The 72,089-nt window shown below is 36.8% G+C and overlaps 2 protein-coding genes and 2 pseudogenes across 2 annotated transcripts; all 4 read right to left on the bottom strand.

Moving 5' to 3' along the window:
* Window positions 1-8,844: 8,844 nt before the first annotated feature.
* Window positions 8,845-17,008, bottom strand: LOC119537344 (annotated as a pseudogene).
* Window positions 17,009-27,723: 10,715 nt separating this feature from the next.
* LOC119536142 (olfactory receptor 8B3-like) lies at window positions 27,724-28,671 on the bottom strand. The gene has a single exon (XM_037838818.1). It carries the CDS (start codon window positions 28,660-28,662, stop codon window positions 27,724-27,726), a length of 939 nt encoding a protein of 312 aa, XP_037694746.1. The 5' UTR covers window positions 28,663-28,671.
* Window positions 28,672-50,491: 21,820 nt separating this feature from the next.
* On the bottom strand, window positions 50,492-51,572 carry LOC119538565 (annotated as a pseudogene).
* A 9,971-nt stretch (window positions 51,573-61,543) lies between these two features.
* On the bottom strand, window positions 61,544-62,470 carry LOC119536341 (olfactory receptor 8B3-like). The gene has a single exon (XM_037839102.1). The coding sequence runs from the start codon at window positions 62,462-62,464 to the stop codon at window positions 61,544-61,546; it is 921 nt and encodes a 306-aa protein (XP_037695030.1). The 5' UTR covers window positions 62,465-62,470.
* Window positions 62,471-72,089: the final 9,619 nt, after the last annotated feature.

The raw sequence follows: 72,089 nt of genomic DNA, 5'->3' as shown, positions 1-72,089 counted from the left end.
TGAGAAAAATTACCGTCAACTCTTTCCACATGAATCAATCTTTCATTTCCAGAATTCAGTAATTAGTTTGCCTTCAGCATCTATACTATGTCCTGTGGCTGCAGTTTTTGTCATTCAATGGCTCAATCAGCCTTAGTCAATTTTTTCACCATTAAACCTGGAAAAGGGAACAAGGTACTTCCCATTCTAGGACAACTGAGGAATATGTTCTCCTGGCTGAGAACCATTGTCAGAGGATATGGTAGCACTTTAGGGCCCTCTCAACTTTCTTGTGCTGGACTGCCAGAAATGCCAAGGCTTCTCCAGGGAAACCCCTTCTTTAGTGAAGTTAATTCATATAACATTCAAGAAAGTGTACTGAAGTTTACACATCAACAGTGCATAGTACAGTTGATGTTAGCAGGATATACTCAATATTGTGTTTTAACTCCTTATTTATCCCAATAATACAAATAGCATTAACTATGAAAACTACTTTGTACTCTTATAGTCAGTAATAGACATTGGACTAGGCATTTAAAATGATCATTTGTTCAAAATAACTATGACTTTGAGGAAGTCCTTGAGACTCTGTAAGACTATATTCCTTGTTTACAAAATAAAATAATTCAAATAAATTATTTTCCCCAAATTGCTTACAGCTGTAACTTTCATGATAAGGAAGACCTCACCAGAATCAGAACATTCACTATGGTTCAGCCATTCTTTAATTCAGAAGTCAGGTTAAAAATTCTTCAGATTTCATGCCAGGAATTGTTCATAACAAATAAGTGGAAAGAGCCTTGGATGGGAATTTAGGAGACCCAGACTCAAGTCCTGGTTTGATATTTATTATCTGTGGTTAAATCACTTTAAGCTTATTGAAATTCAATTATCTCATCTGTAGAACAGAGCTCATAATTTTCACCACAATAGCCTCACAGGGAAGTCATAAAATGAGGCAATATATTAAACAAAGCATTTTGTAAATTATGAGGCACAAAGATAAAAAGGTATTAATAAACTCCACAATCTACCCCAAAGACAGCAAAGGAAATATGAATAATTCATGTTCTGTTATTCAAGTCTTCTGTCATCATTCACAGAAGCTATCTTCCCAGGTAAACTTATTCCGTATTTTAGTAGTGGTATAGGTAGCTTTTTAGACTAAGTACAGCAGGTAGGACCTATTCCTGCCCTTCTCAAGCCTAGAAACTATCTGAGCAAAATAGAAAGGGTCAGAAAATTCATAAGAGCCTCTTTTTCCATTCAAACTAAGGAAGCAAACTTACATGAATGTAAAGAAGTGATATCATTATGGCTGGCTTTGGTTCTGGAACTTGTTATAAAAGCAGATATCCAGAGGCTAGAAATGACTAAAACAAGCCTCCAATGCATAGAATATGAATCAAAATAAAGACATCTTTATATAATGACAGATACCAATATTATATAATTTTATATAACGACAGATACCAATATTAACTTAAATTCAATGTTTAGCCTTCCTCTAGGCATTTACATATATATCCTGAAAGAGTTGTGGTTTTATGACTAATAGAGTTACAGAGTTAATTTTCTTCATACTGTTGTCTGAGTCAATCTAAGTATCCCAAAGTGCTCAATGAATTTTTAAATTTTAAATTCATTTCATAGATCCTTGTGTTGCTCAAAGATCTCCAGCCTTAATATCAAAGAATCTTAAACAATGCTGGGGAATTGTTCTCTTAGCTTTATTTAAACACCTCTGTTGAATCTCTTATCTGACCCACTGGGTGAGCTCAGCAGAGAAGTCAGGGGCTAAAGAAAAGAACCAGTGTTCTCCCTTGGACCAAAAAGCACATAAAATACACAAAAGTACTTCCCAGATTAAAACAATAAAACAATGGTGGAGATGTGAGTGGAGGACTTATGTAAAAATGTAATAAGTTTGCCAAAGTACAAAAAATAAAACTATTAAAGGAAGATAAAAGAAAACAGAATTAGCTTATTGACGGCTAGATAAATTGAATAAGGTTACTAATAAATGATAAACCAGACTGTAAATGTCTAAATAAGGCAAGAAGAGGCTGGGAACAATTAAAAGGTACAAGAATAAAAGAAACTTATAGTACAAAAATTCAAAACCACCAAAACACTAATCTTTTAAATTAAAGGGTACAAATTTTCTAAAGGAGAAACACAGAAAGGAAATGAAATAAGCTTCAGTGACAGAGACATTCCAAAAGGAGCCAAGAGGTCACTCTGGTGGGCACTCTTACGCACAATTTAGACAACCCTTTTTAGGTTCTAAAGAATTGGGGTAGCTGGTAGTGGATACCTGAAACTATCAAACTACAACCCAGAACTCATGAATCTCAAAGACAATTGTATAAAAATGGAGCTTATGAGGGGTGACAATGGGATTGGGAAAGCCATAAGGACCACACTCCACTTTGTCTAGTTTATGGATGGATGAGTAGAAAAATAGGGGAAGGAAACAAACAAACAAACAGACAAAGGTACCCAGTGTTCTTTTTTACTTCAATTGCTCTTTTTCACTTTAATTATTATTCTTGTTATTTTTGTGTGTGTGCTAATGAAGGTGTCAGAGATTGATTTAGGTGATAAATGTACAACTATGTAATGGTACTGTGAACAATTAAATGTACAATTTGTTTTGTATGACTGCATGGTATGTGAATATATCTCAATAAAATGAAGATAAAAAAAAAAGAACATACACATAATTATGAAACATAAGACCGAGTTGAAACTAAACATACCAGTCATCAATAAATGTGAATGACCTTAACTCATATGTTTAAAAAACAAAGACACCCAATTTGAGACTCTATACAAGGCCTAAGTATATACTATACATAAAAGACACCTAAAACACAGTGATTCAGAAAGGGCTAAATAAAAAGGGATAAAGTTATGACAAGATAGATAGAAAAGAAAACAGTAGGGATAGTGATCCTGATAACAAGATTGAGTAGCGGTAGCAATTAAGCCATAAAAAAAGAAAAAAAGCACACCAAAGAAGGACAGATTTTAATGCTAAAACTGAAATTCATGATAAAGATATGATTCAAAATTTTTTATATCAGATAACAGAATAACCATATTTTTAAAGCATATTAAATATATAAGAAGACAGATTGAAACACAGTGCATAAAGAAAATGGGACTTCATAGAAATTAAAAACTTTTTTGCATAGAGGACTGCATCATGAAAGTAATAAGGCAACCTACACAATGGGAGAAAATATTCAGAAACCACAAATCTGATAAGGGTTTAATATCCCACAACTCAACAACAAAAAGACAAACAACCCAATTTAAAAATGGGCAAAAAACTGAATTGATATTTCTCTAAAGAAGATATACAAATGGCAAATAAGCACATGAAAAGATGCTCAACATCCTGATCCATTAGGGAAATACCAATCAAACATGAAACAAAAACAGAAAATAACAAGTGTTAGAGAGGATTTGGAAAAATAAGAACACTCGTTCATTGCTGGTGAGAATGTAAAATGGTGCAGCCCCTGTGGAAAATATTTTGGTGATTCCCTAGAAAGTTAAATATAGTATTAGCATTATGACTCAGCAGTCCAACTTCTTGGTTATATACCCAAAAGAACTGAAAGCAGGGACTCAGACAGATTATTTGTACACTGATGTTCATAGTGGCATTATTCACAATAGCCAAATGATGGAAACAACCAAATGTCCAATAGATGAATGCACAAACAAAATATGGTTTATTAATGCAATGAAATATTATTCTGCTGTAAAAAGGAATAAAATTCTTATATGAGCAACATGGATGAACCCTGAAGACATCATGTTGAGTAATATTAGCCAGACACAAAGGGACATACTGTATTTTCTCACTGATTATGAAATAGAATACGCAAATGCATTGAGTCAGGAAATAAAATATAGCTTACCAGTGGCCAGGATGGGGGCAGGGAATGGGGAGTTAAGGCTTATTTGGCACAGAATTTTTATTTGAGATGATGATTGAAATTTTTGGTAATGGATGCTGGTGATGGCAGTACAACATTAGAAATGTAATTAACACTACTGAATTATATATTTGGAAATGGCTACAAAGGGAAATTTTACATTGTATATGTTACTAGAATAATTGTTTTTTTAAAATAGGACTGTACAATATAAATAGAGAACCATAATGTAAACTATGGATTAAAGCTTCTAGTACAATTGCAATAATATTTGTTCATCAATTGTAATAAGGTTACCATACTAGTGCAGAGTGTTAATATTAAGAAAAACTGTGAGTGTGAAGGGGGTTATAGGAGAACTCTGTATTTCTTACATGATTTTTCTGTAAACCTACAATTTCTCTAATAAAAAAATTGCAAGGGACAGATTGGATCATAAAATCTCAGAGTTGTAAGGGTAGGAAACATCAGTGTGCTCATTCCCTAGCCAATATTTGAGTCCTCTCAGGAATATCTCAGGGAGTCACTCAGTCTCCAATTAAATTCCTACTTGTGGATAGCTCACAACTTTCTAAGATGACTTTTTTTTTTTTCCAACAGTTGTCATTGTTGGAACAGTCTTCCTTAAATTGAGAAAATCTACCTCTCCATAACTTTCTGTCATTTGACCTATTTGTGTCCCATGGCAAAAATTACTACAGCTTCTACAACTAACCCTCTGTCCTATTATTTGAAAGCTAATCATCCCTGAATATCTGTGTTTATCATGCTTTATTTACAAAACTTTTTATGACCTGAGATTATATTATATATTTGTCTCCCAATTTATTGTCTTTCTTTATGACTAAATCCTAAATGCCATAAAGATAAGAACTTGGTTAATTTTGTTCATCTCTTTATGAACAGTATGAGAAATATTGCCAGGCAGGTACTGTGCATCTTAACAAGTATTTGTTAAATAGGTGACTAAGAGAATGAAAAAGTAAGCGACTGTATGATTTCAACTCTTTTCTCCCTCATAGACAGACACCTCTGAATATACTTCAAAATGCCAATTTCCTCTTGGAAAGCAATATCCACTGAAAACATTATTTTCAAATGGAAGTAGTCTAATCAATATAGTGTAAAGGACAATAAGAATTTTTCTTATTCTAAATACTAAAACATAGCTAATGCAGACAAGGTAACTAACTTTTAAGGTAGCTATGCTTTTTAATTATATTGACTGTTTATTGAAAACATAACAAAAACCTTTGATTCTCTGCAGTGTCTCTTTCACTCTCTACTTTTTTTGTCCAGAAGTACAGAATCTAATGTTATCCATGTGAGTATTAATCTTGTTAACTATGGCCATCACTACAGCCTCTAGAGATCATTGTGTATCATGATTCTCTATCCATCATTTTACTCACTCTCCCATCTTCAGAGTCTCTATAAATGTGATTAAAACTTCTATAATATTCTCATTGAATCATTAACAAAAACAAGAATTACTGAACCACATATCTTGATTCCCAGTTACCTCACGCACATACCTCTAATAGAGTAGACTGCCTACTCTGTTAGATGCTGGAATAATGTCTCAGCATGGAGAACCAGTAGCAGGATTGTGCTTCTGTTCTCTGAAAGAGTTGGATCCTTGCACCAAAGTGAAATGATGGTCACAGGAAAAATCACAGGGTATTCAAAAATCACAGAGTGTGTACAAACTGGAGCTCCCACAGTGGGCACAGGGAAATAAAACTGTCAGCATCATTAAAATGATTATTTTGATACAAAATGGAATTAATTCAACTCTCCAGATTGGAGCCATGCTCTACTAGACTTTGGGCTGGATAGTCACAACCGAGTCAATGTGGGACTTCAGGAAAGTTATTACTGATCTTTACTGGATGTCTTTATGTTGTTTGTAGGACAAGCCTACGTCCTTGCCATCTCTTCCCCTAACCTTCACCCTAATCCTAGTTCTCTCTCTTGCTCACTTCCCCCCTCCTTTGAGCACATTCATTTACACACACACACACATAAACACAGTGCTGTACTGTGTCATACTGCATGTGACTTATGTGTACATCAATATTATCACTCTTGATATTGAAGTCTACTCCCCTTCTTCTCTGATACAGCTCAATTTCACTTGTGATGCATCACATCCTTCCTTTCTTTTCAGCCATTTCCTTAACTCTTTCTTGTCTTTACTTGTTTGATCTCTGAAGTTGTTCAATGCCTTTTGTTCATCATATTTGGAGGCAGCTTCCTCCCTGCTCTCTTCTGCTGTTTTACTATTTCATAAATACCAGTTTTCCCAGAAAGACACACACACACACACACACATATATATATATATACCATAATTTATCTGTAATTTTTTCTTCATTATTAAGTACTATACCATGCCCACCCACCCCCCAGGGCTCCATCTCAATATCCTGAAGGTTTGGGGACTAAAAAAACTGTTCTTCCTCTCAAAAAGTTCAAAGACACTCTTATTCCTAACCTCCAGAAATTCTGACCCAATTAACATTATCCCTTCTCAAACACAATCCTTTAATCACTCTTCACTTTCCAGTGCACTTTCAAAATTAATACATTCAATGTATTCTTTTTTTTTTTTTGCATTTAAAAACACAAAAGATACATTTTAATGACAAAAATATGCAATAATCATGAATGTCTACTGTACGTTTTGCCAAGGTCAAAAGAATGAAAGACAACATGAAAAAAATCACTCTTCAAATATATCCTTAACAAAAATTCTCTCCTAAATAGTAAAATCACCATTTAAGAATGTCTTTAACATATCAGGAAACCAGCTGCAACAAAATGGTTGGAGTGGGGAGCAATAAGATGATAGTTTCTCCAGGTTTTCTAGATAAAAATATGTGTGCAACAGAATTCAGGATTAAACTTTTAAACACATTTAAATCAAAAGAAAATTAACATTTCTAATATTTGACAACTGGATTTAACAAACTAAGTTACATTTTCTTTTCGATGGAAATGAGATGGGGCATTTCTTAACAATAACACCTTAGTAATTACCTTAAAAAAATGTGTAGATCCTCCCCCATCCCCAGTTACTCGCACAAAACAAATGTCTTCCATTAAACTATCTTTCACATTACTAAAATATGCTCATTTACTTGGGCCAAGTATTGCTTGGAATAGTTTTAATACTTGTTTTCAGATGTGTGGAATTACCAGAGCTGAGATTTTGAAACCATCTATGTATTGCCAATATTCCAGTTCTTAAAAAGAGACAATAATCATTTCACTATTGATTGATTGGGTTTCCTTAAGTAGATCTGATCTTCTATTATAATAGTGATGCTGGTATAATAAGTGATATTCTTAAATTTTTCTTTTAAAAAATATGCAATCCACATAACATTAAGTAGTAAATATGTTACAATGTACACTTTCTTGACAAGGAATGACTGCTTTCAGAGCCTATGGGGAAAATAAACCAAATAAACTAACAGTTTTTATGACCTTTTTTATTACCAATAAGCTACAACTAAAATTCAAATGATGGATAGTTTATGCAGGTGATATTAAGCAAAAAATCAAAATCATTTAAAGTTTACCTAAAGAAACTAAGGAAAAGATGAGAAAAAGTTAAATGAGCACAACATGGGTCCCAAAGATTATACTGTGATTCCTAACAGATTTTCAAAACAGAAGGAATCTACATACAATTTCTATGAATATTTCTTATACTAAAAAGATGAATTCCAAAACAAATGTCAGCTAGATCAGCCCTACCTTTTCAAAGACAAATATTCAGATGAATAGAAGTTCCATTTGCTAAAGTGCATCTGCTAAACAAATCTGCTCTGGCCTTGCTATTAAGAGTTGCCCAAGAGGTGGCAGTCACTCATGTTTATTCATTCATGGTCTGGGCTATTCAAAAAGGAGCATAGAACAATGGACTTTTTAAAACTAAATATTTTATACAGTGGACTGTAGGAAAAAACAATCCTAAATATGCCATCTTTTACAATTCTGGAGAGTAAGAGAACCTCATTATTTATAAATACTGAAAATGTAAAGAATCCATAGAAGTTAAGGGCTGTATTAAGCACAGATTTTTACTTTAATAGTCACTCGATGTGCTCTTAAGATCTCTGTAACAGAAGAAGTTATCTTCGTATATTTTGGCAATGGATTCAAAATCAAAAGTAGAAGGGCTGTTGAATTCCATGAAACTTGATTTTTCTTTAAAGCTAAATTATTCAATATCTTTATTATTATTGCACTCACATATTGCTTGGAATACATGTACAGCAACTTGGCAATAGTGTTTGTAACAAAAGTAAGTTAAACAGGTTTAAAAAGCATTTGATTTCCTTATTAGATAAGAAAGTTTTCTAGCAGAAATTCGAACTGCAATTCAAATCAGGTTATATATGCTTAACCATTATTTAACCTTATATAAATTAAATTTAACCCTTACCACCACAAATGTATTAGGAATCAGAAAGGGATTTACAGTATATAAAGTCTTGACCATTGCTGCATCTCACTTTGAAATCATGCAGGTAAAACAGTTTTCCAAGATTTAAAGAAAAATAGATTTTATAAAAGGGATTCTTTTTAACCACTCAATACATTACTTTTGTTACTAAGACAGAAACATGTTATACTTTTCCCACTACAATTGGCTCTAAAAGTAATAATTTTCTCTTTTAACTCCTAACAAATGCTCCATTTTAAAGACCAAAGAAATTATCAGTAGGCATTCTTTCTTCTTGACCTAAGTTATTTTTCTCTAAATTATGTCAAGTAAGCTTTTAACTATTCAGGTAGGGGCAGCTTCATTATTTTTTTCCCCTCAGTAAATTTTGAGGATGCTGCTCTGGCTTCATGGCTTCACTGTGATCTTTCTCTTCCTCTTCTTTATCTTCTTTCATTTCTTCATCCTTCTCACTGTCCAGAGACTGAAGAATAAGCTGATTACCCACAAACACGTGTTAATTCTTGGTTTAACTCTCTTCTGTTTCCTTTCTGGTGGAGCCCTTTGAGGAATTCCCTTGGCCTGCATTTCATCGTTTATGAAATTTCTAAGTGTGTGTTGAATGTAAATACGAGCCACGTCCTATAGATTCCTGACAGCACATGGGGGAAGTCCCACTGAATCAGGTCTGCCATTATGATCCTTACTTGGTTGACAAGTGAAGCAGATGAAACAGCAAGAATATTTTTACTTTCCCATATGTTTTATCCAGTTCATGTAACTGATCCTCTATAGGCATGACTAGCACGCCTCCAAGTTTTAGTACTATTTTCATGTAGTTTTCATGGTCTTTCTGGACTCCGGCTCCACAATAAATTCGGTCATAATAATGGCTGTCAGATGCTATCTGGAGGCAATTACCAACCACAGATGAAGGTTCACAGAACTCAAATGTATCAAAGCTGTCACTACTTTTGATGAAGCTCTCCAGTTTTTTCTTGGCATATTCCACCACATCTGAATGAAATTCAATCCCATGATTTATTCCAAAAGGACCTAAAATTAAGCCCCTCATTGTACTTAAATATCCGGTTCCATTTACCAGGCTAAGAAAAGACAATCCTGGTTGAAGTTTCAATGCTTTCATAACTTGAGAATAAATGCAAGGTGCTGACAAATGTATGTTTCCCTCTTCCAGGCTAAGTCTCTGTAAGCATTGTCTCTGTATCCTTCCAGATAGTAATCTCCATGATTGATAGCTCTGAAGGCTTGTTCCACTCTGTCATTGTGGATACAGTGAGCTTCTTATCAATTAAGTCATCATTATCTTCCCTAGCACTCACAGCTCCTTCTATGATAGTATTCAAACCAAATCATAAATTTAAAAAAGTAATTATAAAATTAGCAGAAATGGCTTCCAACATTGGTTTTGTTTTCCTTTGAATATTGCACTTGACTTCCAAAAATAAATTAATCCTTCATACTGGACAACTAGAGGCTGATATAGTGGCCTCAAGATATTTGGGGAAGCTGCAAAGACATTCTGAGACATTTCCTCCTGCCGCAGTAGGTAGGTCAGTGGGTCAGGTGAGCCCAGCTGTGTGCAGGTCCAGCCAGGGCTCTGTGGGCTACTGGGCACCCGGCTGCCCACCTCCACCACACCACTGTGCTGCCTGGGACAATATATTCTTTTTTATCTTGATTTTTCCTCTCTTTAGTGGTAAATCCTGTTTCTCTAATGCATAAAATATTGCCAAAGAGTATACTGACTCTCAGAAATCATTTGTGGTAAGCAATGGAAATTGTTTTGAGCAACAGACCATAATTTCTCAATATAACTTTGAGTTCTCTAGGCAGCACAGAAAAAAAAAAAGTTCTTTAATATTACCACATTTGCCACTTGATAGGACCAGAAGATTTAATGGAATTCAATGATTTCATATACTTGGTTATAAAGAATTGAACATCTTGCTCAGTCTCTTCCCCAGGGAATAGAATCTGCATGTAATAGGAAAAGATGATTGTATTTACACCCTGGACCACATTGTGTCTTTGGTTCTTTATCGACTCAATATTTTCCTCAAATTTTCACTTCCTTCTAGGGACTGTACATCACCCTTGTGAGCTTAAAAGAAATTTCATATCTGGATCATTTTGTCTCTGTGGGTAAACCGATTATATTGTTTCTTTCCACCTTTTTGATTGTGGGGGTAATTGTATAAATCTGTGAATACATTAAAAATCACTGGGTTATAAACATTAAAAGAGAGCTGTTCGTATGTGTATTATATTATGAATGAAGTTAACATAAAAGAATAATACTGAAATATTTATAATAATAAAGTAGGTTTTTTATTTTAAAGTCAGCAAAACTGTAAAGACAACATGTGAAAAAGTGTAATATCATTAATTTTAGCTTATAGGGAAATGTATGGCTGCTAAGTACCTATACTGGAAGAGAGTCTCAAACCATATAATTAAGCTTTCATTTTATAAAACTGCAAAAAGAAGTGCAGGTTAAACTCAACACAAGAAAAAAAGTGAAAAAGTAAAGATGAAAGCAGAAAGCAGTAAAATAGGAAACAAAAATTAATATATAAAATCAATTAATGTAAAAGCTGTATTTTTAGGTCAATAAAAGTGATAATCTGCTAACCAGACTGAGCAGATTTTTAAAAAAAGACACAAATTAGTAATATCAGCAGTTTTAGAGGACATTTCTACTGACTAATCCTACCACATTAAAGGAAAGCAAGTAAATAATATGAAAAACTTTATGCAAGTAATCCTGACAACAAATGAAATGGATAAATACTTACAAAGACAAAAAGTTCCAAAGCTTACTGAAAGAGAAATAGGCAACCAGAAATGCCATACATCTATTAAAGAAATTGCATTTTCAGTTTAAAAACATCTACAAAGAAAACTTCAGGCCTAGAGAATGATACTGTAGGAATTCTGAACATTGTGTTATTCACCTAATAAAGGGCATGTAGAAACATCTACAGACAATTTGACACTTCAAGTTGAAAGACTGAAACATTTACACCAATTTCAAAATCAAAATAAGGATTTCCACTCCCACTACTCATATTGGCTTTATGTCAGTGGTCATAGATAGTGCAATAAGGCAAGAAAAAGGAATAAACAGCATACTGACTTTAAAAGAAGAAATAAGATTATATCTGTTAACAAATAAAGTGATTGCCTATGAAGAAATTCTGAACAAATATTTTTAAAGTCTTATGAGAAATAATTACAATAAAGGTAAAGAATATAATGTCAATGATATTTCTAAACAGTAGTAATGAAAAGGGGGGATTTATATGTTTAAAAAGCAGTACCATAACAATAGCACCATAAACATGAAAAACTTAGGTAAAAATCTAATAACATATGTGCATGATCTGCACAATGCAAAATGGTAATTAAATAAATCAAAGAACAAATAAAAGACACAATAAACTATGTATATGGATTGGAAGAATCATGATTGTTAATACGGCCATCCTCTTTAAACTGATGCACATATTCCATGCAATTATATTAAATTCCATTCAGAATGTGCTGTAGAAAGAGTATTCTCAAAACTGCATGAAAAGCCAAAGGAAAGAGAATAGCTAAAACATTTCTGTAAAATAATAATATTGGAAGAATCACATTACCTTGTTTCAAGACTTCAAATGACTTTACAATAATCAAGAGAGTGTGGTATTGTCAAAAAATAGGCAGATTTATAGGGCAGATTATAGAGTCCAGAAGTTAACCCACATATACAAGTCATTTAATTGTGACAAAAGAACAAACAAAATTCAATCAAGGAAAGACAGGCTCCTACATTAAGGTGATTGGACCAACTAAATATCAATAAAAACAGGGAAAAGAGGAGGAGGAGGAAGAGGAGAGAGAGATGAAGGAGAAGTGGCAGGATGAGAAGAAGAGAGGAGGAGGGGATGAGGAGGAGGAGGAAGAGCAAAGAACAACAAAAAAAAATACAATCACTTCCATTCTTACCTCACAACATTAACAAAACATAATTATAGACTAATGGAATGAAGGTGGAGCCCAACTTCATACCATATATAGAAATGAACTAAAAATGGAACAAAGCCCTACATATGAGAACCAAACTGTAAAACTCCTAGAAGAAAATATAAGGAAGCATCCTAAACATGATGTGTTAGGCAATGGTTTCTTTTTTTTTTTAATTCAGTTTTATTGAAATACATTCACACACCATACAATCATCCATGGTATACAATCCACTGTCCACAGTATGATAACATAGTTATGCATTCATCACCACAATCTATCTCTGAATATTTTCCTTACATCAGAAAGAACCAGAACAAGAATAAAAAATAAAAGTGAAAAAAGAACACCCAAATCATCCCCCCATCCCACCCCATTTGTCCTTTAGTTTTTATCCCCATTTTTCTACTCATCCATACACTAGATAAAGGGGGTGTGATCCACAAGGCCTTCACAATCACACTGTCACCCCTTGTAATCTACATTATTATATAATTGTCTTCAGGAGTCCAGACTACTGGGTTGGAGTTTGGTAGTTTCAGGTATTTACTTCTAGCTATTCCAATACATTAAAACCTAAGAGGTATTATCTATATAGTGCATAAGAATGTCCACCAGAGTGACCTCTCGACTCCATTTGAAATCTCTCAGCCACTGAAACTATTTTGTCTCATTTTGCATCCCCCTTTTGGTCAAGAAGATACTCTCAGTCCCATGATTCCAGGTCCACATTCATCCCTGGGAGTCATATTCTGCATTGCCAGGGAGATTTACAACCCTGGGAATTGGGTCCCACGTAGTGGGGAGGGCAGCGAGTTCACCTGTCGAGATGGCTCAGTTAGAGAGAGAGAGGGGGCCACATCTGAGCAACAAAGAGGTACTCAGGGGGAGACTCTTAGGCACAATTGCATGCAAGTTTAGACTCTCCTTTGCGGTAACAAGCTTCATAAGGGCAAGTCCCATGATCGAGGGCTCGGCATATCAAACCGCCAGTCCCAATGTTTGTGACAACATCAACATCAGTCCAGGTGAGGATGTCCAACACATCTGCACCTTCCCCCAGATCCTCGGGGCTGGGGAGGGGGAGGCTGTAAATATATTTTTTATTATCTGCCCAAATTACTCTAGGATGTGTCACTATTTCACTCCAGCCTATACTAACCTACCTTATCTCACTTCCTATTCAAAGTTCCATGCAATTGTGGTGTTTGAACAAATCGACTGTAGAGTTGTACCGTTTAGAAGATTTAGATCCTGTACCAAATAGATATCTATTCCCTTGGTCTCATATGGAAGTTGAAGTTTTAAAACACAATCAGTTTCAACCTTTACCCTTTGGCCTGGCTTGCCCTGGTCTTAACCAGACCTGCTTCATTCATATCACTAATTGAAGTCTGGGCTCTTTTTCAGCTTTTTTTTTTTTTTTTGACCGTGGCTGTATGCACTAATACTGACATTCATATCTGCCGAGCTCTAGCTCTTTAGTTTCAGGTGTCTCAGAGATATGCATTGTTCCAGAGACCAATCAGGTTATATGCTAGGGGATCAGCATCTCAAAGTTTAGAGATAGGCATTACAATTCAGGGATAGAGTTAACTGCTGTGAGAGCTTACAATCTAGGGACTATTATAATTATTATGTCCACGTTAGGCTATGTTCTAAGATTCAATTCTGAGTTTACACATTGTAGTTAGTCCATATTGGTGAGGCATCATCCCTCTCACCATGTTTTCTCCAACACTTTACTCCTATATATATATTTTCCTACAATTTTATAGAGTTATATTCACATACCATACATTTATCCACAGTGTACAATCAGTTGTTCATGGTATCATCATAAAGTTGTACATTTATCACCACAATCAGCACTTGAACATACAGATTACTACAAGAAAAACTGTTTTTTTTTAGCAATAAGAAAAAAATGATAAAAAGAAAAATAACATGTCATACAATACAATATACTAGTAAGGACAGCAAATAACCCGCTACCAAGAATCCCATATTCCTCCCCTATATCCCCCCTCATATACATTTAGCATTGGCATATAGGCAATGGTTTCTTAAACTTTACACCAAAAGAACAACACTACCACAAAAAATAGATAAATGGGACCAAATCAAAATGAAAAAAAAAAAAACTTTCCTGCATCAAAGGATGTCAACGTGAAAGTAGAAAGACAACCTATTCAATTGCAGAAAATACTTTGAAACCACATATCCTATAAGAATTTATATCTGGAATATATAAAGACATTCTAAAACTCAATAACAAAAAGACAAACAACTCAGTTTAAAAATGGGCAAAGACTTACACAGACATTTCTCCAAAGATATACAAATGGCCAATAGCCACAAAAAAGATGCTCAACATCATGAGCCATTAGGGAAATGCAAACCAGAACCACAAGGTGATAGCATTTAACACTCACTAGAATGGCTACCATTAAATTTTTTAAAAAAGGAAAATAATGAGACTTGGAGAGAATGTGAACAAATAGGAACATTCGTTCACTCTTTGTGAGAACGTAAAATGATACAGCTGCTGTGATAATGTTTGACAGGTCCTCAGAAAAAGTTAAGTATAGAATTACCATGTGTGCCTGTTTGGATATATTATGTCCCCCAGAAAAAGCCACATTCTTTAATGCAATCTTGTGGGGGGAGATTAATATTTCCGATTAGGGTGTGACCACTTGATTGAGTGTTTCCATGGAAATGAGACTTACCCAACTGTAGGTGACAATTCTGATTGAATTAATTCCATGGAGGTGTGGCCCTGCCCATTCAGTATGGGTCTTAATTAGTTTACTGGGGTCATTTAAAAAGAGCAGACGCAGACCCAGATGCTGATGACACTGATGATGCTTAGAGATGCTTAGAGTTGTGGGCACAAGGATGTTTGGAAATGCTAAGCTAAGGACACACAGGAGCTAAGAGAGGACAAAATGCTCCCAGAGCAGCTGAGAGAGATATTTTGGAGATGTCTATTTAAAGCAGATGCTTGGAGACATTGGAGAGGCTAGCCCAGAGTTTGCTCCAGAGAAGCTAACAGAGACAAACCCAGAGACATTTTCAAGAAAGCCATTTTGAAACAAGAACCTGGAGCAAAGAATCAGCAGAAGTCAGCCATGTGCCTTCCCCGCTAACAGAGGTTTTCTGGATGCCATCAGCCATTCTTCAGTGAAGGTATCTTCTTGTTGATGTCTTAATTTGGACATTTTTATGGCCCTCAGACTGTAAATTTGTAACCAAATAAATCCGCTTTATAAAAGCCAATCCATTTCTGGTATTTTGCATAACATCAGCTCCAGCAAACCGGAACACCATGTGACCCAGCAATACTACCTCAAGGTATGTACCCAAAACAATTGAAAGCAGGGAATTTAACAGATATTTGTACACCAGGGTTCATAACAGTATTACTCACAATAGCCAATAGATGAAAACAACCTGATCATCCAGCAACAGATGAGTGGATAAACAAAACGTGGTACATACATGCAATGGCATGATGTTCAATCATAAAAAGGAATGAAGATATGATGAATGCCACACAGTGGATGAATCTTGAAGACATCATATTGAGTGAAATAAGCCAGACCCCAAATGCAGGATACCAGGGATGGGGTAAGGGTAGAGATGGGGAATTAGTGCTTAATTTGTACAAAGTTTCTGTTTGGGGTGACAGAAAAATTTTGTCAATGAATGGTGGGGATGGCAGCACAACACTGTGACTTTAATTAACACCACTGTATTGTGTATTTGAAAGTGTTTAAAGTGAGAAATTTTAGGTTGCATATATGTTACTAGAATTAAAAAATTAAATCAAAACAGTAAAACACAGCAAATCCTACTATATAGACTATAGTTAATACTATAATAATAATATTGTTTCATAGTTGTAACAAAGGTACCACACTAATGCAAAGTGTTAATTATAGGGAAAATTGTGCAGGTGGTGGGGGGAGTTATTTGGGAACTATAGTCATTGTGTGATACTTCTGTAAGCCTACAACTTCCCTAATAATTTATAAATGAATCATAGAGCAAACGTATAGCTTAAATGTATAAGATATTTGGAAGAGAATAAAAGGGAAACTTTGTAACAAAGGGTTTGCCTAACATTCTAAAGAGAAGATACAAAAAGCACACCTTATAAAATAAAACAAAAAAAAATGCTAAATTGGATGTTGTCAAAATCAAAGCCTATTTTCTGAGAAAGAAAACAATAAAAGAAAAAAAAAATACAAGCCACACCAACTGGGAGAGTTATTTGAAATCATATATACAATGAGCAACTTGCATCCAGAATATATAAAGAACACTTAAAACTTAACAATAAGAAAACAACCCAGTAAATGAAAGAGCAATATTTGTGAAACAACCATTTAACAAAAAAAGATACAGGCTTGCAAATAAACACATGAAAAGAAGCTCAATTGCTTCATTAGGGAAATAAAAATTGAAACCATAAGTTGCCATTACAAACCTATTAGAATGGCTAAAATTTTAAAACTAAAATAAAACTGACTATACCTAGTGCTGGTAAAGATGTGGAACAACTGGAATTCTCATGCATTACCACTGCAAAATGTTACAGCCAGTTCAGAAAGCAACTTGGCAGTTCCTTATATAGGAGTTAACAATCGAAGGCATTTACTAGAATAAATAGAAAAGCCTATGTTCACAAAAAAACTGTAACATAATTTCTGTGGTTGATTTAACATTCTTCAGCCAGCATATGGATAAACAAACTCTAGTATTTCACTCAATGAATCCTATATAGCAATATAGGAGATAAACCACGGATACATGTAACAACATGGATGAATCTCAAATTCATTATGCTAAGAGAAAAAACTCAAACCAAGAAAACTATATACTTTTTGATACAATTTATATGACATTCTTGAAAGGAAAACTATCACAACACAAAACAGATCAGTGGCTTCCAGTGTATGGGGGTGGGAGAAAGGTTTAAATATAAGGCAGCAAGGGGGAATATCTTGATTTTGGAGATGGTTTCTCTAATGTACATGTGTGACAAAACTCTAAACTAAAAACTGTTTTACACTATTTAAATTATACCTTAATAAAAGAAAATATAAACATACACATACAATGAATTTCCACTTCACATCTGCACATCAATGAAAATTAGCCAAAATTTGAAAAACTGAGAACACAAACTATTGGTGAAGATAAGAAACAATCAACTTACCTATAGCAATGGTGGGAAAGTAAAATAGTAAATCACCTGGGAATCAGTTTGGAAATTTCTTTTATACTGAAACAAATACTATATGACAAGCAATTCGAAAGCTGGATATTTCCCAAGCAAAATGAAAACACAATTCAAAAATGATTTTCACATACATACTAATAACAGCATATTATGTCCGAAATGTGAACTCTACAACAATGTTCATCAACTAGAGAATATATAAGCACATTATGGTATATTCACACAAAACCATATTACTCAGCAATAATAAAAATGAACTACTGAGACACACAACAAAATGGAATCTGAAATTAACATTATGATTACTGAAGAAGTCAAACACAACCAAGCACATATTGCATGATTCAAGTTTTATGAAGTTCTAGAACAGGCAAAAATGAATCTGAAAGTAAGTTACAAAGACTGACTCCAAAAGGGGAAGAAGAAACTCTCTGATATGATGGAAGGAGACATTATCATGTTCTTGGTGGAAATTGGATGGTCATATACTTAAGAGCCATCAAGCTGTATACATAAGATTTGTAAATCTTGCTTTGTGTAAATTACTGCTCAACTTTTTTTAAAAAAAAAGGAGAAAATATGTATGAGCTCAGTTGTTGAACTTTTACTAAAAAGATCCATTGAGAAACATTATGGAAAATTAGAGTTGTGTTTTTTTTTTTTTTCTAAACACATTTCTGAACTCTTCACTCGACACAAGAGGGAAAATCGACACCCTTCCAGGCCACTATTAGAAGCATACAACTGGACTAGTTGGCATAGTAGTTCTATTGAGTATGGGATTCTGATACCACCATTAAAGAAATTCTGACTTAAATTCACTTTCTACAACTTGGAGGGAGCCGAGTGAAGCTGACCAAAGCACTCATGGAAACTCAGAAAAGAAACTGCAGCTACTCATGTCTTCCATCTACATGTTTTACCCATAAGAGCCACCACTTATTACCCTTCACTTGGGTTTCATAAATAGTAACACCCAAGCATCAGACCATGTGCTTTATTTAATCACTGTGGTATTTTAAGGACACTTTGTGGCTATGAAATTAATAGTAGCTAAAGGGACATAAAGTGTCTCCCAGGGCTGACACCATGTGACCCCTAAGTGTGCCGTACACTCACCTAGGAGATTTTGTTAGGTTACTTTAACATATATGTAATCTAAAAAAATTTTAAATGGCTTATTTTTATAAGAATGGCTTATAATTTCTTTAATAAAAGAAACAACTGATAATTGATCCAGACTAAAAAAAAAGATATGAGAGTGGGGTGAGACTCCCCAAATTTTCAGTCATCTCTGGCCAAAGACCGTTTCTCTCTTCTGACTTTAAAGTGCCCACAACACTCATATGCTCCCACTGTTATTTTTTTAAGAGCACTGTTTAGATGAAATTGCTACAGTATTAGATAGTCTCTAAAACTTATCTTTAATGTAGATTGTGCCATGGAGGAAATGTGGTTCCCATGATTCTGTTACCCAAAGCCCCGAATATGACAACTGGCGACAAGGACGGCACCCAGGTCTAAGGGACAATCCGGGGACAGTGACGGGATCGACACTCGTCAATCCGCAGGGGGGAAAAGCCCTGTGAGCGCACAGTGGGTCCTGTGGGTTCGTTTTTGCTTTCTGCTATGTTGCCGCCTTCAACCAGGGTTAAAAGTGCCTTTGCTCTGAAAGTTTCTACCGGGCAATGCCTACCAGAATTATTCTTAAAACCACTCTGACCCCACAATAATGATGGACAGGATCCTGGGAGGAGTGGGTACAGAGGATGGGGGACACACCTGGCAGCGCCCCTGCATTGTGGAGCCAACAGCCAGCTGGTGGGTCTCCAGCACCTGCTGGGACAGAGGAGCTCCCCGCCCAAGGGTCCGGAAACCAAGAGGCCATTACCCAAAACCAAAGGTAAAAATGATCATAAGGAAGTTTATCTGCTGCTGTCCACCAACGAGCGAATTAAAAGAACCCCCTCACCCAATAGATACCGAGAGTAACACCTCATCAAAGTCCACGGAATCACCAATAAAACTGGGGGCCTCCTGAAGAGATGCCCTACGTACGCCCCATAGTGCTTACCGGGTGCTTCTAGCTGGGCCCGAACAACACGCCCGAGTCCCACGGGCTCACCTTCAGGTGGCGGCGCTGAGTCCTGGGGGCGGTGGAAGGATGACCTGAGGGCCCCGGGTCGCCACCGGCTACACCACAGGCGCCGCGGGTCACACGCGGTGTGAGGGAGAGAAGCAGCCGCCACCGCCACGGCCAGCTCAGAGGAGGAGGAGCGGACCCGGATACCACGGAAATCCAAGATAAAGTCCGCCCCAATGCAGACAACCATTCCAGGCCTGCACAGAGACCCGCTGCAGGGACCAAATAAAAAGGGCGCCGCCGGCTGTGCCACGTGACCCTTAGGCGGCGCCTCTGCTACCCACGGGCCAAAAGATGCAACAGCTGGTAGCTATCTCCAGAGACGGTAAGATCCTTTCATTACTTAAAGATCCTGTCAGGATTATCCAAAAACACAGCCAGGTGGGGTCCTAGAGGCACGGAGAGCAGATATAAACCGCTCCCGCCCCTTATTACAATGACTGATTACAGCCTGGTGCTGGGCCCATCCCTGTAGGAGCTTACTTACCTCAGAGCCACCTGTGGCTGGTGCATTACTGAAGAGGGGCAAGAGCTGCCTCCGCACCTGGGTTATGCTCCGCTCCTACAGGGCCAACACAACTGAACAAATCCCAATCAAGCTACTCTGGCCCCGATACCTTAGAGTTATTTTTGAGCAGAACCCAGCCACAAGTTAAGCCAATTCTATTGGCCATGTTTGCCACAGCCCCCAAAGTAAATCATTCCTTACAGGCACTCACCACCCTAAAAAATACAAAACACACCCATCCTCTAGCTGTTCATGGCAACAGCCTGCCCTCACACCCAGGAACAACTTGTAAAAAAGTTTCCCCCTGAACTCCCTTACCTGGGGTCCCCAGCTGAGCCGCCATCCTTACATCAGGGTGACCTCTACTGGCAGCTGTGCCAAGGGGGATCCTAACTGGCTCATCTCTGGGAAGTCTCCCAAGCTCCTTAGAGTCTCCTTGAGGCTGGTGACAAGTCAGAGCCCCCACCAGGACAAACAAGCTCCAGGCCTTCAACAATGGCAGGTCCCTGCTTGCCCAGGGGTATTCCTGGGGCCTACAAACCACAATTCCCTATTTACTGGACTCATGTCATTTACGGGACCCCAAAACCCATAAACTTAATGACCTTATTAGACACTAGATTACAGGTCACTCTGATTCTCTCTTCACCAGCACAATGCCCTGATGCCACAGAGCCCACTGATGGACTGGTTGGTGACGACTCTGAGATACCTGTCATGTTCAACATGAAGATAGGACCTAGCCTCGTCTAAGGGCCAGATGTTAACTGTTGCCCACCTCTCAGCTGCCATTTCCTATATTTGACATAGATATTTTGACACTCCAGTTCTCCACATAAACCAAGCCCAAGTCCTTTAAGATGGACAATTAAGTGTGACCTCTGAGGGCCAATAAAGCACCAAGGTTTTGTCACTAGCATGACACTACAAAATAAGCCCAAGTTATGTGGGACATGGTACAGGTGGGTGTTCTAAAACCCACCACCTCACCCTTTAACTCACCAGTCTGGACTGTATATAAGGCTGGGGAGAAAATTAGAGGTGACCCTTAATTACCAGAACCTGAACAAGGCCATGCCTCCTATCAAAGCCCCTCTACCAGACATTGTCACCATTATTTTAAAAAGTTCAAATGCCTCTTCCAATTACTTTCCTGTTACTGACCTGGCCATCATGTTGTATTCGGTGCCAATAAACAGGCAAAAAATCAGGCTCAATTTGTTTTCATTTTCAAAATCCAACAATATACATTTACTAGGCTCCAGTAGGGCTCCCTCAACAATACCCTACTGGCACATGGACGTGCGGACAACAATCTGACTGTCCTCTGTCATCTAAACCTGCCTGTGACATTATATAAATGGCAATCTCTTGCCCAGTAAACAAAAACACAACATAAGACAAGACCTCATGTTGACCATCAACCCCCTGACAAGGCGGAGGTAAGCAATCACTCCTCACATAATAGATCCCTGCTACCTCCATCAAATTTCTGAGCTACATTTAAAATGAAACAACAACAAACAACCAAAAAAAAAAAAAAAATGCAAAAACCCACAGCCAGTCTGCCTCAAACTCCTCACTCTCAGGGCTCCCACTAGGCCAAGGAGGCCCAACACATTGTCATATTTGGGGCTTTGTTGGACAGAGCCCAGCGTAAAGTTTTCCCTTTGGCTCAATCTACATCAAAGATGAGTCTTAGACACTGTTTAATGTTAAACAGCGCGCTTACAAAAACATCTACTAAAATATGTTAGTATTATGAGCATTTTACAGTCTATGTGATAAGAAGCCTCTGGCCTCTAACTACAGATAGACTAAATAGAGGTATAAGAGAAGGGAGGGACTCCCCAAATTCTGAGAGGCACCTCTAGACAGAGTACCTCCAAGTCAATTGGTTGCATGACCCCTGACTGTAAAGTACACACTATGCCAACATGTTCCCGCTGCTAATCTCATAAGAGTGATGCTCAAATAAACCTACTGAAGCCTCAGGTGGTACCTAAGTCTCAACTTTGATTCAAGTTGAGCCAAAGGGGAAACGTTGCTCTGAGGACTCTGCCATCCAAATACCCAAACATGATAAAAGTAAGTTTAAACAGGAGTATTTCAATTTAACTGTATGGATAATTTGAGTGTCAATTAACAACAACAACAACAAAAACTTGACATTAAGTTAAAACCAGGTATGCAAAGAAGCAAGAAATTCAAACCCATATTAAGGAAAATATCAATTTGTAGAAAGATACCCAGAAATAACAAATATGCTAAAGTTAGTAGACCAGGGCAATAAAATGCCTATTATCAATATTTCCCATTTTCAAGGAAGTAGAAGAAATAAATATGTAGCATATTGAGTAGTGACCTGAAAGAGATGAAATATCCAAATTAGAATTTCAAGTAATGAAAAAGAGCCATGTGTGATGTTAAAAATACACTGATTAAGAACAGAGTAGACACAGCAGAAAAAAGTGTTTTTTGCAGCTTGATTTAATAGCAATAGAAACATAAAGAGAAACAATACTAAAACACTGAAAGAGCATTACTGAGTTACGTGGCAACTTTTGGTGGTGTAGTACCTGGATATTTGGAATCACGAAGGATGCAATCACTACAAATATTTGAAGGAATAACAATCACATTTATTCACAATTTGTTAAAATTAAAATATTACAGATTAGAATCTCAAAGAACTCCATCCAGAAAAGAAACATAAGGAGAATTTGTCCCAAATAAAAATCACCAAACTGCATAAAAACAGTGATAAAGAGAAAAGCTTAAAGTCAGCTGGAGGAAAAATAAGACACTTGACAGAGAAGAATTAAGGTAAGAAGGAAGGCAGAATTATTATCAAAACAAGGTAAATCAGAGGACAGTAGAGTAGCGACTTTAAATTACTTTAATGAAACATATCTGTCCCCCTAAATTCCTATACACAAGTGAAATTTTCTTTGAATAATTAGAAGAAATAAACATTTTCAGATGTATAAAATGTTAAAATTGTAACAAATAGACAATAGAGTATATGCAAAATAAAATGGTATGGAATAACAGAATTGTTTCTCTTTTCTTCCAGTGTTAACATGTACAAAAAATCTGAGGTGATGAAATTTGAATTCATGAAGTTTTGTGTTATTTGGTTATGTTAAAACTATATAATTGACTTACGAACCCCTTACTTTATAAATCAAGCCCTCCATCTTGAGCCTTATGAAACTTATGGTTGTAAAGGGGAGGCTAAGCAAAAACAACAACAACAACAAATTGTATCATTGAAAGAACTATAGAGAATAGAATAAATTAGTTCCCTCAAGAAACCTTGCTAATAGAGTACCAAAAGCAGGTATCATGTTTTATTAACAATTTAAAATTGATTTTTTGATATATTAAATGTTGTATATAAGAACTTTTGTTTATCATCTGTTTCCAGGCAAAAGTTATTTTGTGTCCGCCATTGTTTTTGCTGAGTAATGCTATCTAATATAAGCAAATATTTTCCCATAACTGCACATTTCATAGCCACAGTTACAGAACTAGTCAAGTCATTGTGAATAAAATTGCATGTAGGGAAAAATAGCTTCAATATTAAATTGAAGTTATTTCTTCATAAAATAGAAAGTTCACATGTTTTCCAGGATTCGGGTCAGGCCTGACCAGGTATTTCAGCTGATGTCACCAAGGTGTACTTTCTCTCAATCCTTTTCATGATCCTGCTACCTCAGTGCAGGGTTCAGTCAAAACACGTTTTCACTATGGTCACAAGATGGCTGCCGGCAGGTCCAGTGGCTCCAGCTTCTCTCAGGGGAGTGTGCACAAGTGAAACACATTGTAACAAATGCCTCAGGTTTGGTGGGCTAGATTACCAAAGAGGTTAAAGCCACTTCCCTTACTAAGATTTAAGAAAAGGCAGTGTGACCGTCCTTCAAAATCAGTGGTTAACTATCAAAATCAATCAGCCTGAACATTACAAATCAGAAGTCAGAGGGTAGGGACAAATAAGTAAAAGGAAAATTTCTATTTAGTAAAGAGGAATAATTGGAAATTGGTCATCAAATACACAAGCTGAGAAGACAGATTAGTTCAAGGCAAGTAAGATGGAACCAGTTCAACACTGAGAGACAGTAAAAAGAATCTTTCTAAGGTGACAAAGCTATATGAGTCTGTCAAGGGCTGGAGAAAGCCACTGAGTTTAGGAAAATTGATTAAATTGTTTTGTATATTTTTCTTTGCTTCTTCTTATTGATCTCAAGTTTCCTTTTGAAACACCCAGCATGAAAAAGCTGTTGCATAGTGAAAATAATAATAATTGTAGTATCATGGACAGACTAAAAGGGTAACATGGATTCTGAGTGTCTGGGTATAATGGTTCCGGAGTCAGAATCAAAAGGAGGTAAATACAATGGATATGAGAAAATTCAGAGGAGTGAATAGGGACTACACAGCTATCTCATCTCATCTACATATTTTCTCCATAAAATATTTTGTATACATTATTTAAGTGATTCTGTATAAAGTTAAAATGCTACCAAATATTTAATGAAAGTAAACCTGAGAAAAGTTCACAAAACTATAATATTCACCATCTCACAATTTTAATATTAAAAGACTGAATATACAAATATTTCTCCAGCTATGCAGACATTCACCAAAATTGAACTGGTTAAGTACACCCAGCCCACATAACCCAATTTGGGGCAAATTTGACCAAATAAGCTATTTAACAATTTACCTATCAATAATCATTGAGCTAGGTTATTGCAACCTAAACACCTACTGACTTAAACAGCTAAAAATACTGAATAAAATATTCTGGCAATATTTTGTTTTATGACATAAATGGAGATTATATTCATTTTTTGCATTATTTATTAAACTATACATGTATGTTTCATGAACTTTTCAAAAGCATGTTGTGTTAGATGGAAAATAAAAAAATTCAGTATTTTTATTATATACCATATTATTATGAATTATTCAAAACTCAAAGTTATACATCTTATATTTGAAAAATATGTGTATTTTTTTCTTTACGTATTTCCAAATGAGGCATCATCATAAGTCATAAAGCATATCTGTTCTTGCTTCTGGAACATGTTTTTTTTCATGTGTTCTGAATTAAACAATGAACCATCAAGAGTTCTTATAATCATATCATTTTAAATATCATGAACTATAAGAAATATTGAATGCAAAGTAGATAATATAGTTCAAAATCATTTTCAAAACCATCCAAAAATTTAAACAATTGAGGTGATATCTAAATAATGAGTTGCCATTACAAACCTATTAGAAAGGCTTGACAAATTTAATGTTGAACGAATTTGGAACAAAATTTCACTTTTAATTTCAAATATTTCAAAATAACAAAGAAGCCCTAGTATGCAGATACCCTGTGCAATAACAGAGCAGTCACACTGCAGGTAGATTAGATGCCACTCAGCTGGAAATGGGGAGAGGTGCTTGATATGGGGAGACTGAGATTGGGGCTTCTGCCTGGAGCAGGGACCACTATTAACCCCAGCCTGGCTCACATCACTAAGACTGCAGCACCTAAGGCTGCACACTGTGTTACTGGGGCCCTTCAACAGTCCCAAGGGCAACTGCTGCCCCACTCTGCATGTGCCTGCTACAGCTGATCTTCAGGTGGTAGACCAGCTATTTGGTCTGAGTGCATTATTGTCTCATTTTCTTGCTGATTCCAAAGCATGATGTGTGCTGTGATACTAGACCACCTCCATTCTGAACCTCCCAGAAGACCTTTTCTGCCAAGGAATCAGACTAGACCTTCAACTCTACCAGATAAAACCTGACTGGCCAGGCATCATTCCACAAGTACCAATGTAATAGGTTTCTGAGATTTCTAACTTCATGTTTTCCCTCAAGTTTAATCTAGAAACAATGCCTTTTTAAGTTAATGACATTTAATCTACTTAAAACAAAATGACAATTAATGGAATTATGCTTTCATGTAAAAAATAGTTACATGCCCTTCACTTATGTTAAGATGGAGTTGAACGTAAAACAATGGTTTTCTAACTTGAATTGTTTATGATATAACAAGATATAACTATGATATAACAAGAGGATAAGAAAGATATATATGGCAATATTCATGTCTTTTAGGAATTCATTAATTTACAGATCCAAAACTTTCAAGCATTCCATTATATGTTATAAATAAATTTATATATTCTAAATTATATTACATTTAATTTTCATTTATACTAACTCCTAAAAGCCAAGTTTTTAATTTGAACAATTTTAGTAATAAATATTATAAAATATGACTTAATTTTAAAAAGAAAGTGATGTGATTTGCTAAGTCAATACTTAGCAAATATAAGTATTTGTTAATATTAAAAAAAGAATATAAGCTCAAGCTGCAAATAAACCTGTTGACTTGGAACGGAGCCAGGGTGTTTGCTGACTCATACATCATCACAGAGTGCTACTAAATATTATACAGGACTCAGATCACAACATGTCTGCTATTCACATGGTATGTTCAGTTAAATTCCAAGAATTTAGAGATAATAATGATATGTGCCTTATTTTATGTCTTTGATAAAAAGTGCCCCCTTGTACATCCACTCTGTATTCCCTGGAATCTATGCACATCTCTAAAAGAAGAATGTCTACAGACATAGTCACTTGTCATTTCTAGTACTTTCCTTCAAACCTCAGGAACTGCATGAATAAAATATTTTTATTATTTTTACTATGAATTTCAACTCAATAAAGGGATGTAAGAGAGAGAACCCTCAAGTCAGACTGCATTTAATGAAGATTTCTCTACTTCCTAACAGTGAGATTTTAGATTGTTATGGAACTCCTCTGAACATTTTATCCTCATGTATAAAATGAAGTTAAGAAAAGAGCAACTCATAAGGTTGTAGTGAGGATTAAGTGAGTTAATTCACATAAAGTATCTGGACCATGGCTGGCACATGAAAAGAGCCTACTAAGTCCTAGCACCCCTCAACTTTCTCCTCTTCCACATTCATACACAAATACACACACACACACACACACATATACAGAGATTCTGAACTGTGACAAAATGTCACCCTAGTGTGCTTCATTCATTCATTGCAGGATGGGTCATCATATTGCAGGAGAAAAAAAAAGTTCAAACAGACAATGAAAAAAACAGACAAAATAAATTCCTTCCTTCATGTTATTCTCAAACAGGAAACGATGTCAGACGCAGAAATAATTGTGAAAATGGTGAGGAAAAGAAGACCTACAGAACCAAAGTAGAAAATAATTAGTGAGAGCAGGCTCAAATTTCCTTAACCATGATAATAAAGAAATAGGCTAAGAAAGGTGCAACCAAATATATTGTAATTAACACAGTGAACCTCCTTGTCATGAAACTATCTGAAGAGGAGATACTATTTATGATTGAAAACTTCTCCTACTCAGGGTCTTTCTCAGGGCAAATTTAACATCTTTATTCCTCAAGCTGTAGACTAAGGGGTTCATCATGGGAACCACATTGCTGTAAAAGACAGAAGAGATTTTTCCCTCATTCATATACCCTGCAGAAGATGGTTGGAGATACATAAATGCAAATGACCCAAAGAAGAGAGAAACAGCCATTATGTGAGAACTGCAGGTGCTGAAGGCTTTGAACCTGCCCTCAGTGGAACTGATGTGGAAGATGCTGCAGAGAATGAAACCATATGAGATAAGGATGGTGAGACTGGGCACAATGATATTGATGCCACACAAAACAAACACCACCAGTTCATTGACATAGGTGCTAGTGCAGGAGAGCTGGAGCAAAGGGAGGATGTCACAGAAATAATGGTTGATGGTGTTGGCATCACAGAAGGTCAGTCTCAGCATGCATCCAGTGTGGGCCATAGCACCAGAAAATGCCATCAAGTATGAACCAAACATAAGGTAGGAGCACACTTTAGGGGACGTGGCAATATTATACAAGAGTGGGTTACAGATGGCCACATAGCGATCATAGGCCATTGATGTCAGCACATAGCACTCAGAGATGCCAAAAAAACAGAAGAAGTAGAGCTGAGCCATGCACCCCTGGTAGGAGATAATATTTTTCTCTGATATGAAGTTGACCAGCATTTTTGGTGTAAAAACAGAAGAATAACAGAGGTCTGTGAAGGACAAGTTAAAGAGGAGAAAGTACATGGGGGTGTGAAGGTAGGAATTCAGCCCAATTAGAATTATCAAGCCCAAGTTTCCCAGCACGGTGATAATATACATTGCTAGAAACAGGAAGAACAGAGGGAGTTGGAAATCTGGGTCATTTGTTATTCCCACCAATATGAACTCAGTCACAAAAGAGACATTTTCAGCAGCCATTCTTCCATGGGGGATCTGTGGGGACAAGAGAAAAGTCTTACATTGGAGGACAACCCAGTTCTTTCCACAATATCTCCTCTCACAAGAATGAGTCTAAAATGGGAATGTCTGAGACTAGCCCAACATGGACCCATAGAACTTGCCTTTTCCCCAGATACCATGTGACACTGATTTCCCCTTATTAGAGTCCTTAAAGCTAGTTATATTAAAGAACATTTACAACCTACCCCACAGTGTGAAGACAAGTCCTGCCATAGGAAAACATGACAGCTGTAAAAACCAAGGGAAAAATGAGAAGGAAGATGGTCCACGACAGAATCCTTCTCCTTCATCTCACCATCACTTCACCCACCTGGGCCCTCCACTCAGCAGTAAAACTGGAGGAAGAGGCCCTGGAAACATGGAGCTCCCTCACACGCATGAACATTGTTTCTAGTTCAGAACTAAGGGACCTGCATCTGGGAGAAGGGTGGTAGCTGCCCCAAGTCACAAAGTAAAAGACACTTCTAGAGAACTGAGAGCTGCCTCCCTGGAGAGTGAACCTACACACTGAGATATGGGACCCCCAAGGGCCCTGTGTCTTTGAACATTCCTTTCTCTCCCCTCAAACAGATTCTTCACGTGATCCACTTGTGTGTCAGGACTCCACAATATGGGAGACAAAGCAGCATTTCTTAATCCCTGGATTTCCATCTCAAAATGAGGACATGTACAAATAAAATTCAGGAACACAACAGCTTTATGCATGAAAACCTCTGAGCTTCCTGTTTGCTATGTTTTACCTGGCTTTCTATGAGCAATTTCAAAATAAGATTTCTTTTACCATTGATTCTAAGAGGATGCTTACAAGACTTAATTTATGCTCTGGAAATCCTGCAGAGCTATAGATCATATCTTCTGATTTTATTTCTGAGTCTGTCAACCATCAGAAAAAAAATGAACATATTTTAGCAAAGATGTAGAAGATTTAATGTTGGTTTAATAATACAGCACACTTGTTTATAAACAGGTTAGTAACTTGCTCAGTCTCTTCTCCAGGGAACAGATTTTGTGTGCAATAGGGAAATAGGATTGTATTTACTATGACATGTCTTTAATTCCTTAGGGTCTCAATATTTTCCTCAAGTTTTCACTTCCCTCTAGGGATTGTACATCCCTCAATGCAGAGTTAAAATAGAATCCTCCTATTCCTACCATCATCATCTCTGAAAGGAAATCTGCCTGTCGTATTCTTTCTTTTCCTTCCTGCTTCCAACATCATAATGAATATGTCAGCATGGGTTCTGCCTAGAGTCCACGTTATTAGAAAATTCTCAAATACTACAATAATTGATATCATTATTGTCTCTTCTGGGATATTTACAGATAGTTTTTAATGTACTGCCTTCCTTCCAACATCTTTATTTCAAAACACCTAATGGAAATTTCCACCTGAATATCCTACGGGTTCTTAAATATAACTTTTGAGTAACTGAGGTCACCGATTTCTTCTCCTAATAATAGTTAAGAATTTAGGCTCTGGAGTTAGAGGGCATGTGTTTGTTGCCTAATTCCTTAACTAGTATCGCCAAGATCTTGGGCAACTTATTTAAACTCTCTCTGCCTCACAGAGTTTGTAAGATAGGGATGGGAATAATTGCATCTCTTTCATTATGTTCTGATTTTTAGTTGAGTTGATATAAGTTAAGTGCTTAAAACAATGCACAGCGTGTGGTAAATGTTTAATAAAAGTCACCTGTCACTTCAAGTTTTCATACCTTCCATTTGATGATCCATCATAACACTCATCAGACATTATTCTTTTTCTTTTAATTTCTGTGCTCTTGGATAAACTAAAAGCTCTGTAAGGACAAAAACCACTTCTATTTTGTTTACTCCTTTCCTCCTGGTAGAAACTCCAGTGCAGGGTACATATAGACTCAATATTTGTGTAAATTAACTTTTTCTTTGCCAGAGAACCTTCAGAATATTTTTACGTATCTCACATGCTATGGAATAGAATCTAACATGACAGTGTCCTCCAACAACTCCCACAGCCACTACCCAAATCTAGGAACTTTTTAGGTATTTACTGACCTTTATTATTTTAATGGCTTCTAACTGCATACTTTATTTCAGCCATCTGTACTGCTGTTAAAATAATCTCTGAAAATGCAACTATGTCTCTTCCTAGCTCAAGATGTTTCAATTTCCATTAACTATTGAATATCTGAAGCTTATAATGAAAGTGTAAGTCTCCAATACTATCATTCTGCTTTAATTAAACTTAAGCATTTGAGGAGGTATGGAAGTTAGTTACTCCTCTAGGGCATCTGGTAAATAGCCAGGAACTGTCTGAAACAACCACTTGTGGGGACTTTTGTAACTGGACAGGCATCATAGACCAGTCTGGAATGGGTGGAAAGCCTGAGATGGCAGTGAAGAACCATAAGTTTCCCCAGCCAGAGGGCAGACACCCCTCCTCCAAAGGTACAGCAGACTGTCTCGGAGCTGGTTCCCCAAGGGAAAAAGGAACAGTTTCTGCTGGGAGCAAGGAGGGGGGCTCAACAAGGCCCCATCTGCAGAATTAATAAACAAATTTGGACTGCTGAATAAAAGTTTCTAGCATAGATAAATCAAGAGCAAGTGTGAAAGCAAAACACAAGGTTTTGGCTAGCAGAGAGGAGGCAGGGCTAACAACAACAACAGAAAACACAGACCTTTGGAGTTGGGGATGTTCAGAGTGCTGGAAAGGGGCTGGGACATGTAAGAGGGGGGGCACACAGAAATGGGTACCAACTCCCAACTCTGACTCTTGTTTGCAAACCCAGGGAACTGAGGTCCAGCTCTGAAAAAGATCTTATCTCTTACTTCTCTTCTCTTTTCTTTCTGACTCTTTATCTTACTGTATTTTATTTTTATTCATCAGTAGCCCATTAGAGCTTCAGAACTCTGAGACTTCAGCACTTCCCCTGGCAAGGGCAGAATTAAAGTTGTCTAGGCAGGTGATGGAGATAATACTCTAAAAGGCACATTGTTAAATTGGCTATACTGGGAACAAGGAAAATTAGCTAGGCAAAGCTAAAACTGTGGTTTTAATCCCTGCAGAGAGGAGGCAGGGATGACAGAAAAAATAAAATGAAATAAAATTAAAAAGTATAAAGATGAAGGCTTTTGGAGTAGTTGAGCCCAGAGCGCTACAAAGGGGTGGTCTCCCAAGAAGCAGGGGTGCACAGAGCTGGGAAACAGCTCCAGCTCACGACTTGTAAAACTTGAAAGCTGGGAAAAGTCTCTGAAAAGGGATTTTTTTTTCCTTTTCTTTCTGCTTTCTTTTTTCCAGCCTTTTTTTTTTCTTTGCTATGCACCCCCCCCCCCTTTTTAAGCCATTCTAGGTAGCTCAGTAGAGAAAGCATCAGGCATTTTCAACTGGCACCTCCTAAGATAGGTCTCAGAGGAAAAGCAATGAATCTGGTGAGGGAGATGATACTCTTGTGCCAGTTTGGATGTATTATGTCCACCAAAACACCATGTTCTTTGATGCAATCTTGTGGGGGCAGATATATTAGTGTTGATTAGACTGGAATCCTTTGATTGAGTGTTTCCATGGAGATGCAACTCAATCAACTGTGAGTGAAATGTTTGATTGGATAATTTCCATGGAGGTGTTACCCTGCCCATTCAGGGTGGGTGTAAATTGGGTCCCTGGAGTTCACAGACAGAAGGATCTCAGACAACTGAGAGTGACATTTTGAAGAGGAGCTGCAGCTACAGAGACATTTTGAAGATGGCCGTTGAAAACTGACATTTTGGAGAAAGCCATTTTGAAACACAACCTGGGAGCAAAGGAAGAAGATGCCAGCCACATGCCTTCCCAGACAACAGAAGTGTTCCAGACGCCATTGGCCATTCTTAGCTTGGATACTTTTATCGCCTTAAGACTGTAACTTTGTAACCAAATAACCCCCTTTAGAAAAGCCAATCCGTTTCTGGTATTTTGCATGACAGCAGCATTAGCATACTGGAACAACCCTAAAGGGCATAACTCCCCCAAGAAAAGGAAGTCAGAGCCCAGCTCAACTGGCAGTCTTCCTTCAGAGAATTCAGACCCCAGTGGCTGGATAACAGAAATTGTCTTAGGGACAATATGAAGCACACATATATACCTGTTATTGCTCTCCCAGAATGAGAAAAGAAGGGAAAAGGGGCAGCCACACCCATGGTAGGTTCAGGGTCTGCTGAGAATGAGAGGTACTATATCTCTTTACACCAGTTGGGAACTTTGGGCTGACAGGCAATGCTCACTGGACAGGATAGGGAAACCACAGGGTCTATAGGCTTCCAAAGGAGGGTCTGGCAACCTGTGGAGTCTCATTCTCAGGGAAACATTATATAGAGTACACCCTCCTCCTGAGACCTGGGCCTGTCTCACTGGGAAAATATGACTAGGATCGATCATATCTGAGGAGACACCCTCACAAAAAGGTTACAAAGAGGCAGGGCAAGGGCCAGGAAAACAGGAGCTGAAAACTTCTTATCAAAAGAGTGAAATCAAGCTCCTGAATAAACTCATCAAGAAAATCGGATGCCTAGACAGCTAAAAATAATGAGCCATACTAGGAAACACAAATATATGGACCAGCCAAAGGAACAAACTAAACTCCAACTGAGATACAGGAGTCGAAACAACTAATTAAAGACGTTCAAACAAATCTTCTAAATCAAATCAACAAGTTGAAGAAAAATGTAGCAAATGAGATGAAGGATATAAAGACGACACTGGATGACCAAAAAGAATTCATAAGCTTGAAAACACAAATGGCAGAACTTGTGCGAATGACAGGCACAATAGAAGAGATGAGAAACACAATGGAATGGAGACATACAACAGTAGATTTGAAGAGGCAGAAGAAAGATCAGTGAACTTGAAGACAGGCCATCTGAAATCATACATACAAAAGAACAGATGAGGAAAATAATGGAAAAATATGAGCAGGTTCTTAGGGACAATATGAAACACACATATATACCTGTTATTGCTCTCCCAGAATGAGAAAAGAAGGGAAAAGGGGCAGAAAGGATAATAGAAGAAATAATCACTGAAAATTTCTCAACCCTTATAAAAGCAAAGAAATACAGACTCAAGAAGCACAGCATACCCCAAACAGAATTGATCTGAATAGACCTATTCTAAGACACTTATTGATCAGATTGTCCAATATCAAAGACAGAGAATTCTGAAAGCTGCAAGGGAAAAAGTGATACATCACAAACAAGGGAAGTCTGATAAGACCATTTACATATTTCCCCACAGAAACCATGAAGAAGAGAAGGCAGTGGTATGATATATTTAAGATAGTGAAAGAAAAAAATTGCCAACAAAGAATTCTATATCCTGCAAAACTATCCATCAAAAAATGGAGAGATTAAAATATTTTCAGACAGACAGACACTGAGAGAGTTTGTGAATAAGAGACCTGCTCTACAAGAAATACTAAAGGAAGTGCTACAGGCTGATCAGAAAACACAGGAGAAGGAAGTCTGGAGAACAGTGTAGAAATCAAGATTACCAGGTAGGGTAATTTAGGGAGAGAGAAAAAATATGATATGACATATAAAATCCAAAAGACAAAATGGTAGAAGAAAGTACTGCCCTTAGAGTAATAAAACAATGTTTATGGATTAAATTCCTCAATAAAAAGGCATAGACTGGCAGAATGGATTTAAAAACAGGGGATCAATCTATATGCTGCCTGCAAGAGACTAACTTTAGACACAAGGGAAAAATAGGTTGAAAGTCACAGGCTAGAAAAATATATTTCATGAAAACAACCAGAAAAGAGTGGGAGTACCCATACTAATATCAGGCAAATTAGATTTCAAATGTAAAACAAAAGAGACAAAGAAGGACACTGTATATTAATAAAAATGACAATTCATCAAGAAGACATAACAATCATGAATATTTATGCACTGAGCCAGAGTGCCTGAAAATACATGAGGCAAACATTGACAACACTGAAGGGAAAACTAGTGTACATCTACAATTATAGTTGGAAATATCAATATACCACTGTCTTCAATGGATAGAACATATAGACAGAGGATCAATAGGAAACAAAGATGTTGAATTGTATGATAAATGCACTAGATTTGAGAGATATTTATAGAACACTACACCCCATAACAGCAGGGTACACATTTTTCTTAAGTGCTCATGGATGATTCTCTAAGATAGATCACATGCTGGGGCACAAAGCAAGTCTCAACAAATATTACACAAAACAATATCCTGATCATAATGTAAGGAAGCTGGAAACCAGTAACAGGCAGAAGGTCAGAGAATTCACAAATACATGAAAGCTAAATAACATACTCTTAAACAACCTTTGGGTAAAGGAAGAAATTACAAAATAAATTAGTAAATATCTTGAGGCAACTGAAAATGAAAAAAACAACATATCAAAATTTATGGAATGCAACAAAGGCAGTGCTCAGAAGGAAATTGCCCTAAATATTTAAATTAAAAGAGAAGAAAGAGCAAAAACTGAGGCATTAACTGTTCACCTGGAGGAACTAGAGAAAGAACAGCAAATTAACCCCAAAGCAAACAGAGGGAAAGAAATAAAGATTAGAGCAGAAATAATGAAATCAAGAACATGAAGAGAATAGAGAGAATCAACAAAACCAACAAAACCATAAGTTGGTTCTTTGAGAAAATCAGTAAAATTGATGGACCCTTAGCTAGACTAACAAAAAAAAAAAAAAAAAAAAAAAAAAAAAGCAGATGAAAATAAATAAAATCAGAATCAGGAAAGGGGACATAACTACTGACCCCACAGAAATAAAGGAAATAATGAGAGGATACTATGAGCAACTATATTCTAATAAACTAGACAGCTTAAATGAAATGAACAACTTCCTAGAAAAGCACGAACAACCAACATTAAATTGAAAAGAAACAGATGACCTCAAAAAACAAATCACAAGTAAAGAGACTGAGTCAGTCATCAAAAAGTTCCCCAAAATGATAAGCCCAGGACCATATGGCTTCACATGTATATGCTACAAAGCAGTCAAGAAAGAACTAGTGCCAATCTTGCCCAAATACTTCAAAAAAAATGAAGAGGAGGGAAAGCTATGTAACTCATTCTATGAAACCAAAATCACCCTAATACCAAAGTCAGACAAAGATATTACAAAAAAGACAATTATAGACCTTATAATGTAGAATCTAGGGGACCTAGAGATAGACAGAAACTAGTGAAGTGGGAATATGTATAGACATGATAATGAGGGTCAATTTAAAGGTATGGGAATGGATAGGGGTGATTATGGTTTGTTAATGGGATTATAAGTATCAGTTCTTTATTGAAGGCAAATGTGATTGAAAATGGTTGCTTAAAGGCATGTAACACTAAGTATCACTATAAATATAAATAACTTGTCATGATATACTTCTAAGGTACCACACTGCTACAAAAGTTAACAACATAGAGGTATATGGGAAAAACTTCCCATTGCATATCATACATTGTATTTAATAGGAATACCTTACCAATACTACACTAATACTAGGGATGAACAATCAATGGCTGAAAAGAGCTTTGGGATGTTTTGCGTTACAATAGTTTAAAATTGAGAGTGATGACTGTACAACTAAGTGAAGATAGTGTGAGATACTGATTGTTTATCTTGGACAGAATATATGCTATGTGAAATTAGGAACTTCCTACTTAATAGGTCAAATCCTCAATCTTGAGGTTTGCTCTTGTGAAACACAGGGCTGTAAAAGGGAGGCTAAGGCTTCCTATAATTATGCCTAAAAGGCACCTCCAGAGAACCTCTTTTGTTGCTGGGATATGGCCATTCTCTCTGTAAGTCCAAATCAGTAAATAAATTCATTAACCTCCCCCCATGTGAGGTATGACTCCCAGGGGAGTGAATCTCCCTGGCAACATGGGACACAGAGCCTAGCCCTGGTATTGAGGGATTGAAAATGCCTTCTTGGGCAAAAAGGAGATAAGAAAGGCAACCAAATAAGGTTACAGTGGCTAAGAGATTTCAAATAGATTTGAGAGGCTATCCTGGAGGTCTCTCTTATGCAAGCTCCAGCTAGACATCCCAAATGGCCACAGTATGCACACCACAAACAACAGTAGTCCCTAACTAAGATTGTATAAAAGTTTTATGCACTATGTTTATTTCTCAAAAACTTAAATCCACCAGAGTGTTCCTACACCAGACAAGTCCTAAAATCGAGAGGCAGCAGCCTCTTTAAGAAAAACAATCAGTTGCAGCCCCCTTCTCCATATCAATGCCCCTTTTCAATATGAACAAGTTAGGGTGGTCTCTGCCTAGACACCCCTGAAGATTGAAAAGGTGATTAAATGAGAGGAAGGGGTAGCAACAGAGAAGATAGGATTTATAAAAGGATTAAGAATATTGAATATATAAAAATTTTTTTTACATGCTAGGGTATGAGAATAGCTACAAGGAAACAACTGTTAAGGTGAAACTGTAACCAATAACATTCTTTGAAATTAGCTCTATAGCTGTTCATTAAATTGTACTTTGAAAGTTATCACCTTTCTGTATATATGTTATATTTTACAACTAGAAATAACTGAAATTGTGGAACTATTCCTATAACATTCTTTGAAATTTGCTCTTTATCTACCTGTTAATTTGTACTTTGAAAGTTACCACTATCATGGATATGTTAAATTTCACAATAAAATATTAAAAATTATAATGTGAGCTACATACGTGATTTTGAAATTTCTAATAGCCATGTTAAAAGACGAACAAGAAAAAGAAAACTTTAGTGTCCGCTAACAAGTGGGTTGAAAGAACCTCCCTCCCCAAATAGACACCCCTCCACCCCCAACGCCACAGCAAAGTCCACAGAATCACCAAAGGGCTCATTGCTGTGGACCGTGTTCTTCCGCGCACCCCATAAAACTTTGGGTATCCCTCATGGTGATTACTGGGTGCTTCCTGCTAGGCCTGAACAACACACCCGAGTGCCACAGGCTCACCTGCAGGTGGCGGCACTGAGTCCTGGGGGCGGTGGAAGGATGACCTGAGGGCTCCGGGTCGCGGGAGAGAAGCAGCCGCCACCGCCAAGGCCAGCTCGGAGGAGGAGGAGCGGGACCCAAATATCACCGAAATACAAAATAAAGTCCACCCCTGACGCGGAAAATTATCCTAGGCCTGCACAGAGACCTAATGTAGGAATCAAATAAAAAGGGCCCCACCCACTGTCCCCCGTGACCCTGAGGAAGCACCTCTGCTATCCATGCTCCAGAAGATGCAAGGACTGGTAGCTATCTCGAGACGGTAAGAGCCTTTCATTACTTAACCACCTGGACAAGATTATCCAAACACAGTTGGGTGGGCCCTAGAGGGACTGAAAGCAGATATAAAGTGCTTCTGCACCTTGTTACAATAGCTGTTTATGATCTGGTGCTTGGCCTATCTTTCCTTACAGGAGCTTACTTACCTCAGAGCTGCCTGTGTCTAGCGCACCACTGAGGAAGGGCTGGTGGGGCTTTCGCCCTAAGGCATGGTCCAAAGGGTCTACACAGACTCAGCCTCTACAGGGCAGGACGCCACTAGATGACTCCTAAACAGGCGTCTCTAGCCCTGGTGCCTTACATTCATTTTTGAAGAGACACCCAACCCCCCCCACTCACCCCCCAGCCCCCCCCCCCCCCACACACACACACACACAAGCCAAGCCAAATCTGTTGGCCCTGTTGCCAGCAGTCCTGAAAGTAAATCATGCCTTGCAGGGACTCACAAACATTTTTAAAATATTAAAAACACAAACATCCACTAGGTGTTCAAGGCAACAGCCTGCTCTTGCTATCCATAACAAGTTGGCAATATATTCCATGAGGAACGCCATTCCCTGGAGTCCTAGCTGAGCCACCCATGGCTGAATCATAACACCTCTGTTGGCAGCTGTGCCAAAGATGGCTTCTTAATTGGCTCTTCTCTGACAAGTCTCTGCAGTTCTTGAGACTCTACTTGATGCTGACATTGCACATCAGTGCACCCACCAGTACAAACAAGCTCCAGACCTTCAGCCATGGCCTGCCTCCTGCTTGCCATAAGGGTCTGGCATCATTGCTAGGCACACCCAAACCACAATTCTCTGGTTACAGAGCTCATGTATTTTGGGAACCCCCAAACCCACAAACTTTCATGATCTTATTAGACACTAGATTATAAGTCTCTCTGATTCCCACTTCACCAGTCGCTCTGATTCCCACTTCACCCTGTCCCCACAGAGCCCATTGATGGACTGAGAAGGGGCATATATACTATATATTAGTAATGGAATCATATGGCAATTCTATATTTAGCTTCCTGAGGAACCACCAAACTGCCTTCCAGAGCAGTTGCACCATTCTACATTCCCACCAACAGTGGGTAAGTGTACGTCTTCCTCCACATCCTCTCCACAATTTGTATTTTTCTGTTTTTTTTTTTTTAAATAATGGCCATTCAAGTAGTTGAGAGATGATATCTCACTGTGGTTTTGATTTGCATTTCCCTAATCGCTAGTGAAATTGAGCATCTTTTCATGTTTTTGAGTCATTTGCATTTCCTCTTCAGAAAAGTGTCCATGTCTTTTGCCCATTTTTAAATTGGGTTGTTTGCCTTTTTGTTGTTGAGTTGTAGGATCTCTTTATGTATTGTTGGTATTAAGCCCTTATCTGATATGTGTTTTCCAAATATTGTCTCCCATTGCATAAGCTCCCTTTTTACTTTCCTGACAAAGTCTTTTGATGCACAAAAGTTTTAATTTTTGAGGAAATCCATATATCTATTTCTTTTTTTCAGTGCTGTGGGTGTAAGGTCTAGGAAACTACCACCTATCACAAGACCTTTAAGATATTTCCCTTCATTTTCTTTGAAAATTTTTATGGTCTTAGTTCTAATGTTTAGGTCTTTAATCCATTTTGATTTAGTTTTCATGTAAGGTGTGAGATGTGGGTCCCCTTTCATTCTCCTGAATGTGAATATCCAGTTTCCAAGCACTTTTTGGTGAAGTGGCTGCTCTGTCCCAGTTGACCACCTTATCATAGATCAATTGTCCATAGATGAGAGGGTCTACTTCTGAACACTTGATTTGATTCCATTGGTCAGGGTATCTATCTGTATGCCTGCACCATGCTGTTTTGACCACTGTAGCTTTGTAATATGTTTCAAAGTCAGGTTGTGTTAGACATTCCACTTCCTTTTTCTTTTCAAGATATTTTTAGCTATTTGGGGCACCCTGCCCATCCAAATAAATTTGATTATTGGTTTTCCTATTTAGGAAAGTAAGTTGTTGGGATTTTAGTTATTATTTCATTGAATCCATAAATCAATTTGAGTATAATTGACATCACAACTTTGTTTAGTTTTCCAATCAATGAATACACTATGTCCTTCCATTTATTTTGATCTTCCTTGATTTCTTTTAGCATTTTTTTTTTTTTTTTTGTAGTTTTCTGTGTATAGCTCTTTATGTCCTTGGTTAAATGAATTCCTAAATATTTGATTCTTTTGGTTGCTATTGTAAATGGAATATTATTTCTGGATTTCCTACTCAGATTTCTACTTACTAGTGTATGGAAACAACATTGATTTTTTCATTTTGATCTTGTATCCTGCCATTTTGCTGTACTCACTACCTGTAGTAGCTTTGCTGTAGATTTTTTAGGATCTTCTACATATAGGATCATGTCATCTGAAAACAGTGAAAGTTTTACTTCTTCCTTTCCGATTTGGATGCCTTTTACTTTTCTTGCCTAACTGTTCTAGCTAGAACTTCTGACACAATATTGAATAACAGTGGTGACAGTGGGCATCCTTGTCTTGTTCCTGATCTTAGAGGGAAAGCTTTCAGTGTTCCACATTGAGTATGATGTTAGATGTGGGTTTTTCATAAATTGCCTTTATCATATTTAGAAAGGTCCCTTCTAAATATACATCTTTCGCAGAGTTCCAAAAAGGTCCTTTTGAGTGTTTTCATCAAGAAAGGATGCTGAATTTTGTCAAAGGTCTTTTCTGCATCAATCTAGAGGATCATGTGGTTTTTCCATTTTGATTTACTGATGTGGTGTATAACATTAATTGATTTTCTTGAACACCTGGAATAAATACTACTTGGTCATGGTGTATGCTTTAATATGCTGCTGGATTTGATTTGCAAGTATTTTGTTGAGGATTTTTGCATCCATGTCCATTACAGAGATGAGTGTGTAATTTTCTTGTAGTATCTTTGTCTGGCTTTGGTATTTGGGTGATGTTGATTTCATAGAATGAGTTATGTAGCTTTTCCTCTTCAATTTTTTTGAAGATTTTGAGCAGGATTGGTAGTAATTCCTTCTTGAATGCTTGGTAGAACTCACATATGAAGCCACGTGGCCCTTCACTTTTCTTTTTTGGGAGCTTTTTGATGACTGATTCAATCACTTTATTTGTGATTGGCTTGTTGAGGTCTTCTGTTTCTTCTGTCATTGTTGGTTGTTTATGCTTTTCTAGGAAATTCTCCATTTCTTCTAAGTTGTCTAGTTTGTTAGCATATAACTGCTCATAGCATACTTTCATTATCTCATTTCAGTGTCAGTAGTTATATCCCCACCTCCAATTTTGGATTTAATTTATTTGCATCCTCTCTTTTTTTTTCTCTGTCAGCCTACCTAAGGGTCCACTGATTTTATTGATTTTCTTATAGAACCAACTTCTGGTTTTGTTGATTTTCTCTATTGTTTTCATGTTCTGAATTTCATTTATTTCTGCTCTAATCTTTATTGTTTCAATCCTTCTGTTAGCTTTGGGATTAGTTTGCTGTTCTTTCTCTAGTTGCTTCAGGTGAGCAGTTAACTCCTTGATTTTTGCTCTTTCTTATTTTTTGATAAATGAATTTAGGGCAATAAATTTACATCTCAGCACTGCCTTTGCTGCATCCCGTAAGTTTTCATATGTTGTGTTTTCATTTCATTTGCCTCAAGATATTTACTGATTTCTTTTATAACTTATTCCTTTACCCCTGGTTGTTAAAGAGTGTGTTGTTACAATTCTGCAGTTTCAGTTATTTTCTTATTATGAAATAAAGCATATATACAAAAAGGTAATATCTTTCAAAGTATGACTTAACAAGTAGACATATAGGAAATTTCCAAAGTTATTGTGAGTTATAGTACCATAACAAGTTATTTCCTTATTGTGACTAGTTATTTCCATACTGTATATATGTTATTTCCATATTGTTATTTGGAATATGTCAGATGTCAGTTATTTATGTCAGTCAATATTCCATATTGTATATATGTTATATATAAAAAAGGTTTAGCTTTCATATTACAATTTAACAAGTAGCTATAGAACAAATATTTTGATTGTTATACTTCTTGATGAATTGTCCCTTTTATAAATACATAGTATCATTCTTTAACATTTATTTGCTTACATTTGAAGTCAAATTTGTCTGATATTAGTATAGCTACCCCTGCTCTTGTTGTTTGCATGAAATATCTTATCCCAGTCTTTCACTTCTTTTTAAATTTTTAATGTAATTTTAATAAACTTTCTATAATCTTATTTATAATTTTTGTTGTTATTGTTTGTTTTAAACATAATTTTATTGAGATATATTCACATACCATACAGTGCATCCAAAGTGTACAATCAGTGGTTCACAGTATCATCACATATTTGTGTTTTATTTGTGATCATCACCATGATCATTTTTTAGAACATTTGCATTACTCCAGAAAAGTAAATAAAAAGGAAAAAGAAGACCCCACACATCCTATACTCTTCACCCTCCCTTTTATTGATCACTAGTATTGCATTCTACCCAATTTTAATACTTACAATAGAGGTAGGTTAACTAATACAATGTAGTAATGTCAGACATAGATATATAGATGGGTGGAACAGAACAAAACATCCAGAAGTAGATCCATAGAAACATAGACAACTGACTCTTTTTTTTTTTTTTTTTTGCTATATAGTGGTAACATATCCTTTTTTTTCTTTCTTCCAATTCAGTTTTATTGAGATAAATTCACATACCCTACAACCACCCGCAGTGTACAGTTTTTCACAGTACCATCATATAGTTGTGCATTCATCATCAAAATCAACCTTCAAACATATTCGTTACTCCAAAAATATAAAACAAAGAATAAAACTACAAGTAAAGAAGAACACACAAAGCATCCCATACCCCCATCCCCACCTATTATTCATTTAATTTTTGTTCCCATTTTTCTACTTATGTGTCCATACACTGGATACAGGGAGTGTGAGCCACAAGGTTTTCACAATCACACAATCACAGCGTGTAAGCTACATAGCTAGTTTATACAATAGTTTTAAAGAATCAAGGCTACTGGGTTGCAGTTCAGCAGTTTCAGGTATTTCCTTCTAGCTATTCCAATACATTAAAAACTAAAAAAGGATATCTATGTAACGCATAAGAATACCCTCCAGAATGACCTCTCAACTCCATTTGAAATCTCTCAGCCACTGAACCTTTATTTTGTTTCATTTCTCTTTCACTTTTTGGTCAAGAAGACTTTCTCAATTTCACAATGCTGGGTCCAGGTCATCCCAAGGAGTCATGTCCCATGTGGCAAAGGAGATTTACACCCTTGTGTGTCATGTCCCATCTAGGGGAGAGGGCACTAAATTTACCTGCTGAGTGGGCTTACAGAGAGGACACATTTGAGCAAGAAAAGGGGTTCTCGGGGGGGAGATGCTTAGGCACAATCATAGATAGGCTTAGCCTCTCCTTTGCAGTAACAAGCTTCATAAGGACAAGCCCCCAAATCGAGGGCTCAGCCTTCTAAGTTGGTAGCCCCCAATGCATGTGAGAATATCAGTAATTCCCTGGGTGATGAAGTTTAACATTTCCACATTTTCCCCCAGTCCCTCAGGGGGGCTTTGCAAATACATTTTTATTCTCTGCCCAAATTACTTTGGGAAGTATCAGGGTTTCAATAATCTGACCATACAAATTAAACTATTTCATGTACAACAGAAAATATAGATTTTGCACCAGATAAACATCTCTTCCTTTGGACTCACACAGAAATTGAAGTTTTAAAGCACAATCAATATTGTCCTTTTCTCTTTGGCCTGATTTGCCTTAGTCCTAACCAGCACTGCTGCACTCATATCTCTAATTTCAACTGAAGTCTGATCTCTTTTTCAGCAGTTTAAACAGTTAATGTATGGGGTAATACTGACACCCATAGCTGCTGAACTCTAGGTCTGAGTCCCAGGTGTCACACAGATACTTATGTTCCAGAGACTGCCCAGGTTATACACAAAGAGCTCAGCATCTCAGAGTTTAGAGATAACCATTCCAACTCAGGAATAAATGTGACTGCTGTCAGAGCTTACAATCTAGGGACCATTACAGTAAGCATTCCTCTGATAACCTGTGCTCTAAGATTGAATTCTGTGAGTTTACACATTATAGTTTGTCCATATTAGTGAGGAATTATGTTTGTCTTTTTGTTTCTGGCATACTTCACTCAAAACGCTGTCTTCACAACCCTTTTTAGGTTCTAATGAATTGGAATAGCTAGCAGTAAATACCTGAAACTATCAAACTACAACCCAGAACACATGAATCCTGAAGATGATTGCATAAAAATGTAGCTTATGAGGGGTGACAATGTGATTGGGAAAACCATATGGAGCACACTCCCTTTTGTCTAGTTTATGGATGGATGAGTAGAAAAATGGGGGAAGAAAAAAAAAAGGCACCCAATGTTCTTTTTTACTTTGTTTTTTTTTTCACTTTAGTTTTTATTCTTATTATTTGTGTGTGTGGTAATGAAAATGTCAAAAATTAATTTTGGTGATGAATGCACAACTATATAATGGTACTGTAAACAATTGAATGTTTGCTTTGTTTTGTATGACTGCATGGTATGTGAATATATCTCAATAAAATGAATTTTAAAAAATGCTGTCCTCAGGATCCATTCACCTAGTTGCGTGACTCAGGACTTCATTCCTTCTTGCAGCTGCTCAATTTTCTGTTGTATTTATACACCACAGTTCAACATTGCATTCATCAGTTAACGTACCCATAGGCCACCTTGATCCATTGCAGATTTTGGACACTGCCACCATAAACACCAGTGTGCAAAAGTCCATTTGTATTCCTGTTCTCAGTCCTTCCAGGTATATACTCAATAATGAGGTGCAGGACCTATGGCAACCACATTCTTAGCTTCTTGTGGAACCAACAAACTGCCTGCCAGAGGGCTACACCACTCTACTTCCCCACCAACAGTGAATAGACACATCCCTCTCTCCATGTTCTCTACAGCACTTGTATCCCTCTGTTCATTTTTCCCCCTGCAATTTTATAGGGATATACTCACATACCAGATTATCAACCATGGTGTAAATCAATTGATCACAGTATTGTCATATAGTTGTGCATTTATCACCACAATCAGCACTTGAACACATTCATTACTCCAACAAAAAATACAATAAGAATAGTAAAAAAGATAAAAGGAAAAATAAAAATACAATACAATACAATACAATAATAAGGTCAGATAACAACAACAACAACAACAACCTTATGCCCCTGCCTCATATCCCCCTTATAGACATTTAGCTTTGGTATATTGCCTTTGTTAAAATTAATGGAAGCATATTACAATGTTACTGTTAACTATAGACTCTAGTTTGCATTGATTATATTTTTCCCTAATACCATCCCTTTTTCAACACCATGTAAAATTGACACTCATTTATTCACCCACATGTAAAATATTTTTATATTTGTACATTTAATCACCATCACTGACCACTCTAGGTTTCACTAAGTTATACAGGCCCAGTCTTGATCTTCTGTCTTTTCCTTCTGGTGTCCAACATTCACCTAGACTTCCTCTTTTAACTTTACACAGTCATCATTGTTCACTGAACTTACAATATTGTGATACAGTCATAGAGTATTTTGCTATCCATTTCTGGATCTGTATACTCAATCCTGTTAAGCATTCTATATTCTTTCAGCATCAAATACCCGATCTCTACTCTCTTTCTGTTTCCTGATAAACTGCGTTCTCACCTTTAACTCTTAAAGTTTTCTCATTAATGTTAGTTCATATTAGAGAGACCACATAGTACTTGTCCTTTTGTTTCTGGATAATTTTGCTCAACATAACATTCTCAGAGTTCATCCATGTTGTTATATGTTCCATGGCTTCATTCTGTCTTGCAGCTGCATGATAGTCCATCATATGTATATACCACAGATAGTTTATCTACTTGTCTGTTGATGGACATTTGGGCTGTTTCCATCTCTTGGCCATCATGAATAATGCCACTATAAACATCAGTTTACAAATGTCCATTTCTGTCTTATCTTTCAGTTCCTGTGTGTATACCTAGTAAAGAAATCGCAAGATCATATGGCAATTTTATAATTAGCTTCCTAAGGAACTGCCACATTGCCTTCCAGATTGGTCACACCGTTCTACACTCCCACCAACAGTGAATAAGTTTGCTTTTTCCTCCATATCCTCTCCAGCTCTTGTAATTTTTCATTTTTTGAAAATGGCCACTCTAGTAGGTGTGAGATGATATCTGATTGTGGTTTTGATTTTCATTTCCCTAATAGCCAGTGCAGTTGAGCATCTTTTCATAAGTTTTTGAGCCATTTGTATTTCCTCTTCAGAAAAGTGTCTGTCCATGTCTTTTGCCCATTTTTTAAAGAGTTGTCTTTTTTGTAGTTGAGTTGTAGAATCTCTTTATATATTCTGCATATTAAACCCTTATCTGATATTTGGCTTCCAAATATTGTGTCCTATTTCATAAACTGCCTTTTTGCTTTTCTGGCAAAGTCCTTTGATATACAAAACTGTTTAATTTTGAGGAGATCCTATTTATTTATTTCTTCTTTCACTGCTCGCACTTTGGGAATAAGGTCTGGGTAACCACCTCCTATCACAAGATCTTTAAGATATTTCCCTACATTTTCTTCTAAAAGTTTTATGGTCTTAGTGCTAATGTTTATGTCTTTGACTGATTTTGACTTAATTTTTGTATAAGGTATGAAATAAGAGTCCTCTTTCATTCTTCTGGGTATGGATATCCGATTTTTCAAGCACCATTTATTGAAGAGGCTGATCTATCCCAGTTGTTTTGGGTTGATTGTTTTGGGTTGATGGCCTTATCAAAGATCAACTGTCCATATATAAGAGGATCTATTTCTAAACATTCAATTCAATTTCATTGATCAGTAATATACAATTATGCCAATACCATGCTGTTTTGACCACTGTAGCTTTATAGTATTTTTAAAAGTTAGGTAATGTGAGACCTCCCACTTCATTCCTCTTTCTCAAGATATTTTTGGCTATTCGGGGCACCCTCCAATTCCAGATAGTTTTGGTTATTGATTTTTCTATTTCTGCAAAGTAAGTTGCTGGAATTTTAATTGCATTGCATTGAATCTATTGGTCAGTTTAGATAGAATTGACATCTTAATTATATTTAGTTTTCCAATCCAAGAACATGGTTATGTTCTTCCATTTTTTAGGTCCTGTTTAATTTCTTTTAGCAATCTTCTGCATATAGGTCTTTTGTGGCCTTGGATAAGTTCATTGCTAAATACTTGATTCTTTTGGTTGCTATTATAAATGGAGTATTTTTCTTGATTTCCTCCTCCTGTCACTCATTACTGGGGTACAGGAACACTACTGATTTTTTCAGGTTGATCTTGTACCCTGACACTTTTACTGAATTCATTCATTAGGTCTATGAGCTTTTCTGTAGATTTTTCTGGATTTTCTACATATAGGATCATGTCATCTGCAAACAATAAAAGTTTCATTTCTTTCTCTCCAATTTGGATGCCTTTTCTTTTTCTTGCCTAATTGCTCTAGTGAAAACTGCCAGCACAATGTTGAATAAAAATAGTGACAATGGACATTCTTGTCTTGTTCCTGATCTTAGAGGGAAAGCTTTCAGTCTTTCCCATTGAGTATGATGTTAGCTCTTGGTTTTTCATATATTGCCTTTATCATATTTAGAAAAATCCCTTCTATTCCTATCCTTTTGAGTGTTTTCATCAAGAAAGGATGTTCAATTTTGTCAAATGTCTTTTCTGCATTGATCTAGATAATCATGTGGTTTTTCTGCTGTGATTTATTGATGTGGTTTATTACATTAATTGATTTTCTTGTGTTAAACCAGCCTTGCATACCTGGAATAAATGATCATGGTGTATAATTCTTTTAATGTTCTGATGGATTCTCTTTGTGAGTATTTTGTTGAGGATTAGGCATGTATGTTCATTAAAGAGATTGGCCTATGATTTTCTGCTTTTGTAGTATCTTTGTCTGACTTTGGTGTTAGGGTGATTTGGGCTTCATAGAATGAGTTAGGTGGCTTTCCCTCCTCTTCAATCTTTTTGAAGAGTTTGAGGAGTACTGGTACTAATTCTTTCTTGAATGCACAGTAGAATCCACATGCGAAACCATCCGGTCCTGTGATTTTCTTTTATGGTAGCTTTTTGATGCCTGACTCAATATCAGTCCTGTGATTGATTTGCTGAGGTCATCTATTTCTTCTCAAGTCAGTGTTGGTTGTTCATGCTTTTCTAGGACGTTGTCCATTTCATCTAAGTTTTCTAATTTTTAATGTTATTGATTTTCTCAAAGAACCAATATCTGGTTTTCCTGATTCTCTTTACTGTTTTCATTTTCTTGATTTCATTTATTTCTGCTCTAATATTTGTTATTTCTTTCCTTATGTTTGCTTTGGGGTTAGTTTGCTGTCTTTTTTCATTTCCTCCAGGTGAACAGGTAATTGATCAATTTTTGCTCTTTCTTCTGTTTTAAAATAGGCATTCATGGCCATAAATTTCTCTCAGCACCACCTTTGCTGCATCCCATAAGTTTTGATATGTTGTGTTTTCATTGTCATTTGCCTCAAGGTATTTACTAATTTCTCTTGTAATTTCTTCCTGTATCCACTGGTTTTCTAAGAGTGTGTTGTTTAGCCTCCATATATTTGTGAATTTCACAATCTTCTGCCTGTTATTTATTTCCAACTTCATTCCATTATGATCTAAGAAAGTGTTTTTTATAATATCAGTATTTTAAAATTTGTTGAGACTTGCTTTGTGACGCAACATGTGTTCTACCCTAGAATGTTCCATGAGCACTGGAGAAAAATGTGTATCCTGCTCTTGTGGGGTGTAGTGTTCTATAAATGTCTGTCAAGTCTAGTTTATTTATCATACAATTCAACATCTCTGTTTCCTTATTGATCCTTTGTCTGGATGTTGTATCCATTGATGAGAGTGGTGTATTGAAGTCTCTAACTATTATTGTAGAAGTATCTATTTCTTCTTTCAGTGTTCTCAGAGTGTTTGCCTCATGAATTTTGGGGCACTCTGACTTAGTGCATAAGTATTTATGATTGTTATGTTTTCTTGATGAATTGACCCTTTTATCCATATATCATGTTCTTCTTTGTCTCTTTTAATTGTTTTACTTTTGAAGCCTAATTTGTCTGATATTAATATAGCTACTCCTGCATTTTACTGTTTGCTGTTAGCATGAAATATCTTTTTCCAACCTTTCACTTTCAGCCTATTTTTGTCCTTGTGTCTAAAGTGAGTTTCTTATAGACAGCATATAGATGGGTCCTGGTTTTTAATCCATTCTGCCAGTCTGTGTCTTATTATTGGGGAGTTTAATCCATTAACATTTAGTGTTATTACTGTAAGGACAATACTTTCTTCTACCATTTTGTTTGTTGGATTTTATATGACATGTCTTATTTTTTCCTTTCTCTTCTTTTACCCTACCTGATAATCTTCATTTCCACAGTCTTCTCCAAACCCCTTTCTCCTGTCTTTTGCTATCAGCCTGTAGCACTCCCTTTAGTATTCCTTGTAGTACCACTCTCTTATTCACAAACTCGCTCAGTGTCTGTCTGAAAATACTTTAATCTCTCCCTCATTTTTTTAACAATTAAAATTCTTTATTTAAAGTACATTTCACTGGTGCAAAGAAATATTTCTTTAAAGCACATTAAAGTGGCCTTCATTCACCCCTTTGCAAAATAATTCAATTTTACAAGTAGCAAACCTAAAAGCCTATTTCTCTTTACACATTTATTTTTTTTCTTAGAAAAACAGCCCAATGCTGCTATAAACTGACTTTAATCATTATTGAGCCTAACTTTGACTTTCTTGGTGAGATAACTGTAAACATGAATAAGAGGAGTTTTAAATCATAAATTTTCTGTATACACTGTTAGCTGACAAAAGAAGTCTGAAGTAGGATAGTTGTTTTCCACTTAACTTTTATATTTAAGATGACTTGAATTTGCCATATATAATTAAAAGATCCAGTTCCAAGGACTCAGTAACCTCTTATGACATTAAAAACTATTTTTTGAGGGCTTATTTAAAACATTAACAATTGTAGTACCTGATTGAAAAAAACAATTCAAGTATAAAGTCTACCCCAAGACAATGTTGGCCCCCTGCTTGGAACCCAGCTGGCACTGTGACCGTTATTGAAAGCTCTGACAGGCTTTGTGCCTTTCATTAAGAGCCCTCATATTCTGAACACGGGCCTGCTTTAGTTTAAGGAAACATTAATATTTAGTTCTGAAATCTGAGGACACAATCCATGTAATAATAGTCACAGGAGGATTTTCTTCTTTTACAGTGATCCAGTATATTAATTCCTCCATAGTAAATGTATCTTTCCAGACAGGTAAAATTATATTTACTAAAATCCAGAACAAAACTACACAGTATATTTAAAACTCATATTTGAAAAGCAGGTCACAATATTATATCCAAGCTGCACAGACGACCCCAGTGATCACTAGGAAATCTTCCACAGTCCAGTATTTCCAACCCAAGTAGGACCAAACTTCAAAGAATAATGTGTCCCCCTTCTGCTGCTGCTCTGAAAAATATTCGATCAAAACGAAACTTACAAGAACCAGGTATTCCAAGATTAGAGTTCATTTGCATATCTGATGTATACTGGCAATGCTCAGGCTTGCCCCCAAACTCCCAGACATCCCAAATATTATTTGGTAAACCACCACATTTGGTACCTCTTGATCCCTTAAATTTATATCTCCTGCAAATATAACCATAGCTGACTCTGGAGCCTCTTGCATTTTCTTTAAACCCACTTTTAGCTGATTGATTTATTCCTTAGCATGCCCTTTGGTGCTCTCCAAATGGGAAGTCATAAGGCAAAGTTCATTTCCTGACACACTTACATGCACAAACAAAACATTTCTCATCATTTTTGTACTTGGAAAAGGAATAATCTCTTGGCTTTTTAATTTCACTCTTGATTTTTTCAACATTATAGCTGTGAAATATCCTTCTTCATGACCTGTAATAATCTCATAAATTCTTGCTCTCTTCTTTAAGTAGCTACAATATGGAGGAATAACTTCCTGTAGGAATATCATATCTAGGCTGTACGAAGTTAAATAAGAACACACCCCTAGAGCCCTCTCTTGCAGGTTGTTTAAATCCAATTGATCAATATTCCAGGTAGTTAAAGAGAACATACTGCCATCTTCTTGGTGAATATTTTGAGATAAGCTGATTTTAGAATGAGTGGAATCAGTTGTATTCATCGCTTAGGTCAACACAAATCTCAGGCTCAGAGGGAGTCTGAGAACTGCTTCCCAAGGCGCTCTCATCCACGCATGGGTCAAAGAAGTTCAGTGCTCTTTCCATCTCCCAGTCATTCTCTACCAAGTAGCACTGAGTCACCACTGTGTCGCACCTCACAACCGAAGCAAACTCCACACACGAGTCGCCATTTCTTCACCCTGGGCTTTTTCTCATCTCGCGCTACTTTGGGCCTCAGGTCCAGATCACTGCCCTGCTCCATTGCTTCCCCTCTCCCTCATTGTTTTTTTTTTATTGAGATTGTTCACATATCTTACAATTATCCAAAGATCCAAAGTGTACTTTCAATTGCCCATGGTACAGTCATACAGCTATGCATCCATCACCACAATTAATTTTTTCCAAGTTTTAGAACATGTTCATTACTCCAGAAGAGAAATAAAGACAAAAAGGGAACTCAAATCCTCCCATACCACTAACCACCCACCCTCCATTATTGATTCATAGTTTTGGTATAGTACATTTGTTACTATTGATGAAAGAATGTTAAAATACTACTAACTGTAGTATCTAGTTTGCAATAGGTGTATATTTTTTTCCTATATGCATCTGTGTTATTAAATTCTAGTTGTATTGTCATCCATTTGTTCTGGTTAATGGAAGAGCTTTCTAATATTTGCACAGTTAATCACGGACATTGCCCACCACAAGATTCACTGTTTTATACGTTCCCATCTTTTAACCCCCAACTTTCCTTCTGGTGTCATACGTGACTCTGAGCTTACCCTTTCCACCACCTTCACACACCATTCAGCCCTGTTAGTTATTCTCACAGTGTGCTACCATCACCTCTGTCCATTTCCAAATGTTTAAGTTCACCCTAGTTGAACATTCTGCCCATAATAAGCAACCTCTCCCCATTCTTTAGCCTTGTTGTATATCCTGGTAACTCATGTCTATGAGTTTACATATTATAATTAGTTCATATCAGTGAGACCCTGCAATATTTGTCCTTATGTGTCTGTCTTATTTCACTAATATATTGCTTTCAAGGTTTCTTCACCAACCCAGTTTTTAAAGACAGTTTTGTTCACACACAGTACATTCCATCCTAAATAATCAATGGTTCCCTGTATAGTCATGTATTTATGTATTCACAACCATTGCCACTATCTATATGACATCTCCATTTCTTCCAAAAGGAAGGAGGAAGTGTCAAAGAAGGTAGAGAGACAAAAGGAAAAGAAAAAAGAAAGAGAAAATAAAACATAACAAAACATGACAGCTAGGAAGCAACAAAAGGAAAGATAGCATCAACCTAAAATAGAATAAAGTCAGACAACATCACCAGTGCCAGGAGTCCCATACCCTTCCCCTATTTACCCCACTCCCTATATGCATTTAGCTTTGGTATATTGCCTTTGTTATATTAAGGGAAACATAATACAATGTTTCTGTTAACTATAGTCTCTAGTTTGCAATGATTGTATTTTCCCCCCAATCCCACCGATTTTTAACACCTTGCAATGTTGACATTCATTTGTTCTACCTCATGTAAAAACATATTTGTACCTTTTATCACAATCATTGAGCACCCTAGGTTTCATTGAATTATATAGTCCCAGTCTTTATCTTTCCTCTTTCCTTCTGGTGTCCCACAGGCTCCTAACTTTCATCTTTGAACGATACTTGCAGTCATCTTTGTTCAATGTACTTACATTGCCGTACTACTATCTCCCAAAATTGTGTTCCAAACCTCTCACTTCTGTCTTTTCTTTTCCATCTGTACTGCTCCCTTTAGTGTTTCCTGTAGAGCAGGTACCTTGTTCACAAACTCTCTCAGTGTCTGTTTGTCAAGAGAATATTTTAAGCTCTCCCTCATATTTGAAAGAGAGTTTTGCCAGAACTCATTGTCTTCTTTAATCCTTTTTTTTTTTTTTACCACATTTTCATTCAACTCTTTCATTTGATTTAGAAGATTTGTTTGAACATCTTTAATAAGTTGTTTCAACTGCTGTAACTCAACTGGAAAGTTACTTTGTTCATTTGACTGAGACATATCTTCATGCTTCCTGGTATGACTCTTTATTTTTTACTGATGTCTAAGCATCTGATTTCCTTGATTTGTTTATTCTCAGGGTCATTTTCTTTTACCTAGGGTTTCTTGTTGACTAGCTTTGTTTTCTAACTATTCTTTGATATTCAGTTCAACTTATTCTAGACCTCTAGTATAGCTTCTGTTTAATGGCTCTGAATTTTTTTTTCGTTTTAAGAAGATCTCCCCAGATTGGATCAACCCCAATCAGATATTCCCTAACAAGATATGCCCAGGTCTCAGGAGGAGCGTATAACAGTATCAAGTTTCCCTAGTGTTCAGTTTGCTACTGCTGCTGGAATGCAAAACACCAGAAATGGATTGGCTTTTATAAAAGGGGGTTTATTTGGTTACATGGTTACAGTCTTAAGGCCATAAAGTGTCTAAGGCAGTGTATCGACAATCAGGCACCTTCACTGGAGGAGGGCCAATGTTGTCTGGAAAACCTCCGTTAGCTGGGAAGGCACATGGCTGGCATCTGCTTGCTCCCAGGCTGCATTTCAAAATGGTGTTCTCCAAAATGTCTGCATCAGCTTCCAATGGCCATCTTCAAAACATCTGTCTCAGCTACAGGAGTGAGTTCCTTATATCTGAATGCTGCCACTTTTATTGAGCACTGCTACTCACTTTCTTCAGGAAAATATGCCCTTAGGAGATTTATCTCTTTCATATGACTAGTTATTTGTCTCTCGGGTATTCCTTAACTTCACTCTTGCCTGGGGCAGTGCTGACAACTGAAAAAGTCTGCTGCTTTCTTTATGTTAAAAAGTAAAAAAAAAAAAAAAAATCCTTTTCAGAGCTGGTCACCAGCCCTACGGTCCACCATCCAAGAGCCGGAGTTGGTTCCTGGCTCTATGTGACCTTTTTCTTGGGACACAGCCATTTTCTTATTCAGAACTCAGCCAACTCCAATGCCTCTGCTTTTTTTCCCCTATCAGCCCCACCCCTTTCTGCATGAAGAGAACTCCACGTTCCTTTTGTGCTTTCTCTGGGTTTATCTGTGCTGAGAGCTTATATTCAGCAGTCTAAATTTGTTAATTAAACCTGCAATTGGAGCTTGGTTTAGCTTCCTTTCCTTGCTCCTAATAGAGACTGCTTCTTTTTCCCACAGAGTAGTGGCTCCAAAACTTCCTGATGTGCTAGTAAAGGAGGGACACCAGCCTCCACAGATTGCAAGACTTTACTTAGAGTTCTGTTTTAGTTTGCTAATGCTGCAGAATGCAAAACACCAGAGATAGATAGGCTTTTATAAAATGGGGGTTTATTTCACTACACAGTTACAGTCTTAAGGCCACAATATGTCCAAGGTAACACATCAGTAATCGGGTACCTTCACTGGAGATGGCCAATGGCGTCCGGAAAACCTCTGTTAGCTGGGAAGGCACATGGCTGGCGTCTGCTCCAAAGTTCTGGTTTCAAAATGGCTTTCTCCCGGGATGTTCCTCTCTAGCAAGCTTGCTCCTCTTAAAAACGTCACTCATAGCTGCATTCCGTTCAGTCTCTTTGAGTCAGCACATTTATATGGCTCCACTGATCAAGGCCCACCCTAAATGGGTGGGGTCATGCCTCCATGGGAGTATCCCACCAAAGTCACCACCCACAGCTGGGTGGGGCACATTCCAAGCAAATCTAACCAGCACCAAAACGTCTGTCCCACAAGACCACAAAGATAATGGCATTTGGGGGACACAATACATTCAAACCGGCACATTCCACCCCCTGGACCCCAAAATGACATTATATTTCCAAATACAAAATACATTCATTTCATCACAATATCACAAAAACTTAAACCATTTCAGTAACAAAAGTTAAGTACAAAATCCCATCAAAATCAAATATAGGCGTGGTCAGTCCTAAGACATACTTTTCCTTTAGCTTGGATCTGTGGACTTAGAACAAGTTATATGCTTCCAATATACAAAGGAGGGACAGTCATAGGATAAACATTTCCATTGCCATAAGGAGAAAGAGTAAGGAAAACAGGGTTAACAGGACCAAAACAGTTCCTAAAACCTGCAGGACAAACTCCATTAGATTTCAAAGTCTGAGAGTCATTAACAGAACAACGTTGCATCCTTGGGGCTTGAGAGAGCGGGAGCTTAACCCTTCCTAAGGGCCTTTTCGGCAGCCCTTTCCTCTCCAAATGCTTAGGTGAGTGCTCCAACATACCCACACATTGGGGAGACCACCTTCTCGGCCCCACCCTCCTCAAACATCGGGGCAGCTCCCGGATTCCCTTCCATCTCCGGGGCACACGCTCAACCCCTTCAGAACAGTGTGGTGGCAGCCAGGCTCTCCCCAATTTCCCGGGAATGTGCTCCAACCTCTTTGGGACCTGAGGTGGCAAAACTCTTCCAGAGCATCGAGGTGGAATGCCCGCCCTCGACCTCCAGGGCAAACTCACCCTTCCCATGCATGTGGGCTGCTCCGCTCTCCCAGCCCGAGACCTCTTGACTCCAGACCTCAACCTCCATGGCTCTGTCTTTGAAGAAATTTTTCCTTTAATTTTTTCCTTGTCTGTCTCCTCCAGTCCAGACCGGCAATGGCTCTGTCTATAAAGATCTCGCAAAAATTCTGTTGGCTTTGCATGAAGCACACAGGGATCAAACCCATTAGACAATAGGACTTTCCACAAATCCTTTCTGGATAATTCCATCTCCAATCTTGGCTTGTACTGAAATGGTGGCTGGGTTCCATGTTTGGTTAAATCCTCATGTTGGGCTGTAGCTTCTGGGATTCCACCCCCTGGAAGCTTGTAACTTTCCAAGCCATCAGCTTCTGGTTTCTTTGAACCCAAGAGTTCAGTTCTAAGTTTATCTCTTTCTGCTCTCATTTTACTATAAGCTGCAAGGAGAAGCCAGGGTATATCCTCCACAGGTAGTCTGGAGATCTCCTCAGCTAAGTATTCCAGGTTGTCACTTTTAAATTCTTCCTTCCATCTGACACCAGGACTCAATTTTGCCAAATTCTCTGCCACTTTAAAACAAGGATCGCCTTTCTTCCAGTTTACAACAACATATTCATCATTTCTGTTCAAGGCCTCATCAGAAGTATCTTTAGAGTCCATATTTCCACAAACAGTCTCTTTAAAGCAGTTTTGGCCTTTTCTATCAAGCTTGACCCAATTCTTCCAGAATCTTCCCCTTATCCATTTAAAAAGCTGTTCCAACATGTTTGGTATTTGCAAACTCAGCAGCACCAACACCCCACTTCTCCGGTACCAAAATCTGTTCTAGTTTGCTAATGCTGCAGAATGCAAAACACCAGAGATGGATAGGCTTTTATAAAATGGGGGTTTATTTCACTACACAGTTACAGTCTTAAGGCCACAAAATGTCCAAGGTAACACATCAGTAATCGGGTACCTTCACTGGAGATGGCCAATGGCGTCCGGAAAACCTCTGTTAGCTGGGAAGGCACATGGCTGGCGTCTGCTCCAAAGTTCTGGTTTCAAAATGGCTTTCTCCCGGGATGTTCCTCTCTAGCAAGCTTGCTCCTCTTAAAAACGTCACTCATAGCTGCATTCCGTTCAGTCTCTTTGAGTCAGCACATTTATATGGCTCCACTGATCAAGGCCCACCCTAAATGGGTGGGGTCATGCCTCCATGGGAGTATCCCACCAAAGTCACCACCCACAGCTGGGTGGGGCACATTCCAAGCAAATCTAACCAGCACCAAAACGTCTGTCCCACAAGACCACAAAGATAATGGCATTTGGGGGACACAATACATTCAAACCGGCACAAGTTCTATGCTGTGATCTTGGCCCTTCCACACATTCCAGAATGGTTACAATGTGTGTCTGGTCAAGGAAGCCCCCCAAACAGTTGTTCCAGACAGTTCATGGCTATTTACTATCTGTCTAGAGGACGAATGCACTTCCATACCTCCCAATGCTTTCATTTTGCCAGTAGATTCCCCCATCAACTCTTGACATCCCAGAAGACCTTTTCTGGGCTACAGCATGCCAGAGCAATGAGACTAGAATCCATCTGTACCTGACCAAACCATTGGCCCAGATTCAATATCTCAACCTCAAACCCATTTGCCAGTGAGCTCCTATTCAAGGGTGGGAAGATTCTGTCCCTCTCTTTATTCATGCAGGAGGAACAGTGAGAACCTTGGATAGAAGAACCCAAAAACTTTTACATTAATAAGGCAAACTTGGTGTTATGTGAAATCAAAGGTCCTGCAATATTTCAATTCCTTGGTTTGGGAATTAACTTGGTTAATAAACTGGCACAATTCCATAATCACCAATGTAATAGGTTTCTGAGATTTCTAACTTCATGTTTTCCCTGAAAGATAGACCTGGAGATATTGCCCTTTTAAGTTAATGTTACTTAATCTCCTTAAAACAAAATTATAATTAATACAGTTAAGGGTATATGTACAAAATATTTTATGTGCCTTGTCATATGTTTATATGGAGTTAAATGTAAGTAAAATACATTTTTTTCCAATTTAAAATGTTATTGAGTATGCATGATATAGCAAAAGGAAAAGAAATATTTATATGACAATATCGGTATCTTAAGGAATACACCAATTTACAAACATTCAACAGCTATGTTTAAGCTTATACATTCTAAATTATTTTACATTTATTTTTCTTATTATATTAACTTCAAAAACACTAATTCTGAACTTAAACAATTTTATTAATTGATATTATAGAAAGAGATTTTAATTCAAAAATTAAAGTGATTAGATTTGCAAGGTCAATAAAGAATATAAGTTCAACCTGTAAAATAGGCATGTTGACATCATAGATCTGAGCCAGACTCTTTGCTGACTCACATTCCACCAGAATGTGAATATGATATAGGACTCAGTGAATATGATACAGGATTCAGATCACAAGATTTGTGCTATGTCTGCTATTCAAAAGACATTCGTGGTTAATTACCAAAAATGTAAGACTTAAGTGATATAGGCCTTAGTTTATGTCTTTATTAAAACAAGAAATTTAAAAATATGTGCTTTAGAGCAAAATTCAAATCAAACAAAAACAACTTTAGGCTATTACCCAGGCCTTTTAATGGATATTAGCCCAAAAAAAGGAGAGAAGTAAATACTATGCATTCAGATTCTTATTGGAGAGAGTTTTTAAAAATTATAAAGGTGGTTAAATATTGTAGTCCATGTAAATATCTGATGCTTTGCTCTCATAGTAATAAATGTAATCAGATTTAAGTTATGTTTCTAATTGGTATCATTATATTCTAAGGCTATTTTCATACATCAATGTTTTCAAATTTTTCAAAACTCATGATACATCTGATAAGTGTAAAAATTACTCACATACTTAAGTGCATTTCCTAATAATTATATCCTGTGAGGACCATCTTTCCCTATCTTATTAAAAGTAGTGATGAACAGTTAATTTTCTGCATATCACACAAAACAAGAGACAGAGAAATCAAGTGTACATTCTGAAAGAACATATTCTAATAGGACAAGTATATTTTCACAATATTTTTGTCTTTAAAAGGGGTAATCATACATTCTTCCTCTGCAAAGAGGAACCCTTGTTACATGGCTAGGAAAACAAAGAACCTTGATATTTCATGTGGCACACAAGGCTGTAGCCAAGAATAGCATTGTGTGACTTTTCATCACAATCCTTATGAAATCCAGAATATTTATGGAGAAAAAGGAAAATACTGCCTGTAAAATAACACCTCTTCCACAGATATATGGAGAAGTTGATGAAATTTCAATTCTATCTATGGCAATGTATCAGTTCAAAAAATGCAGTAAAATACAGGCATTCACAAGAACTATCTAAATCTTCATCACTGGGGGAGGGAGGTGATGGTTGAGAAAGGTGGGTAGAGCACTGACCTTCACCTGTCCTCACACACCTTGAAAAATAAAGGAAAGAACACTAGGCCAAAGAGAGAGGCAACTCCTTTACAGATTTGAAACTGAAAATCCAGAACAAGATCCATTATTAAAAGAACCCTCACAAATTCTAGAAATTATATTAACTGTACAATGTCCACAATTTTTTCAACTACTTCTGTGTTTTAATGAAGTTATAAGGAATACATTGTGAGAAAAAAATAGCCTTTTGTAACCTTTTCAAAGCAAGTAAAGAAGAGATGAACTGGTCAGAGAGCATTGTAATCTCTAGGTTAGCTTGGATAGGAAAGACACACATACGGAAAAAATGCAAGCAAGCATTATCTCCAGACAGGAAAGACAATGAGAGCAGGGTCTCCATCTGATCCAAGGAATAAAGATCAGGATGGGGCCCTCTTGGGACTGAAGATAACTGTGGAGTTCAGGAAAAGGCCTGTGTGTTTGCAATGAAAAGTGAGAAATGACATTAGAGTGAAAATTCTTTGAAGAATATATTAGAAAGAAGGATGAAGAGATGCAAAAGGAGAACAGGATGAAGATGATGGAGAACAGCAGGAAAAGCAAAAATGACACAGCAGTGGAAGCAGGCACTGCAGCAACACCACTGGCTCTTCTTTGCACTGACTGAGTTCAGATTTCCTCTGCTTATGAGGACACCAGTCATGTAGACTAGAGCCCACCTTGATTCAACTCAAGCCTCTTCTAAATGGGATCTTCAGAGAGCCTACTCATAAATGAGTCTGCACCATAACACATAATAACATCTTTAAAGGTCCTGTTTACAAATCGGTTCAAACCAAAGCAATGTTGGTTACACCTGGATTATGAATTTAAATGCTACAGGAATCAATCCCCAACAGATCAGATTAAGGATTACTAGAGTAGTCATCTTTTCTTGTATTCTTGAAAGAAAAATAATCCAATATTCTATTCTAGAAAAGATCTTGTCAAAATTTTGTTCAAAAAAAATGTTTCTTTCACATTGTTTGATATACCAGTTGCATTTGTGTTTTCTATCACTTAAAATCCATATGGGGGTAATAGATAGAAGCTGACAAAATCAGGTGTTATTCAGTGGTCCTCAGGTCCTCCAGATGTATGTGGTAAACACTTCCTTAACATCAAATAACCAAAAGCATCATCCTACTCAGAGAAACCCTGTGATCTTCATGATCTTTCTAGGTTCTTGCATAAGGAAAAGGAAAGGAGTGGGTAGGGAGTTTCATTTTATGTTCTAAATTCTGAGTTTTGTTTACTACTTTCTATTTTATTTCCTGTAGTTGCTATTACTTTCTACTTGATTCCCAAAAATGTGAGCAGAGCTTTTCCTCCTCCATTCTGTAAAACAGTACTAATGATATATACACATTGTGAACTGTACGTTTCATCAAAGCTTTATGAACAGTGGAGGAAAATGACAGCACGCTATGGCACAGGATGCAAATTCAGTTTAAAATGCAGTTTCTAACCTCTCATCAACCATCCCATCCAAGGACTTCTCATTATTGCCCATGTATCTCTTTGGGTCCTGGCCTAATTTCATGTTGCTGTTTGCCATTTTCTCCATCCCATATTGTCTGAAATATAAGCACCCAGAAACATTTTAAATTATCTTTATATTACTTTGAAGAAAAAGTCAGTTTCTATTTGAGAAGATATTCCCTATGGGTTCCACTTTCCTATACAAGCAATACACATACATTAATCATCTATTATGGACTTATATAAATGTAAACAAAAATTTTTGGAAAGAAGTTGTTGCATGGCATTCCATCAGCAACGTGCGTTACTGTTGACATTCTCTAGGGAATACTCAATCTCTGTGTAACACCCACATTTGAAGGAGACATACTCCTGCTTAGAGTGGATGTAATGACAGGAGTGAAGGCATAAAGTTTGATTCATACTTCCATTGGCAGAATCAAACTTTCAGACAAGACTTACCCTCCAATGACAAAATATCACCCTAGTGTTACCATATTTAATCATTGTGTAACTGTTCATCATATCCCAGGAAGAAAAAAAATTCCAACTGACAATGAAAAGCTACACAGGACAAGAGGTAGAAGGTGAAGAAATTGGGCAAATGATGTGGAGAAGAAGAAAATACAATATTGGATATACTTTAATGAGAAGCCTCAAATATTCTTATTCATGATAATAAAGAAATAGGATAAAAAGGCTGCCACTATTATTTTGTAAATAAACATACTGAACCTCATCTTGAAATGAACTGCAGAGATGCTATTTATGATGAAAAATTTATCCTATGCAGGGTTTTTTTCAGAGCAAGTTTTAACATCTTTATTCCTCAAGCTATAGACTAAGGGGTTCATCATGGGAATCACATTGGTGTAAAAGACAGAAGAGATTTTTCCCTCATTCATTGACCTGGCAGAAGATGGTTGGAGATACATAAATACACATGATCCAAAGAACAGAGAAACAGCAATTATGTGGGAACTGCAGGTGCTGAAGGCTTTGGACCTACCCTCAGTGGAATTGATATGGAGGATGCTGCAGAGAATAAAACCATAAGAGAGAAAGATGGTGAGACTGGGCACAAAAATATTGATGCTTGCTACAATGAACAACACCAGCTCATTGACATAGGTGCTCGTGCAGGAGAGCTGGAGCACAGGGAGGATGTCACAGAAGTAATGGTTGATGGTGTTGGCATCACAGAAAGTCAGTCTCAGCATGCATCCAGTGTGGGCCATAGCACCAGAAAATGCCATCAAGTATAATCCAAACATAAGGTTGGCACATAGTTTAGGAGACATGACAATGTTATACAAGAGTGGATTACAGATGGCCACATAGCGATCACAGGCCATTGATGTCAGCACATAACACTCTGAAATTACAAGAAAACAGAAAAAGAAGAGCTGGGCCATGCACCCCTGGTAGGATATGATATTTGTCTTTGATACGAAGTTCATCAGCATTTTGGGTGTAAAAACAGAAGAATAAAATAAGTCAATGAAAGACAAGTTAAAGAGGAAAAAGTACATGGGTGTATGAAGGTGGGAATTCAGCCCACTTAGAGTTATCAAGCCCAAGTTTCCCTGCACAGTGATAATATACATTGCTAGAAACAGGAAGAAAAGAGGGAGTTGGAGGTCTGGGTGTTCTGTTAACCCCACCAATATGAACTCAGTCACAAAAGAGACATTTCCAGTAAGCATTCTCTTCTGAGTTACCTGTGGGATAAGAAAATGTGTTACATCAGAGGGCAACCCAGATATTCCCACAAAATCCCTTCCCTCAAGGGTGGTATAAAAGTTAGGACTGTATTAGGCTAGCTCAACCTGGACAACATAATCTGCCTTTACCACTGCCATGAGTGACAATGACTTCTGATTAGATTCTTAAACCAAATATAGCCAAGAGCACTGCCCAATTAGCCTACAGATGAAGGACAGTTCTACCAGACAAAAACAACTGATGGAAAAAACCAAGGGACGAGGCAGAATGCGGACTAGACAGCATTGTTCAATCTTATTTCAGCATCTCTTCATTCACCTGAGGGCTACCCTCACCAGTAAAACTGGAGGCAGAGGCCCTAGCAACATGGATCTGGCCTCTCATGCAGGTTAGACCCTGCCAGGGTGTGAACCATGAACAATATCTCAGGATGGAGACTAAAGTTTAGGAGAGGTCCAGTAGCTGCCCCAAATCACAGATTAAAAGCCACAAATCTACCAGAATGAGAGCTGCCTCCATGTAGAGATAGATAAGGGAACCCAGAGTCCCTTATGACTCCTAACATTCTCTGCTGGACCTCAAACAGATTTTTCCAACATATTCACTTGAGTAGCAAGATTGTATAAAATGGGAGAGGAAGTGGCATGTCTTGATCCCTGTATTTCCTTCTCAAAATAAGGAATATGTAATATAAACAAAATTGGAACTCACCCTCTTTAGGCTAGAACAACTCTGAACTTCCTCTTCACTTTTATTTAACCCCATCATCCTAGAATGACAAATTCCATCTCTGAGATTTTGGTTCCTTTGATTCCAAGAGCATGCATACCAGACTTAATTTCCAGCACATCCTGGAAATTATCCTGAGATAATTATCCAGATCATAATTTCTAATTTTAAGTTTGAGCCCCCCTAAGCAGCAGAAAAAAGAACGAACATTCTTTAATGAAGATGCAGAAGATTGAGTGTTGGTTTAAGAATGTCATGCAATGTTTATAAACAGGTTCGAAACTTGCTATGTCTCTTCACTAGGGAACAGATGTATGTTAATAGGGAAATTATGGAACTGTAATTACACCCTGGACCACAATATTTCTTTAGTTCCTTAGGGATAAAATATTTTACTCAAGTTTTCACTTCACTCTAGAGAGTGTACATCCTTCAATGCAGAACTAATATTGAATTCCCATATCCCAACCATCTTCATCTCTCAAGGGAAATCTTCTGTTGCATTGTTTTCTTTCCTTCTTTCCCTTTTCCTAAGAGTATTTACATATTGTTTCCTTCAGCACACTTGTGTATTTCTTTATTATAAATTTCTCAGGGATTGCAGTAACTGAAGTTAGTTTTGTTTCTTCAGGAACTTCTGCAAATAATTTTAAATGCCTTGCATTCCTTCTAGTGACTTTATTTCTAAACACTTACTGGAAAAATTTCTCTGAATATCTTTATGAGTCTTTAAATGCAACATTTCAATATCTGAGATCATCAAATTCTTTTCATCATAATACTTAAGAATTTGGCTTCTAGAGTTGGAGGACATGTGTTCAATTCTTACATCCATTATTCCTGACTCAGATACCTTGGGCAAGTTACTTAAACTCTCTCTATCTCAAACAGTTTGTCAGATGGGGATGGGAATAATAGCATCTCTTTCATTGACTTTTTGTGACTGCTAATTGAGCTAATGAGTGCTATGAACAGTGCCAGACAAATAGTAAATAGTCCATAAATTATCCCTAAATATCAGCTATCATGCATTATGTTCTCAAAGCTTCCAGTAGATGGTCCATCATAACACTCATCAGACACTATTCTTTATCCTTTAATTTCTGTGCTCTCCTAAACTATAAGCAATGTAAGGACAGAGACCATTTCTATCTTGTGTTCTACTTTGCTCCTGGTGCTAAGGTCATTACAGAGCACATAGAGGTCCTCAATAAATGTTTGTGGAAATTAAGTTGCTCTCTGGTTGAAAACCTTCAGAATAGTTTCCACATTCCTCACATGCTAACCAGTGTTCTGGTTTGCTAATGCTGCCATTTTGCAAAAGAGCAGAAATGGATTGGCTTTTATTTGGACACAAAATTGTAGTCTGAAGGCCATGAAAATGTCCAAATGAAGGCATCAACACAAGTATACCTTCACTGAAGGAAGGCCAATGGTGTCCAGAAAACCTCTGTTAGCTGGGAAGGCACATGGCTAGCATCTGCTGATCCCAGGTTGTGTTCCAGTTCTACTCTCAGTTCCTGTGCATTCTTCAAAGTATCTCTCTTGGCTGCAGTACCCCTTTCTGTCTGTGAACTCTTTTATAGGACTTGAGTGATTCAATAAGACCAACCATGAATGGGCGGGGTAACACCTCCATGGAAATTATCCAGTCAAAAGTCTTGCCCACAGTTGACTGAGTTACATCTCCATGGAAACATTAAATCAAAGGATTCCAGCCTAATCAACACTAATACATCTGCCCCCATGAGACTGCTTCAAAGAACGTGGAATTTTGGGGAACATAATACATCCAAACTGGCACACGTAGTATCTACTACTACAGTGAACCCCATCCATTCCCACAGCAATCACCAGAATTCAGGAACTATTTTAATAGCTTTTAGTTTACCTCTAGCAGTGAACTGCAGAAGCAGCTAACATTTATTCTAGAATTTCTCACATACACATTCTAATTCAGCCATCTACACTGTTGCTAGAATAATACCTGAAAACACATCTCTGTTTCTCCCTAGTTTAAGACCTTTCAGGATTTCTCCCTTAACCACTGGCATTTGAATATTATGATAAAAATATAATTCTGCCCAAAACTATCATTCAGCCTTGGTTAAACTTAAAGGAGAAAATGGGTCAGAATTATATTTGATGAGAAGCCATGAAGGAATTGTTTATTGATACAAATATTTTCAGCTATTTATTATTTTGCAAAATCTGAACTTTCTCAGCAAACATAAGAAAGAAAATGTTGGAGAATTTTTATCTTTCGGAGAAAACATAGGTATAATGAACAACAAAACTAGGCAGGTGAAATAGATTACATTTAAAATTTAAATTTAAATTTATATAAACTGTCCTCATCATCATAAATTACAATTCTCATCAATGTTTATCAAAAAGAAGTAAAAATTTCCCCATGATTTTTATCTGTAAAAATAATGTATTTTTAAATTTGGTGTCTCAGAAATGTATCCCTGACTCACACTATCTCTTTGAAAGGTTCTAGCTTTAAGTTATTAAGTGTTCAATTAAAAGCCCATTTAAATAGGAGCTCATTTTTCTCAGATAACAATAAATCTGGAGGTAGTCATAGCATTGGTTCAACAACTCAACACTTTAATCAAGGAACCAGTCTCTTCCAATCCACTGTCCTCACTCCCTTGGCATTAGTCCTAGGGTTGTCACTTCATGGTCATAAATGACAGCCATATCTTCAAGAACCATATCTTCACACAACTGTATACAAAGAAGGAAGCAAGAGAATAAGAAAACAATTCACCTCACATGTTTTTCCCTGTGTGTGATGAAGTAAACTTTATACAGAAACCAAGAAATGACTACTTTTAATATTTGTTCAATCAGAAGTATGTAAGATGACCAGTATGAGGTATAAGCAAACCTGGCAAAATAAGCATTTGTCATTTTTAACCTCCACCATGAAAAGGGGACTCTGACATAGGGCAAAAGTGGGAGCCAGCATGGTCTATCACAATAAAGAAGGTAGTGAAGTATGTTGCAATAGGAAATTGTGTTTACTTACCTTAGATGTGTAATATATTCAATATTTTTAAAAATGGGTTTGCTAAATCAACTAACCTGCCTTGAGATTGTCAGTTCATCATAAATATATGTGCACATGTATGTGAGAAATGAATATACATATGTACATGCATGTATTTACAAACACACTACTTATATATAGTATAGAGGGGACATCTGGCTATACTTGAAGAGACGGTTTCCTTGTTAGTCAAATAGCATTAGCCTCTCAGTTTTTTCAAACTGCTCCTAAGAAGAAATGCCTCAAACACAAAACAATGACTTGTGCTACCATAATGGTGACTATTATTATTATTATTATTATTTTTTTTTTTTTTTTTTTTTTTTTAGTGTCCACCCTTAACAGAAAGAGATGGAATTGACAATTTGGGCACTGAACTTCTGATGCATAAGAATAAAGACTAAGCAGTCTGAAAAGTCAATTTTAGGTTTTACTTGGAAGTTCCTTTTTTCCTATCTTCTGTTTATGATCTCAATATATGATAAATGATGTTGAAGCTGCTAGACACATTAAATTAGTAAGAAAAGGGAAATTCATGATGTGGCCTATTGGATAAGGATCTAAAGATAACAGAAATTAATTACATGAATTAAATTTCTAAATCCCACTGGTAACTCCACAACTGCCACTGGCACTGAAAAAAAGACACTAGGCTCCCTTCACAGTCATCCCTGCACCAATCCTGGATCTCCATCCAATGAGATGCTGACTATAAGCAATAAAGTTTCAAATAAAAGTGATAATATATTAAGAGCTGTCTAGCCTGACTGTGTTTTCTCTTAGAAGTAGATTAAGGATAAAGAAACAAAAAGGGAATCTGTCAATCATGATTTATGTGACCAATATATTGAATTTCCATCCTCTGTCCAAAACCAAGTCAGCATGCACAAATGCCAAAAGAGAGAAGCAACCCAGTGTCAATCAACTGATGAGTGGATAAACAAAATGTGGTATATACACTCAATGAAATATTATTCAGCTGTAAAAAGGGATGATGTTCTCATACATAAGACAATATGGATGAACCCTGAAGACATGATGTTGAGTGAAATGACCCAGGCACAAAAGGACAAATATTGAATGAACTAATTTGTATGAAATAATTAGAATAAGCAAAATCATACAGTCAAATCTAGAATATAGATAATGAGGGGATGGGTTGGGAATAGGGAATAGGGAATTAAGGCTTAAAATATAGAGTCCCTATTTGGAATGTTAAAATGCTTTGGTAATGGATGGTGGTAATGGTAGCAGAACATTGTGAATTTCATTAACAGAACTGAAATATATATCTGAATGTGACAAAAGGTGAAATTCTGGGTTATGGATACAATAACATTATAATTTTTTTTAAATCCATGGAATTGCACAACTCAAACAGTGAATCTTAAGTTAAACCATGGACTAAAGTTAATAGTACAATTATAAAAATCCACTTTCATCAATTATAACAAATATACCACACAAATGCAAGGTATTAATAATGGGGTGTATGTGGGCATCATTTATTTTATGCAATATTGTTCTGTAAAGCTGAAACTTCTCCAAGAAAAAATTATTTTAAGTTGTATTATAGTGGGAAAATATTTGAAAATACTTTTGTGATCTTCTTTCACTCTCCCCTCTCCTCTCACTGGGAGAAGCATTTGTATTTTCCAGAAGGTGTTAAGAGCTAGTGAAACTTCAAAGAAAGAAAAAGCTTCATAGGTATTCCTCTTGCTTCCTACCTTCACCCTTCTGCTGAGTGATTAGAAATGATGAAAAATAAGTTGAATGAGTATTTTTATGTAAGAGATAACTAAGGAATTTCTATAAAAAAGGACTTCAGACTCTTATCAAATCCACTTCTAACACTTTCAGAGGCTTTTGCACTTCTAGTACAAGAACATCAAAAATATGAAATTCTTCACTGTGGTTTTGATGGAATTTATACATATTTTGCCACAAACAGCTTTACTTATGGCTCATCATAACAGAATTGGGCTAGCCTAAAAAAATTTTGTGATAGCTACAACTTAATATTTATCCCAAGTGTGGGCCCAAGATATATAGAACACTCACAACACTCGGAAGTGAGTCAATGGGAAGCATTTGAAGTGGACTTCAGGTCCACCCAGTTTAATTTCTGTCACCTCTTTTAATGAGTGGCATGAAGGAGCTCACATTGAAAAAGCTGTCCCCCAAAGAAACAGTAATACAGTGTATTTGGATTACCAGCCTTATAAACCAAGTCTTTACCTAGAACTAACTCACAAGTGGTTGAAAAATAGAGTAAGGAAAGGGCAATTTGTGCATTAGATCACCAGCTGCCTGTTTCTTAATGCACTGATTAAAGTTTAATTATTAAAGTCACTGAATTTCAATACATTCCTTTTGTTATGAGTTGTGGAAAGAAAACTGTCCAAATCAGTATGTAATGTTATGTTATCTTTGATAAAAAAAATATGTACTCTTCAGAAGGGAGAATATTCTCATTGGAAGCCTTCACAATGTTGCCTTGAGGAAATATCTGAGAGAAAAGTTATGCAAACAACATTCCTTATATTATAATTTGCTGCATTTCTGACTGATATTGAAATTCTGCTTGGATGGCAATTTAATTTTGATCTCACAGTAGCTAAATGACTGTGTAGCACACAGTTAAATCTTCCTTCTGTTCTGGGCCCAAAGAAATAGGACTGTGTGTATTTTTGGTGTATGTCAATGGAATAAAGACCTAAAAAGCCTAAAAAAATAAAAAATAAAAAATAAATCCACTCTAACACTTGGAGAAGCTAGTGAAGCTGAGGTACAGACATAGTGATAATTTCAGAAAATAAAAGGTCAAATAAACTGCAGATGTTCATCTCTTCCCATTTAAGCTTTTGGCTCATGAGTGCCAACACTTATTACAGAGAGTTTTTATTTCTATCACCAACAGTAGTGGCCAAGCACCAATTTGTATGCTTTATTTAATGGAAAATTTTAAAGTGAGAAATTTCACCTTAAATTTTGACAAATGTGATGTTTGAAATAACAGAAAACTCAATTCAAAAGTAGTTTAATACCAGGCATGCAATGAAGCACAAAAATTTAATTCATAATGAAGAAAAAATCATTCTGTAGAAATGTATGAGAAATTACACATATGCTTCCATTAGTACACTAGGACAATAAAGCACCTATTAGCAATGAATCCCATTTGTTTAAGGACATAGGGGAATGAAAAAGAATGCTGAGTACAGAAATGAAAGAGGTAAAGAAACAATTAGAATTTGAAGAGATGAAAAATATCATGTCAGAAAAAATGTATACTGAATGGAATTAACAGCAGGTTGGACACTACAAAAAAAATAGTGAACTTCAAGGCACAGTAATATAAATGAAAGAGAAAATACAAAAATAAACAGAGCATTACTGAGGTGTAAGAAAACCTCAAGTGATGTAATATGTGTTACTGGAATACCAAAAGAAGGGGTGAAGAAGAAATACTGGAATAAATAATGACAAGTATTTTCATTATTTGATGAAAAGTATAAAATTATATATCAAGAATCTCAAAGAAATCTATGCAGAAGAAATATAAGGAAAACATGATTATAAATTATGCAAAATCATCAATAAAGAGAAAATATTAAAAAACTACCAGAAGAAAAGGCCCTTCACAAGCAGAAGAAAGAAGACAGGAATGACAAGAGACTATTCATCAAAAACATAATTCAGTGGACAATGTAGAAATACAATTAAATTATTCAAAGAAAGAAAAATCTTCAACTGTTAACCTAGATTTTGAAATCTTCTTTCACCAGCATACTGTCGGATTCCCTATTTCTCTCTTGTTCTGGGTCTGGGTCTCATTTCTCTAAATTACTTGATGTTATTACTCATTTTGGTACAATATATCTCACCTTAACTTCTTGAGAAAATGTGCACAAAATAAAAATTTCACTAACAATGTATGTCTGAAACTGAATGTATTGTACCTTCTGATATATAGAACATTTGCATGAGAATAGACTGGTAACTTGTAAATCATTTTACTTCAAAATTTTGAAAGCATTGATTCAATAAGTAGCTCAATGTCTTTCTGATTCTTGATACTTTTTAGAAAAACTGTTTGGTTACTTTCCCCCATTCTAGAAGTTTTGAAGATCTGTATTTTGTCCATTGTTCTGAATACTCACAATGTTGTACGTGTCTATTTTTCTACATTAAAAAGAGAATAAATTAGGTCCATTCTGGAAATTCAAGTCCTTCAGTTTTGGAAAATATTTCTTAAATTATTATTTCCTCCCCATTTTACTCGCTATTCTTTTCCTGGACTTTCTGTTTTTCAGATGTCAGATTCTGGAATTTCTTCTTTCCGTACTTTATTTCTCCTCTATTTTGCATTATTAAATATCCTCTCCAGCACACAGTCTCAACTTTGTCTTCCAGGACTTTTATTGTTTTAACTTTTACCATCATTTTTAATGTTCAGGAGGGCATTTTGTCCTCTTCTTATACCTTTTCTTGAATTTTCTTCTCCTTGCATTGTTTGTTTTCTTCCAATTGTTTTTGCTTGTTCAGTGTGTTTATTTTATCTTAGATGATTTCTTTCATTGTCTAAGCTTACATGCCCATGCTTTAACATTTTGGAGAGGATTCTACTCAATGACAACTATCCTCATGTGGAGGTTCAGTGCTTGGTAACTGTGAACCTCCCTGCACACTGAGCCATTTAATTAGGGAAACTTAGTGGCAAGGCCATTGGGTCTGTTGTCATCAACTTGTCTGAGACCCGGTGGAGGTTCTTCCAGTCTCTCTGGAGGATATAAGCTGGTTTTCAGCATTTGGTTACCTGAGCTGAGTGGAGGAAGAAAGCTAATGGTGTCAACATTCATTAGGTAAAATTTCTACTGAAATTCCCTATTTCAGTGTGGGAAAACCCACTGACAGATACACATAAAGACTCATAATTCAGACAAATTTTTAAACTTTCTTCAACGAATAGACTTGTCTTTTACTGGGGTCAAAATAGAGGCAGTAATCTGGCTACAGGGAGTAGTAGGGGAGATCTAAATGTGTAACTACTTCTCAGACAGACCCTAGCATTCCTCTTGTTTTGTTCTCACCTTCACCACTGCTTCCAGAGGCAGCTGGTATTACCAAATTCTGAGCATAGAATAGATTGTATGGTGTATGTTTGGGTTTGCTAAAGGTGCCAGAATGCAATAGACCAGAAATGGGTTGGCTTCTACAATGGGGTTTTATTAACTTACAATTTAATGTCCAACTCAAGGTATCAGCAGGATGATACGTAAGACTCAAGGTATCAGCAGGATGACACGTGAGACTCTGAAGATAGGCTGCTGGCTTCTGGGATACCTCCGTCACATGGGAAGGCACATGGCCAGCACCTCCTGGCCCCTTTACTCCTGGGTTTTGTTGCTTTCAGCTTTTGGTTCCAGTGGTTTCCTGAGATTCTGTGGGTCCTCTCTTAGCTTCTCTGGCTTTTTTCTAAACTTCTCTGGGGCTGTTTCTCTGAATTTCTTTCTCCATTCTCTGGGACTTCTCTGAGCTCTCTGTACTCTTTCTGAGTGTCCTTTATCCTTTCAAGTACTCCAGTAAGGGGATTAAGACCCACCTTGAATTGACTGGGTCACCTCTCAATTGAAATAGCTTAATCAAAAGGTCCCACCCATGATAGTTCTATACTCACAGGCATGGATTAAAAGACCATGGCCTTTTCTGAGGTACAAAACAGCTTCAAATTACCATAGTGTAAGTAAGTGTTTTTGATTTTCCCTCCCAATTCTTTCTTACTGTCAGCTATCATGACTATGATTTTGATGCTGCTC

This window comes from Choloepus didactylus, chromosome 6 (genome assembly GCF_015220235.1).
Source record: "Choloepus didactylus isolate mChoDid1 chromosome 6, mChoDid1.pri, whole genome shotgun sequence".
Taxonomy (NCBI): domain Eukaryota; kingdom Metazoa; phylum Chordata; class Mammalia; order Pilosa; family Megalonychidae; genus Choloepus; species Choloepus didactylus.
Note: the sequence above shows the minus strand (reverse complement) of the source record. Positions and strands in the feature narration are given on the sequence as shown.

What these genes read in the sequence shown, in the direction of transcription:
- LOC119536142 (XM_037838818.1), bottom strand. Translation starts at nt 28,662, where the DNA reads ATGGCTGCTGAAAATGTCTCTTTTGTGACTGAGTTCATATTGGTGGGA.
- LOC119536341 (XM_037839102.1), bottom strand. Translation starts at nt 62,464, where the DNA reads ATGCTTACTGGAAATGTCTCTTTTGTGACTGAGTTCATATTGGTGGGG.